General features: G+C 35.1%; 1 protein-coding gene and 2 pseudogenes across 1 annotated transcript; all 3 read right to left on the bottom strand.

Moving 5' to 3' along the window:
• Positions 1–21,348: 21,348 nt before the first annotated feature.
• On the bottom strand, positions 21,349–32,271 carry LOC120256316 (annotated as a pseudogene).
• A 2,528-nt stretch (positions 32,272–34,799) lies between these two features.
• Positions 34,800–37,016, bottom strand: LOC120256317 (annotated as a pseudogene).
• Positions 37,017–65,924: 28,908 nt separating this feature from the next.
• Positions 65,925–67,151, bottom strand: LOC120256333 (heterogeneous nuclear ribonucleoprotein A3-like). Its single transcript, XM_039264032.1, has 2 exons — positions 67,014–67,151; positions 65,925–66,527 (listed from the first exon to the last, which is right to left on the bottom strand). Exons 1-2 carry the CDS (start codon positions 67,111–67,113, stop codon positions 66,157–66,159), a joined length of 471 nt encoding a protein of 156 aa, XP_039119966.1. The 5' UTR covers positions 67,114–67,151; the 3' UTR covers positions 65,925–66,156.
• Positions 67,152–72,089: the final 4,938 nt, after the last annotated feature.

The raw sequence follows: 72,089 nt of genomic DNA on the forward strand, positions 1-72,089 counted from the left end.
TGGATTTTTCCAAATCCATTGGGTACGATCAGTCATTGTAGCCTATATTTGTTGTAGTGATATATTAACAGTAGCAAAATTTTCTTTGCGTCCAATGCTCGTTCCTAAAAGCATACAAAATTTTATGTCAAAAATTTCTTGATGAGAATAATGTGTAATTGTGACAAGAAATATTGTTGTCACTATAATTTTTTATTTCTTATGACGAAAGTGTTCTCCATCACTTAACATATATTTTTTGTACAACAGTTTTGTCATAAAAAATTTAACAATTTAGTGCCCACTAAATGTTGCCACAAATATAAACAATAAAAATCAATGGGAAAAAAAAAAAATCTCCAAATTCATTGTTTTGCATGTTGTTATTATTTACCCAATCCTCAAAATTTATATTTTAAGGAATAGAAAACAAGCATTGAATTTAGATTATACCCAGGATTTAAAGTATTAGGGGAAATTTTAAAAATTAAAATTAAATAGCGATTTACCAAATCTCACAAAACAAAATCCAGATAATATAATTTTTTTTAAAAAAAATTAAAATTTAAAAGATATAAATCCTTAATGATCTTAACATATAAAAAGAATAAACGCGATGGTGAAGCCTCAAGTAATTATGTGCCTATGAGTTCGATGGCTACGAAGGCTTCATTTGATTTAGAGAATTAAAGTGACTTAATTAACTCTTGATGTAAATGTACATGTTATTGATTGTCACAAGATTTGCCTTTTTTTTTAAAAAATTCTTTTGCTTAGTTTATGTGATGGATAAGAGATGATTATTTTTTTGTTTTATCTTTTTTAATCTTCAAAGTTAGGTTTATTGAATTTTTTCAATGATAGTTGTTTGTTAGTGTTTTCTTTTCCAATACTTTGAATCTTAAATTCAGGTTCATCATAGGAATATGTTGGTTATATTTTGATTATGTGATTTTATTTTTTTAATGATTTTTTATTAATTAAAATTCACAAAAGTCAAATGCAACATTGAACTTGTCTCAATTGAGAAGAAATAATGGTATGAAAGTTATAATTAAATTAGAATTTTTTAATTTTTAAAATTATTTCATTAGATTCTTATTTTTTTTCTAAATGTGCAGAATAAGCATCAAGGGAATAACATTAAAGTTCTAACAAAGGAGTCAAATTTTAGCAGAAGCTGAGGCTAAAAAAGCAAAAAAAGTAAATTCAAATGCATTACAGGAGTACTTCATCTTTAAATTTAGGGTAATTTTATAATTGTATTCTGGATATTAAAATTTTCAATTTTATAATTTCGAATATTTTGATGATATTTATTTATTTATTTTCATAAAATATTAAATACTTTATTTGCTTGTGTGATAATATTTTTGCTACTAAAACTTTGTCTTGCCACAATAAAATAGATTATTATGATGGTTTATTTGTCACTATTTAGGTTTTTCTTGTGTCAACAAAATTGATACAATAGAACAAATTATTGTGAGCACTTTATTCGTCACAATTAAAAAATTTTTGTGTCAATAAAATTGACATAAATAAATAAGGTTTTTGTAGCATATATATCGCTTTGTCACAAATACTAAATTTATTAGTGTTGTAAAATTGGTCACAATAATATGGAGTAGTTGTGAAAATTTGTCTAAAATAGTAACTCTTGTATTAGCATCGGAGGTATTTGTGACAGGAGGTGACGACTTATAAAATTTGATAGTATTATTAATTGTGACTAAAATTATTACTTTTAGTAATAACTTTTGTTATCACGGAAAATACAATTTGTTGTAGTGGTAATTAAGTAGCAATTTAACATACTTGGCGTGAATGTTCTTATATACAGCTTTGTATGAATGTAACTAAGTTGGTACATATTTGTTCATGCCTGGATATGGTAAGGTGTAATTAGTATGATTAACAGTATCATATGAGACGGATATATGTAAAAATTGGTGTATACGGTCATATGCCAATTTATTTATCTTTTATAAAAATCTTTTAGATGTTATATGTTTCTTAATGACTATACAAATTGTACAATAATCGGTTGTTTGGTAATCTAATAGGTTCCATGTTAAGTATACACTTATGCTTGCGTGTGGATATAAGTAAAATACATGCTTGTAGTACTATTAATTAGTTGTAGGGGTTTATCATTAAAATATTTTGATTGTAATTGCATTTTGATGTTTTTATAATTGGCCAGAATAAATTGCACTATAACGAATTATATGGTAATAAGATAAGTATATTGTATATGTAAGTTATTGTTTCTAATACGATAACCATAAATATTAATTTTATGTGATTATAGTTTTCAATGCATGTAACCAAGTCAACATGGACGGTTGTATTTTTGTATGAATGTAACAAACTTGGTCTATGTAATATCATTTTCTATGCGTGTGATGAGTATACAATTATACATTATTTAATATCATTTTGTATACTCATAAGGCTTGCAATAGAGTATTATTATTGAATTCGATGTTAAACATGGTGTATTTTGCATTCTCAGGTTTTAGACAGTGCTTAAGGATAAGTAAGAGCCAAAAGAAGCATTCTAGAGTCAAAACAATGAAGATGGAGCTCTCTCGGCATCAATTAGCGAAGAATAGGCCAGATGGACTCATTTATGGTCACCTTATGGCCATAAGACTCTTCTAGAGAACCTTGCGGGCATACTTATGCCTGTAAGGATGAGCATAAGGACAATTAGAGGGACTTATGGGCAAGACTTACGCGCGTAAATCTGACTATAAGGGCTGTCCAGAGGAGATTACGAGCATAACATACGCCCGTAAGAGTGGTCACTAGGGCTATCCAGAGAAGCTTACAGCCGTAAGATGGACAGTAACACCAAACCGAAGACTTTACGGATGAGGCTTACTGATAGGGAAGAAAGTGTTGGTCCACAGGGAAGAAAGTGAATACTAGTAATAACCCCAATTGTGAAAAATAGCCTAAGTGATTGAATGATGTGTGTGTGAACAAAAGAAACTAAAATGAGAAATACAGAATTAAAGCAGGAGGAAAATCAAAGGAAGAAATAATGTCCGAGCATAGCATTCTTTTAAGGTTATGAAGTACAGGATAAAGCTTATCTAGGTTTGCAATCTTATTTGAATTGAAAGGTTTTTAGAATTATACTAAACCCTGATTTCTTAGGTGAAGAGTAATTGAATAGGTGCAGAGCTGATACAGACATCCACACAATCGCATTAACACTCTATGAAACTTTGCTATGGTTATGACAATCTCTTAAATAGTTAATCTCCCCCGTAGAGAGAGATTACCCCTAATTCGAATACAGAGTAGAGATGTGATTTTTTCTAAAATCTACTCCACATGATTGCAAAGAGCATGGAGATTATAATTAACTCACTCGGAAGGATTGTGGAAGATGAAATCTTTAAAGTATTCTAACCAGAAGCGTACTCACTATCCTCTTGAATTGCGGCATGTTTGTATTAGGTGGGAATTTTTTTCTCGTCACAAAACATACCAGATATATGAAAACTAGGGGGCTCTCAACACAATAGCAATCATTCGATAAAAATACACAATTAGATTCAAATAGAAATTATTGCAATTAAGAAAACAATTAAAACATCAAATACCCAATAACCAATGTCAATGAAATAAACCCTAGAGTTCAGCTATGCCCAAACATCTACAAATAAGTCCTCCATTAAAGGAGGGCAAGCATTCAAGATACAAGTAATTGGAGGAGACATGAAAAACATGAAAACCCCCTTCTCAAATGTGCCGAGGGAGGCGGAGAAGCCCTAGGAAAGCTTCCACATACGCCACTAAGATGAGCTTGATGGCTATAACCTCTAATCCCCTTGAATGTGGATTTAAATCTTCCTTCAAATAGCCCCTTGAGTGCTGGAGATTCGTCTCCTTTCTTCCCTAGCTTCTCGTCTAAGAATCACCCAAAAGAAAAGTAAAAGTATGGCATAAAAATCCTCATCAGTTTTATTTATGCCTGACTGCTTACAGGCTACTTATGGGTATAGGGACGTGGTTGCTAGCCTTATGGGACCACTTATGGCTGTTAGTCACGTTCGTAAGGTCTTCTATTTGTGTTACAGTCTAGCTTACGACTATAAAAGCTGGACCGTAAATTTTACTGTGTTGTTTCTTGCGATTGGCATTATGGGTGTATGTTGTGGTCATAAAATCCTCTAGATGGTCCTTACGTGTATCCTTACAGGCATATGCCATGCCCATAAGATTCTCTGATTTGGTTCTGAATACTCCTTACAGCATAAGCATGGCTGCAAGGTTCTCTTAAATCTACTTACGCCCGTAAGGTTGGCCGTAAGCTACTCGTAAACTACCTAGTTTGCCTTGTCCTTATTCAAGTGATGCCGAGAGAGCTCTAACTCTTTTATTTAAGGTATAAAATGCTTATTTTGGCTCTCTCTAGTCTTGAAGTGCCATCCTAAGCCTGATAATGTAAAACATATTAGATTTAGCATCAAATTTCACAATATGGTTTTAATACATGCCGAATGAATGTACACAATGATATAAAATACATGAACATTGTACACTCATTACTTACGGTCGTAAGTGATCCTGTAAGGCTCACGACTCATCATTCCCAGTTCATTATGGCCATGTTCTTAGGCCCATAAGCAGCCTGCAAGTGACTAGATATAAATATATCTGAAGAGGGCTTTTAGGGTATCTTTTGTTTAATTCAACAACGAGGCTTGGGGAAAGAAAAAGGGGTAGATTTCCAAGGCTTTGAAGGTGAATCAAGAGGGAGAATCAACCCACCTATTGGAGATTAGAGGGATTGGGGCTCTCAAAGAATGTCTTGGCGGCGATCGTGGAAGGTTCTTAGTTGTTCTACGGCAATCACCTCTCAGTGAAATTGAGAAGGGCGTTTTGATATTTTCTTTCATTCATATTGCGTCTTATTGTTGGGATGTTTGCTTTCCTTTAATGGAGAGCTAATTTTATAGATGTTTGGGTGTAGATGAACTGTAGGGTTAATTCTATTTGACATTTGTTTTAGATCTTTATGCATTAATTGTTTCTTAATTGTAATACATTTATATTTGAATCCAATTGTGTGTTTTTAATTTTTTGATTGCTATTGAGGTGAAAGTCCTAGTTTTCTTGTATGATGTGCTAGTTTTCTTGTATGATGTGCTTTGTGATGAGTATAAATACCCACCTAGCATAGACAAATCACAATAGGAGGGGATTGTAAGTAGGTCTAGCGATGGGGTACTTTGGAGTCGAGAGTTCTCCTCTTTCAATCCTCCAGAATGATTTAACAAGTAGTTCCATGCTCTTTGCAAGTATAGGGAATACATTTTAGGAGAAATCATATTTCTATTATGTATAGGATTAGGGATAATTGCTTTGCAAGAAGAATTGTGTACTTATGAATTCTTGTTAAATTCACATTGAGATTTTAATGCGATTGTGGGGTGTTTGTATCAACACTGTAATGAACCAATTACTATTCATCCTTGTAAGAGAGGTTTAGTATATTTTAGAATTCCTCTCAGCTCATATAGGATTGCTTTACTTATACAACCTTTGTCATAAACTTATAAAACCCTAGAGGGACTCTACGGCTGAGCATCCCATTCTAATAAGGACAAAAGTGTATGTTCCAATCACATAACAGTAGTGTACGTAAAGCACAGTGTTGGTCCACAAGGAAGAAAGTGAGTACTAGTAGCAGCTCTAGTTCCAAAAATTAGCCTAATTAATCAAATGATGTATGTGTAAATAAAAGAGAAGAAAGCAAGAAATACAGAAATAAAACAAAAGAGAAGTCAGGGGAAGAAACGATGTCTAGGCATAGTATTCATCTAGGGTTATGAAGTATTGGACAAAGGTTGTCTAAGTATTCAATTCTATTCAAACTGAGAGATTTCCTAAATTATCCTAAACCCTTCCTGTGAAGGTGAATAGTAACTGAATCGGTACATTGTTGATACAACCACCCTATAATAGCATTAGCACTCTATTAAACCTCACTGCAAGCTAATGATGATCTTTTGAGTAGATAATCTCCCTTGTGAAGAGAGATTATCCCTTATCTGAATATAGAGTAGAGACGCGATTTCTTCTAAAATCTACTTCACATGATTGCAAAGAGCACGGAGATAATCACTACCTCATTGGGGAGAATTGAGGGAGACGGGGTCTCCAAAGTACCCTAACTAGAGGCTTAATCACAGTCCTCTCGAGTTTGGCATGTCTATGCTAGGTGGGAATTTCTTCTTGTCACCAAGCACATCAAATGTATGAAAAGTAGGGGCTCTTGCCACAATAGCAATTATTCAATAAAAACACTCAATTGATACGAAAACATGAATTACAATTAATGAAGTGAAAGAGAACAAGCATCCACAACCATTGTTAAAGTATAAACCTTAGATTTCAACTATATATATATATATATGCCTAAATATCTAACAAATTAGCTCTCCATAGAGGGAGAGCTATTAATCCAAATAAAAGATACAATGAGTAAGATAGAAAGCATTAAAACCCCTTTTCTCAATCATATTAGAGTGGGATCACCGGAGAATGCTCCAAGAATCTTCCGCGCACGCCGCCAACGTGAGCTTGATGGCTACGACCTCCAATCCCCTTGAATGTGGATCCAAATCTCCTTTAGAATAGGTTCTTAAGCCCTAGAGATTCATCTCGTTTCTTCCCTAACTTTGCCTATGAGAAAAAGAACCAAGAAATCCAAGAATTCTCTAAAAAATCTTTATTTGATCTATTTATAATCATCTACGTATGGGCTACTTATGGGCGTAAATATATAGCCATAAGAGAGCTGGAGAAGATGCTCGCGAGCCTTATGGGAACACTTATGGCTGTGAGTCATGTTCATAAAGTCTTCTGTTTGTGCTACAGTTTAGCTTACGTTTGTAAGAGCTGGACCACAAACTTCATTGTGCTGTTTCTTGCGACTGCTCTTATGGGCGTAAGCTGTGGTCGTAAACTCCTCTGGATAGTCCTTACAAGAATCTTTACGGGTGTAAGCATTGCTCATAAGATCCTTAGGTTTGGCTCTGAATCCTCTTTACGGGCATAAGCATGTCCATAAGATTCTCTAGAAAATACTTATAGCTGTAAGGTAGGCTGTAAGTTGCCCGTAAGCCACCAAACTTGCCTTGTCCTTAGTTAAATGATGCTGAGAGAGCTCCAACTTCTTCATTTAAAGTTTGGAATGCTTCTTTTGGTTCTCTCTCATTTGTAATTGCTGCCCGAAGCATGAGAATGTGAAACACACTAGATTTAGCATGAATTCCACAAAATGATTCTAATACAAGCCAAATGAGTGTACAAATTGATATAAAATACATGAACGTTGTACACTCATCACATCCACCTTTGAATCTTGTCCCATTTGATTTTTGTATTCTTGATTTTTATTCTCTTTCTTTGTATTTTGTTTGCACACATTACACTCTTTAGTTAGGTTAATATTCAGAATTAGGACTAATACTAGTGCTCTCAACCTTCCTTGTGGATCAATATCCTATCCTAATACACATTTTACTACTTGATTGATACGTATGCTTGCGTCACTACAGCATATTAGGTCTTCCCAGGCATTTTTATTGCCCTTTGGCGACGTTTATACACGCTACTAAATCACTCCATGGCGACTTTGGAAAATACCGAAGAAAACACCAGGCAAACTAACGTTGTTGAAGTAGCGACGTTTTTATCTAAAAATGTCACCAGGTAGTGGCATTTGATGTCTTAAAACGCCGCTAAAGTTAGCGGCATTTTATTATAAAATGTTGGAAAGTTCAAGACGATTCTCTGAGAATAGCCCGAATTTACCAGTGTTTATGAAATAAACACCACCAATGTCCCGACGCTTATAAATAAAAATGCCGACAAAAGGACATGGTCTAACATTGATTTTTGATTTATTGGTGCCGTTTTAAGTAATAAAATGCCGCCGAAGGGGAGGCATTTTCTGAATAAAACGCCACAAAAATACGGCGGTCTTTATAATCTTGGTTGATTATGCTGGCGTTTTTAAGTAAAAACGCCGGTAATTGGATAAATCCTATAACATTTTTTTTTTTCCAGATTTTTGCATTTAATACTTGTAATAAACTTAAATATTACCTAAAACCCAAATTAAACTTCAAGATTGTCCATATATTATTAAAAAGAAATATGAAGCAATAAATAATGTACATTCTTGTATGTGAATACCACAAAGATATATAAATTAAATCAACTTAGAGATCTTGAATCCCATTCACAATCACAAGTATTTAACAAAATATGATAGGTACAATTGTGAGAAAATCTCATAGACACCAAGACCATTCAAAGTTCACATAAAATCTCATAAAAAGTGGAAAAAAAATCAAACATTCATCTGTCTTAATCATCGAACCTCCTAAGAGTGCATCAATGTTCTGGAAAAGCCTGATTCTGCAAGAATAATTTAGGGTATTAGTATTAAAAAACACAACTTTATATGTTTAATGTACAATTACCTGAACATGCACACTAGACTCGGCTATGTTAGCCTTATGGGTCAGAGATCCGATGCATTGATTCTACAATAATTACAATTACATGTTAAAAGTAGAGAAATGAAAATAATAAGTACTAGAAACTTATAGAGAGTATCACCCAATCATACACACACAACTCATAAATGTAATAATAACTTATGATTATGGAAGTATCTAAAGTATCTGATTACTAGTTTACAAGTTTGAAATACTTGCGATTGAGAGGATGATCCAACTATGGTAGGCAAGGGGATAGTCACTTCTGGGAATTTCTGTTGCAAGAAAGTATAAAGAGCGTTGTAATTAGCACATTCTCACCCAAGCTCATCTTCCATCATTTGGAACTTTTCATCCATTTGTTGGTGAAATTCTATGCACTAAGATGAATGGCCACCACATGTTGCGAGAGGATGACTACCTGAATGACCGTAATATGAAGTAGGTGTAGGACCCAATCCAAGCCCTCTTACTCGGCCATGTTGCTCTTTTCCAATCACTTGAGTCAAAATTGCTTATTCAACCATTCTCTCATCCCCATCTATTGATTCATATTCAGATAGTTTTTCATTTGCCTTTTCCTACATTTATGTAAATGGCTTTTAACAAATGTCATTTCTGAAGAAATCAATAGAAGGAAGAATAATGGCCAAAGACTTAGTACCATAATCTCTTCTGTCTCTTTATTCAAATATGATCCATCTTTTTTAGTATGGGTTGCTTTGAAAAACTCAAAACGTCCTATTTTATTTCCACTTCTAAGCTCCTAAATCAAGAAAATATAGATTAGTAATGGTTACTAGCAAAGCGTACTATTTGGAAAAAAAAATCATACATAGCCAAATATTGAATTTTGAAAGACTTAACAATTTGTTACCATCTCCTTTCCTTTTCTTGTGAAACTTTTTGAACTAGAAGCGTGTGTGTACTTTTGTTGCTTTCTCGAGGAAACCCCAACTTTTTCTGATTCCTGCATAATAATATGAACATTAAATTACATATGTAAGATACCATGATTATTACATTTAAAATAAAATTCAAACCTCCCCTTTCCTCGAGTACCAAAAATCAACTAACTCTTCCCATTGCTAGCTAATAGTCCTTCCGGATGCTTCTCTTTATTTGCTTGCAACCCATTCTCTCTTTTGAAATATTTTCTCTTCAAATCATGTTTGTTGTCCCTCCATTTCTTTCCCAAAGACTTAAGCACATAGTCTTTTGGGATTTCAAGAACAAAGCGCGTCTATTTGACAATCAAAAATAATTTCAACCAAATATTATGACCTTAAAATTGTTTTGTAAATAAAGAGAACCTTATGCATAACATAAATTTAAGCATAAAAATATACCTCGATGAAGTTTAATAGTTCGTCCTTTAATGTTTTTGGCACTTTATGCCAACTCTCGTATTGAAGACCAATCTTCTGGCTAGAGTGAGCAATCATACCTAGGAATGAAGAGAACAATTGTACCTCAGGCCCAATTGGTTGTCCAAGCCGGTTTGCACTGACCAATACTTTCTCTTTTGGAGGCAGCGCCCATAACTCCTTCAAAGTTGTTCATCCTCTTCCTTTATGGCGGCCCGCATTGTCAACTGCAATAATTCATGTGCCCATTCATGAAGACAAAATGGTTTAATCCATTACTTAAAAAGTTGTATTTGGAAATCAATTGCACGAAATACCTATTTTTACATTAACCACTCCAGTGGTATTTTGAGTTCTCCTTAATCTCTCACGAGATTTGGTATGGAAGAGAAATCCATTGATTATATATCCTTTGTATCGCTTAACAATTCGGTTTGGTCCTTGTGCAAGGAACCTAACTTCTTCGGTCACATCTCTTCCACAAAAAACCTAGGAAATTGTGTCAATATATGTATAGAATTAAAAAGGAAAGAGTTTATAGAGAATTATTCTTCTAATTTTCAGCACTTACATCTTCCACCAACCATTCATGAAAAGTCTTAGTAAATTGCACATCAAGATCACGAGCGGTTGAACTGCGACCACGCATTTGTTGTCTCAAGATATTCTTGTACTCACTACAATTAATTGCCATACAAATTAAAAAACATGGAAATGCTTCACTTACAATTGCAGTGTGACAGTAATGTCATGGTGTAATAAGACATATCGATGTGCTTGTGCCAATGATTTAGCATCTAATTCTGCAATTTCAAATTTGCCTATCGGTTGTCCATGACTATGAAATAAATAAGGTCCCCTGAGTGCCTCATCATGAACTTCTCCCAAATTCCTTGATGGTTTATCAAATATTGTTTCAACATCCTCCAAATATAGGGAACAAAAAGTCACACATTTCTATGCCAAATAACCTTCCGTAATCAAACCTTCAGAATATCTCTTATTCCACACATAGTTCTTTAACTTCAACAAGAACCTAAGATAGGTATTTCATGTCAACTAAAAAATAATTTTAATTCTTACTAATTATAACTATGTCTATAGTAGAAAATGTTACCGTTCAATTGGATACATCCACTGGTAATGGACACGTCCACCAAGTTTGGCTTACAATGGAAGGTGAATAAGCAAATGGACCATTATAGCGAAGATAGATGGTGGAAAAATCTTTTCTAATTGACATAAAACCATTTCAGCTCGATATTGAAGTTTGTCAAGCTCTTCAACCTTGAGAACCTTACCACAAAGAATTTGGATATTACAAAGCTCGGAAATGGAACACATCACTTGTTTTGATGATGATAAGAGTAAAGCAATTGGAAGCAAATCATGGAGCAATATATGATGATCATGTGATTTTAGAGAATGCAGCTTCCGTTCTTTTTGGTTCACGCATCTTGATAAATTTGAGAAATAACCATCCCGAACTTTAATGTCCTTCAAGACTTGGCAAAACACATCCTTCTCCCCTTTTATCATTGAATAAATAGCAAGAGGCAACCTTGTTCTTCCACTAGGAAGATATTCAGGATGAAGAACATGACGAATTCCCATATCTACCAAATCAAGTCTGGCTTTCAAATTATCCTTCTATTTGCCATCAATATTAAGCATGGTTCCAATAATATTTTCACAAACATTCTTCTCAATGTGCATCACATCTAGATTATGCCGCAGAAGGAGATGCTCCCAATATAATAAATCAAAAAATATACTTCTCTTTTTCCACAAATCTACTTCTTGTGATTTGTCTTCTTCCTTGTCCATGATATTATCTTTTTGAAAATTGGATTCTTGCCTCTGTCTTTTCCTTGAGCCGCTATAAGTGTTTGATTTTCTTAGCCTTTGTTTCATTCGATTCCATAACTATATTGCACATCATTTAACATCAACAAGATGTCTGACCCACTTGTAGATAGAGGAGCCTCACGTACCTTAATGGTACCATCAAATAGATGTTTTGGAGCCTATATGGATGATCTTTTGCTAACCACCGCCGATGTCCCATATAAAAAAACTTTTGTCCATTGGATAACCATCTTGACGATGTTTGTGCAGCACAACAAGGGCAAGCGTGCTTCCCTTTCGTGCTCCAACTAGATAAAATTGCATAAGCAGGGAAATCATTTATTGTCCACATTAGAGTAGCTCGTAAATTGAAATTCTGTTTCTTTGATGCATCATATGTCTGAACACCAACCCATAGTTGCTTTAGCTCCTTGATTAGAGGTTACAAGTAGATGTCAATGGTATTTCCTGGACCATTAACTCCAGGAATAATCATATATAAGAGGAAAGAAGATTGTTTCATCCCTTTCGACGGTGGCAAATTGTAAGGGATCAACACCAACGACCAAGTACTATAATAAGAACTTAGTAATTTGAATGGGTTAAAACCATCAGAGGAAAGTTCGAGCGTAATATTTTGAGGATTAGAAGTAAAGTCTGGGTATCTCGTGCCAAACGTTTTCCATGCTTCAACGTCAGCAGGATGCCTCAAATACCCATCTTCTGTATGACCATCAGCATACCAAGTCATATCTGCAGAAGTCCTTGACAACATGAATATTCTCTATAATCTTGGGATGACAGGAAAATAACGCAAAACCTTTGATGCTCTTTTGTGAACAATTTCATCATCATCATTGGAAGAGTGGATGACAATCTTGTTGATTTTCTTTATCATCCCAATAGAGCATACAATAATTAGGGCAAGCATGAATTTTTTCATAACCAAGTCCCAAGTCTTTGATGACCTTCTTAGATTCACGATTATTTGTAGGAATGACAGCGGCTGGAAAAAATTCTTTCAAAAACTCAATTAGATAATTGAGCGCTTTTTCAGTCATCCCACACATGCATTTTAGGTGGAAGAGATGAATGCAAAAATATAACCTAGAATGCTTCGATCCATCATAAAGTTTTTCATTCATAGCTTCAAGTAACTTGTAGAACTTTGCCGCTTCCATAGAAGGTTCTTCCTCATCTGCCCCATATATCTTGGCCTTCGCCTACATCATTCACAACATTTCCAATATTAAATTCAATGCCCCCATGAACATCATGACGACTGTTAAAAGCATCACATAACAATTCTCCCATGGCACCATGGCTACTATGAAAGGTTGAAGTAGGACGAATAGGGCTCGGAGGAACTATAATTGTGTCATCCAAATTAGATGTTGAAGAAGGAACACGCTCCCCATGGAAGAACTAACAAGTGTAACCCTGTAGAATTCCAACACACTCCTTGTGCATACTCATCAGACAATCTTGACTTATGAATCCAACTCTTACCCATCACTGTTTACCATCAATGAAGTTAATACAATGCTTACAAACCGTAATGTGTTTTCCATTTCAATTAGTCACAAGTACATTATAAAATTAAAGTTTGAATTAATAATCAAATATTTTTGTCCCTAATCAAAATCAGCTCAAACTGTCATTGAGAACAAACTAGATAAAGAGAGAAAAAAACAAAGAAAAAAGAGAAAAATTCAACAAGAAACACCAAAATTGGTGAGTAACTATTGAATTTGGGAAAACAAAGGATCACATCTCCAAGTTTGAGATGGAGGATGTATGGATACAAGTTTTTGAAGGATTTGTTTTATTTAACATGTATTTCATTGTTTCTCAAAAATCATACTTTGAAGTTATTTAAACACATGATCAGCCAAAGATTGCCAATTGTTCAGGACCCAAAGTATAAATGCTAGGGAGACTTATCCCACAAAACAGAATGGTACAACTACTTAATTTTTTTTTTAAGAAAACAATAGCGATAAGACTGCTTATAAGAATGAATACCAAACAACAAACAACTATCTATCTTTTGTAGCCAAGGACCTACATGCAAACCTCCTATATTTATGCTATAATACCAACCATGGCATCCTTTCATAATTACAATATTCAACATACCTAATATTTTCTATTTGGCCTACTATAATATTTTTTTCCATTAACTTCTAATCCTTGTCAATCAGCCCTCAACAAAGCCAAGTAGATACTTCAATGGTATCAAACTATGCATAGTAGGTTTTGAAGGGGTTTGGTAAAACGGATTGAGACTATTGAATGTAAAGCACTAGTCCACCAATGCAAACAAAAAACCATGAATGTTTTTATTATATTAAAAACTGAAATGAACACGTGGATCAAACAAATTTATTATTATTATATATATATATATATATAAATTGATTGCATTAAACAACCTCTCAAATTTATATGATTTGAATGAAACTACAATATTATAAATGTCAAAATATCATGAAAATGTGTAAACTACAATGTTTTGATATTTTGACCAATTTATAAAAGATTAATGATTAATTTCTCTTCTAGATAAAAGAGTTCAAATTCTTTTCAAAAGGCAAAGTTGAAAATTTGTGGCTCATTTATTTATATTAAAGAAAAAATTTAAAAACACTTTGTATAAATATGAACTAATAGGATGAATAAATCCAAATTGTCTTAAATACCGAAAAGCTGAGCACCAAACAAAAGGAAGAGAGAGAGACTAGTGAAATTGTGAAACCAAAAGGAGTTGTAAGTTCTAGCAACATAGAATAAAAGGGTGACATCCCTGGTTTTCTATTTGATAAACATAGCATGTGCATGCATACATATGTAATGTATATACAAAGTATAGAAGATGAATTATTTAAACACAGATTAACTCTAAGTACACATACAATGTATTGACAAATGACATCAGAACCACAACATCCAACAGTTAAAGTACCAAAGCAACAAATGAATACCAATTCAAGATTGATCTCAGGCAGTTGGATTAGGATAGGGAAGTTCAGAAAAGCAGAAAGAGAAATACATGGCTGTGGTTTAATCCTTACTCTTTTACATCTACCAAAAATATAAGAATTGGTTGTAGAGACACATACATGCTTTGTTTAATTTCCATTTACAGTTTTTAAAATATAAGAATTGGTTGTAGAGACACATATAGGCAATGATCACGTACCTGCTGGCACGATCGAGAGAGTGAAAGAGTTAAAGAGTGAGAGAGATCTCCCGAGCCCTCCAAGAGCAAAACTGAAATTTGGAAGCTTGCCATGAAGAAAAGAATTAAACCTACAAGAAGAGATAGGAGAAACAATTCATCAACTTGCTTTCCTTGATTTCTCTTAAAGAATTAAAAATTTTGGATCTTGATTCGTTTGATAGCCCTAAATAGCATGCATCAAAGAAATCATAACAGATTATGAATCAAACACGAACTAGAAAAGTCAAAAAAGCACAAAGCAATAAAGGTAATAAAATTGGCAACCTGAAGGAGAAACCTCTGTCGAAAGAAGATAGGCAACCAGAAAACCCCCTTTACTATGGTTCGGAGATCGAGGAGCAAGGAATCGAAGATGTGCGACGATGTTGAATGGCAACGAGATTGAGGGAAAAGGAGGAGATTGGAGAAGGATTTGAGATGAAGAAGGGAGTGAAGAGGGTGGGCTACTCGGAGCTTTTATGCGATGGAGATGAAGACCTGTAGACAAGAGCCAAAGAAGGCCTACAGATAAGGGCCGAAGATGGGAGTAAAATAATAAAGCTTTCCGGCGTTTTATCAAACAATGCCACCAAATCAAGGGACTTTTCCCGGTGTTTAAAAGAAAACCCTGCTAAAAACGATAAATTCCCGGCTCTTGAAAACTAAAACGCCGCTCCAACAAAACATTTCTCGGCGTTTTTCATCAAAACGCCGAAAAGTTCCAAATCTTCCATACTAGAAAGGGCTCTAGTGGCGTTTTAAAATGAAAACGCCGTACATATATCATTAAAAACCCATAATGATGTAGTGTCGCTGGCGTTTTATATACAAACACCGGAAAATCAAGAGGAAACTCCCGACGTTTGATCATATAAACGGCGCTAAAACAAAACATTTCTTGGCATATCTCCTGGCGTTTTAGAGAAAACCTTGTTGATGTTCTCAAATTCTTCGTGCCATCCTTTTCTAGATAGCGTGCGCGTGCACATTGCTGGCGTTTCTATAAAAAAACGCCGCTAATGGAAAAACCAACGCCGGCGTTTTGCATTAAAATGCCGCAATATCCAATTCTTCAATCCTAGAAAGGGCATTTGTGGCATTTAATCGTGAAAACGCTGTAGATATGCCAGCGTGTATGAAAAACGGCGCCAATAAAATGCCACTAAAACCCTACAATGCTGTAGTGCGTTAACCCTTATCAATATGAGCTTATACTTGGTCAAGGTACAATTAGTATGACTCATGAGTAGCATACAGCACGTTTGAATGTATCTTAAATGGCAAAACTATTAAATTTTCTATAGCAAATATCTAATATTTTTAATAATAAATGTTTAGATGTTAAATGTTTCTCAATGACTACTCTGATTGAACTATATATTATCGGTTGTTTAGTAACCTAATAGGTGTCGTCGAAATATTGGCTTATGCTTACACGTGGATATAGTTAAATTGATGATATGTTTTTTGTTATTCTTGTGTAAATGGTTATAGTACTATGTTGGTAGCAGGATATAGCTAGCAAGGATGTAAAATGACAAAATCATTAAATATTTTCATTAATGTTGTGTTTGTGGCATGAGTTTACAATTGACCGTACTATTAATTGGCACGTCAACTTATTCTATGGTTAGCTGGTGTGAGTCCTTATCCGTATTTGATTAAGTAATTAGCTACGTGTTTCTTAAATATAAATGCAATGCAACTGTATATACAATTTGCTAATTCATACAAATATTAATATGTATATTATTGATGCAGAAAACTGTTTATATATATATATATGTATATATATAAATATATTTGAAAATAAATATGATTAATAAAAATTTGAATTTTTTTATTAACTTTGTGTTAATGAAATCATTTAAAGAACTAACCACACTTTAACCACAGATGAATAACTTTTAATATTTTCTTAACTTTAAGATGGATAAGTTAATTCTTATTGTGTATATGAAGTATATCAATTTGAGGAGGAAAAAATAAAATAAAAAAATTATCTGCAATAATATATTTAGAATAGCACATTTATATTGGTTATTTTAAATTCTAAATAACGATTTTATTATTATAAAAAAGGCTTCTTTTTAAGAATTTTTTTGCTACATTAATTATTTGTTCTGATTCATTAAGAAAATGGGTGATATTAAAAGAAAAAATTTGATTTTTATCACTACATTGAAAAAAATTATGGAATAAAACAAAATCCTTGAGTTTTATTAAGAATTCAAAGGTGGCAATTATTATTTATAAAGAACAAATAGAAGTATTAATTTGGTTTACAAAAATTTAGAAACATAGAGGATTAATTTCAAAGGTGGCAATTATGTACTGATTCAATAAATAGTAATTTTTTTAATTTATATATTTGTAATTAACCAATTCAATTCAAAATAACAACTCATATCATATACGAACTAAAATTTCAAATTTCAAATATTTATTTTTAAAATAATATTTCTTAAACCAATTTAAATAATTTTTTCAAATTTAATTTTTAAGAAAATTCGTTAAAAGAAAAAAACCTTTAATGATAAATATTTCTGCCGTTATAGTATTGAACCTATGTTTATCACTTTACTGTTAGGGGTTGTTTGATTTGCGGTAATGATAAATTACCGTGTAATGAGAATACCATGATAATGAGATCAGGAATACTATATGCCTAGTAATGTTGTGGTAATTTGTGATAACCATATTTGGTTGGGAACTCATATTACATAGCAATGAACATAAGAATATTTCAAAAGTCCCAAAATACCCTTATATCTATAATTTTGAGTAAATCTAAATCTAAAGTCAAATAAAATTTGGGATGAAAATAATTAAATTATAACATCAAAAATTAATTTTTGTACATTTTCCCCAAAATACCTTTATAGCAAAAATTTTGAGTAGATTGAAAGTTAAAATAAAATTTTAAAGTTGTCCAACACGAAAAAAAAATAATTATAATAAAAAAATTAATTTTTTGAAGTTGATAATATTTTGAAAATAACATAATCCAAAATTAATTTGTTTTTGTCCAACATGTAAAGTATGGGCTCTTTTGAATTATTTTTTTAAATAAAGGGCACATTTGTCCATAAAAATTTTCAGATTACCATCTACTTAGTAATCCAACATAATCACCTGTTTTAGTGGTAATGGAATTACAAAGTATTTTTGTAATATTTTAAGGTTGGTTATCACATATTACTATCAATAATACCATTGCCACCAATCCAAACGTGGTAATCTTATCAGATTATCACATAATAAATGGTAATGTGAAAACAAAAAATAATACATTAGCATACAATTATAGGAGTACAATTAAGTTGGTGTGTATGTGGCTATACTTGTTGATTTTTGGCTATGATATAGTTAGCATACAATTAGCATTAGAATAATATATTCTACTACAAAAAAGATTAGTGGATTTTATATATTAATTTGTATTCAAGTTTCCATAATAGTTTTTATGTGTTATATGTTGCTTAATTATTGTGGCAATTATATTATTATCAATAACTCCATAACCCGACAAATGCTATATATATACAAGGGCGAAGGGACAAGGGGACAGAGGGGCGGCAATCCCCTTAAGCCCCTCTTCGTCACACTTCCTTCCCTGCCGTCTTTCGTCCGTCCACTACTCCACCCTTGTTTGTCCTTTGCTTGGCTAGTTTGGAAGAGATGAGTGTGGTTGATTTGTTGGGGCTGCTGGTTCCAAGAAACACCTCCTTATTTTTTGAGATTTACAAACCTCTTTTGACTTTGAGATAAAAAACCCTGAAGTGGGATTTGAGGCATTTGAGGGGGCGTTTGGATCACAGAATGGGAATGGGAGAATGAGAATGGGGGGAATGGAAGTAGGGTGAATGAGAAGGAGGGAATAAGAAAACAATGTTTGGTTTGAAGGAATGTGTATTGGGAATGTGGAAAAGTATGAGAGAGAAACTGTGTAAATTACTTATATGCCCTTTAGTTAATTAATTTTTGTAAGTATTGTATAAGATAATGAATTAATAAGTAACTATAGATAATTATCGTATAAGCATAAGATAAATTAAATAATTATCGTAGAATAATTATTAATTCGTTATAATTTATATAATTGAATTAGAAATAATTTTAAATAATAATAATTATTAATTTAAATTATTATAACTATTAAGTTAAATTAAACAATTAACTTTATAAATTATTGTATAAGATAATGAATTAATAAGTAACCATAGATAATTATTGTATACATATAATTAAAAATAAGAATAATTATTAATTTGTTATAATTTATATAATTGAATTAGAAATAATTTAAAATAATAATAATTAATTTAAATTATAATAACTACTAAGTTAAATTAAACAATTAACTTTAATAATTATTGTATTAGATAATGAATTAATGAGTAACTATAGATAATCATTGAAACAAACACAATCTCTTTGAGACAAACACATAGGAATCCATCAATTGCAAAATTAGAATGAATTTCACTAGTTGGCTGTTAGCAAGCAATCTTCAATAAGATGGTAGTAGAACTTGGTTAACCTTTCAACTATCATATTAATTTACTTTTCACAAAGATAGAAGACATTTCATCATGAATTGAAGTGACAGTATCATACAATTTCTTCAACTCTAGCTCCATTACCTGCAGAAAATTCCAATGATGCTAAACATGATATGTACTCCAAATGAAAACTTTGTTATTAGCAAGTGCTATCCTAAATCAGGCATCCATATGTTGCCATGGAAAAAGTTTCCCTCACAATAAAACATTCTTTGGTTCTTGCTCAAAAATGGGTTGGAAACATTCCACATACATATTGAATGGGCAGAGAATCATACAGAGAACAGACAGTTAAATGCTAAGGAAACAACAACAACAACAACAAAGAACATGATAAGGAAACAACAAAAAATCTGTCTTACATAAGAACATGATATGGAAACAACAACAAAGTTTAATGGGTGCAACCCATACTATCCAACAAAAAATCTTTCTTACATAAGAACTTGATAAGGAAACAACAACAAAGTTTCATGAGTGCAATCCATAATATCCAACAAAAAACCTGTCTTAGATAAGAACATGGGACATAATACCCATAACATCAAGCACATCAGATAGCATCACATGGGTGGGTGATTTGGCAGTCTCCCTAGGAGTAGGCAATAAAAATGGAGCTTTCTCTCGTCAAGCAACTCCCAAAACATGTTTAGATGTTCCTCATCTTTTCTAAGAATTTGCATTACCATTAAAGCTTCATCCTCAGTAAGGCCATGGATATTGAAAATGACATCATTCAGTAATTTTCTTTCGTTCATCAACTTCTTTCCGAGCTGCCACCATATACGCTTTGGCCTCAGAATCACGAACATCACATTTAGTTAATGTCTTGAACCCCGGTCCCACAAGATCCACGAAATGGTGAAACTTTACAGAAATTACAGCGATATTCTGCTCCTTCACACAATTTTTCCTATTTCTTCCAATGGAACTTGAGGCACAATTATCATATAAATTAGGTAGTGAAGAATAAATGTGGTCATCCATGGACATAAAAGAATTGTCACTTGATAATGGAGCAAAATTCTCATAATAATCCATGTGTGCAAAGGAATCATGCATATACTGTTCTGCATCATCTCCAAGGTCACCCCTTGCATTTCCCTGAGCTTTGTCCTTTGCAAAGACCGGGGTGAGATCATTGAAGAACGGAAAAGATTTTCCATATAATCCAGTAGCTTCTTTGTGAGTCTTGATACATGGCAAAAAAAAAAATAAAAAAAATAAAACATTAATTAGAGTGGCACGAATTAAAAGGACTTCGTGTAAGAAACAAAACATAATTTAGCATACCTTAACGTATTCATCATATGCGCTTTTCTCGCACTCGATAGTGTTGTTGTTGTTGTCCCAAGTGAAACTACTAATGGCCAGAATATCAGCTATCTCGGTGGTTTTGCTTCTAAAAAGCTTTACATGGGACTCTATATTTGGGATAGCCTTCAGAGTTGTTTGCGGGAATTTCTCCTTCATCATTTTCTCTAGTTGATACAAGTACCCATTTTTGAAGCCGTTCTCCCCAGGCCACATGGTATTTGTCGACAACTCAACTAAAGTTTCGATTAACACCTTGTCTTCTTGTGTTGTCCAATAGTGTTTGTTCATACTCCTACCTCGATGTTGAGATTCATGATCCATTCTGGAGGGAAAAAAACCATAGTCATTGCAAGGAGAAAAAAAACCATAGTCTTAATTTGGAATGATGTGAACCAAATAACACTCTCATTTGGCATGCTATAATTATTACTTGCTGGTGTTATTCAATAAAGTGATGCAAGGACATAACCAGTGAAGAAAACTTGGTTGTTGTAAATTAGACATAATTTAAAAAGTTATGCTTTTGCTGTTTGAGAAACTTTAGTAAATGGTGTTTGTAAGCTGCAAATATTAATGACATTCGATAAAATTTAACAAAAAGACATATAATGCAATAGTGCCATGATAATGGAGCATCATACCAATTATATTAAATGCATAATAAAAGTAGAAAAGTGCTATTACAAAAAAAGAACATTAATTGGGAAACTTAACATAGGAGTAATCATATCAATTTGTTCTATTTGATCACCATTCATTAAACAGGTCTTCAGCCATGTCAATTCTAAATTTGGTCCATTCATCAGTACGTTCAACAGCCATGATGTTGTCAGGATCATCCTCCGTGGTCTCTTCTATTGGTAAATTATTAATTTCTCGTCTAATAAAATTGTGCAATAAGTAACATGCATTGATGATACGTTTTTGAGTATTTATATTGTAAAAACATGGACTTGATAAAATTTTCCAACGAATTTTAAGTAGTCAAAATGTCCTCTCTATCATGTTTCTAGCAGCGGAATGCTTCATGTTGAAAAACTCTTAGGTTGTCACTGGTTGACGACCATCTGCCTAGGAACTCAAATGATAGTGTTGTCCATGAAAAGGTGCAAGAAAACCAGGTGAGTTTGTATACCCGGCATCAATGAGGCAATAAAAACCTAACGAGTAAACAAATAGCTAAATTTAGTAAAGACTTTTGCGAATAATTTCATTATTGATATTTACTTAAAAACTAATATGAACACAAATTATTTATCATTTGGAACTTTTAAACCATTGGGTTTCGTAATTGCATCCCTAAGAACACGACCATCATATGATGATCCTTCCCACCCAGATAAAACATATATAAATTGCATGTCGTTGCTGCAAACGCTGAGTACATAAGTTTTAATTTTAGCTTTCCTTTTTCTATATCATGGTTGATCAACTTTACTCACATTCACCCGAATATGTGTTCCATCTAATGCTCCAAGACAATTCTACATTGTAAAGAAGTAATTAGTATTGATAGACTATTAGTCATGAAACGACAAATTAATTGATATAGTTGGAAAGTATCTTAAACCACTTCAATCGAAGTTCATTTGAATTCTCGGGAACAGGTTCAGGTTTCTTTCGTAAGACACTATGGCAAAGGATTATTGACTTCAAAACAGCATGTAAATGATGACTAATCGTCTCAGCTGATCGCACAAAATCAAACTTAATTATTCTATTTTTCACATGGTGTGTCACGATGTTTAAAAACATAGCGATCATTTCCTCTACCATGACGTTTCTTGTGCCACGTAGTCCAGCGTTGGACGTTAATAATCGGCATAATCTATGAAAGCAACGTCGATCTATGCATAGTTTGTCAATGCACTTAACATCACTTTCATACACCACCTGATATAAACACTCATGTTGTCTACGTCGTCTAACAGATGTTGACTCAATGTCTCTATAAATAGTGGGAGTGTTGTCATCGTCTTCACATATAACACATACAATGATGATCATGATGTTCACAACGAGAACAACAAACATGTTCATCATGTGAAGTATGTGATTGGCTTCAATATCTTACATGTTATCATTGGCCATATCTAAAATAAAGTAAACATTACATGAATCAGGGTACCAATCAAATAATACACCCTTAATAACAATAAAATTAAAAATCATAAGAAACTATATTGAATAACATGGCTGATAAGGAATTACAACCCTAATATTCATCACATCAATCATATCATATGAAACAAATGATATTTGATCTATTATTCATAAATTACACAAAATAAAAATGGTGTGAAATAGAAAACCAATACACATGTAACATTTTCCAAATACCAAGATTAATTTGGTAAAGCTCTTGAAGATAATCATAATATAACAAGGTCGAATTATGTAAAGAAAACCTCAGAATGGAGTATACATAAGAGCACGTATTTACAAGTCACAAGTTACAAAGTTAAAAAAAAAGATAAAAAAGAAGAATGGATTCACTGGAACCGAATGCATACTGAAGAAGTAAAGTCTAGACTGCATCAACAAACAATTAGTGATCATACCTTCCACTGATTTGAATTTTCCAGATGATGGGCTATTATTGGAATTTTTCACATGATTCAGATGGAATGAAAAAATTGTTAACTAATCAAATAAATTTATTGTATTAGGTGACCGGATTATTAGAATTCTTACCTAATTACAACCAAACGGATCTATCACAAACAAGCAAATACAACTGATTATCAACAAAAATCTAATCTATATCTCTAATTTAAACACTACATAAATAAACAAATATTGGAAAATTGTTCATTAGATCTTGAGAAATGAAAATCCTACTAGTGATTATCAGGCAAAGGATGATCACCGGCGGCCCTCGTACTTTCTGAGAAGATGAGATGAGAGACACGATGATAACCTTTCCTTGGAGAGATTGTGACAAAAGGGTTGGAAGAGACTGCCGGCGACTGTCATCCTGTCCTTGAAGCTCAGCGTCGGGGGAGAGGCAAGGGGATCACTGGCTGAGAAGAAGAGCTCTAGGGCATTTGGGTGAAAAGAAAAAAAAACCAAATTTAAAGATGGGCAAAAGGGTAAATTTACCCCACATGGATCAGACTACCACCAAATTTGGCATCAATGGGACTCCTCTACTATTGGACTTACCAATTCTTGGCCCATTCCATTGCACCCAAACAAACATGTGATAACAGTTGTATAAGAAGTCCCATTACCAATCCTTGGGAGTCAATGATCTATGCAAACGACCCCGTACCGTGATTTATATATATATATATACACGCACACATATTCTCGAATCCTTGATAAAATATAAAATTATAAAATAACCCTTTTAAATTTGTTATCTGATCTTTTCGAGGAGGTGAAGGTAGAGTCTTTTTTTTTTTTTGAGTTAGACTAGAGATGTTAACGGCAGGAGATTCACCAGGTGATATATTCCTCGAGCCTGACCCTGAATTTATAAGCCCATTCCTGACCTCGAGCATGAACCGTGAGTATATGGATTTTTTCCCCATCTCCGCCCAGCCTGGATTATTCGGGTTCGGGTATTCCCCAACTCCGATTAATTTTTTATAACTAAAAATATTATTATTTAAAATGAAATTAATAAAAATATTTGTTAAAAATCTCATAAAAATACTTGATAATTAAGAAACACATTTACAAATATGAGTAGTTGATATGTTAAAGGCCCAACACCAAATACCAATATACACAATCATCATATGATATGTATGTTGAAGGCCCATTGGCCCAAGACTAATGTTCATTATTAGTAATTTGCTAATTAAATAAATATATGGGGTTTGTTCAATTTTTATATAGATATTGATAACATAAAATATATAACACACACACACACACATGTGCGCGCGCTCACACACGCACATATAACATTTAAATTAAACATCTAATATTTCAGAGTCGGGTTGGTGGGGGAGGGTATTCCTTGCGTCAACCCTGTCCCAATAAGGAATTATATCTCAGCCCCGCCTTGGTCTCGCCCTCGAAAATTTTCTCCTTCCCTGGCCCCGACGGGGTAGGAATCGGGTTTCCTATCTGATGAGTGTACATTTATTCATTATTTAATATCATTTTAAACACTAATTATGCATGTATTACACTATTATTATGGAATTCGATGCTAAATATGATGAATATTGTATCTTTAGGCTTTTGAGTAGTGCTTAAGGATGAGAGAGCCAAAAGAAGCATTTTTGTACCAAAACGAGGAAGATTGAGCTCTCTCGGTATCAATCATTGAAGAACAAGCCAACCATACCCACTTACGGGTATCTTACAGCCATAAGTTTCATTTAGAGAACCTTGTGGGCATGCTTATGCCCATAAAGAGGAACATAAAGACAAGTGGAGGCACTTACGAGCAGAGCTTATGCACGTAAGTCAAACCGTAAGGGTTGTCCAGAGGAGTTTACGAGGAGCAACACACTCGTAAAGGTTTGATAAATGCCTAAATATATATATTTTATACATATATGTTCATACTATTGATTGAACATTGTAAGTGCACGAAGTTGTTAAGTAATACCTCTCGTGCTTGCATGAGAGGGTCATATTCGCAGGGCCTGAGAAGCAACCCTTACTTCTTCTTCATGTGTTGTTTAGCCTAAAAGTGCGAGTGATTGTCCTAAGCTATAAAGAACTCTAAGTTAAGTGTTTACAGTCGAGGTAAATAGGGTAGAAATCAAGGGATGAAGGTGGTCATGGATGTGGATCCCCCTGGGGCTACTAAAGTGAGAAGGATGCTATAAAAATCATGCAATTGGTGGTTTGGACCAAGATATTCCTAGGATAGGCCAACCCAATGGTCACGACAATTGACTCTTAATTTGGTACGAATATTGATATGGAATTTCTTTTGACCAAATCCTCCTATGATTGCAATATAAGCAGGAAATTCTCTAATTAGGGCCTAAACACAAACTAGGTCCAACCCTAATGTTGGAGGGGTATAAAATACCTGACATTCATGGGGTATTTGTATATGGATTCCTTCAAAGCTAGGTGTGTATAGTACAAGGGTGATGGTCACGCAACAGAGTAGAACTTAGAAATTGACATACAGAGTTCTCATGCATATCAATACATCAAAGTAAACCAAGCATGGATCACAACACACCAAAATGCAATAAAATAGATCAAAGCAACCAATCTACACAAGTTCACCCCAAGGTTCACCAACATTCGGTGACCTTGGGGTTGAGTTGTTCATACTAAGAAAATACATGATCAAGTCCATAAAAATAACTAAATAAGTAACAAAGAACTCCCTCAAGTGATGAAAGCAGAGAGACAAGCCGTGGGAAGCTTCCAACGACGCCACTAATGGGGTGGCTGATAAGTGCTTGTGTGATAAGAATGTGAAGTGTTCTTTCCTTATGATGAGCATTACTTTTATCAGGTTTTAGTGCTAATACTTGTGCATTTGTGTTACTTTCATGTATATAGGGTTGTGAAGCCGAATGTTAAAGAAAGAAGCCAATGTAGATCGTGAACGTACTATTTGGAGGAAATCTTGAGAAGGGTCAAACGCGAAGATATAAGTCGGGATCAAGATGTGTGAATGTGTGCCAACCTCCGTGTATTCAAGCTAGCACAATGGTTTGGAGAGGCACAAAGGTAGTCACATTCGAGTATCCCGGCTTGTGCATTGATAGCAAGATCTTCACCAATGAGACTGGTTATTGAAAAACGCAAAGTGATCTACGACGTGAATGTGTGCCGTTGACATTACCTCGATGAAAACATGGTTTCAGGAGTGTTTTGGGGCGGTACTGTAGAAGGGTATTGTAGCAAACAGTGTAGCAAATTATTATAGCAGGTACTGTTCACAGCCGGCTGAAAAAGAGAATTCCAGAGAATCCACACGGGCGTGTGGAAATTATCCACGCCCGTGCGAAAATTCCACAAGCCCGTGTGGAAAATCCACATGGGCGTGTGAATGCCCGATTCCAGCCCTATTTAAGCCGCGAGTAAGCCCCGATTTCAGCAATCCATTTTTCCATTCCTTCCTAAACTTGAGAGGGGGCTACGGCTAAGGGTTTTGAGAGGTATTGGCAGGATTTTTATAGAGGTTTTTCGGCTTCGACATCGCACTCCACTTGGAAGAAGGTATTGGGAGAGCTTTCGTCGGCACCGATCCGGCGAGGTGTGTCCTAGGCCGGACAAGGGTACCTTTGGAAGAGATGAGGCTTTTCCACAAGATTATCGTCACAATTATCGAGAGGGTTTTCAATGGATTACTTGTTTTTACATTCGATTTCATTGTTGATTGTAACTATCTCCGTGGAGAGCTAAACCCCCTAGTGGGTACTTGGATTTGTGAACCCTAGAATGTATTTGTTTCATTAAACCTTCTATTATACTTTCATTAATTGATGTTTTAGTTGAGTTCCAATCTTGAATGCTTGATTGATTGAATCCTCATTTAGAGTGACACTAGGGTTAAGAGTTTGTAGGATCGAAAATACGCGCCCTGGCGTCGTGTCGGTGAAGAGACACCATGCGATATATCAAATCACAAATGCTATTTTATTTTATTTATTTTTATCATTGTGGGCTCTTCCATTCCTAATAGAGGCAAGCCTCTATTATTAATTACCCCAGACTGAAATCTTAGTAACCTCCGATTAAGGGTTCAAGTACAAGTAAAGGCAAGAAAATGACAAATTATAAATATATTTATTTCATATATATATACATATATATTTTTGGTTACATCGTTTATATATGAACATATAACTTATATATATATATATATATATATTATATTACTGTCATTGCTTATGCCATGTCACCATATCGCATGCCTTGTTACCGTCTTGAGAATCAGATTTTTTATATATGAAGTTTTCCATTTGCCGTGTGTTTTAATCTTGAGTTTACCATCTTTGCCAAGAAGCCAAGTAACCGCCACATCAACAATTTGCTACGGATATGAACATATGTTACTTTGGAATACGAATGAACAATTGAGTCTTCATGAATTCTTTGAATATAATTTTATCATATTTCCACTATCACTTTGGTGACACATGTCATCAATCCACATATTCTTTCAACACATCCCATATATGTATACGTCCCTCCTTTAATCCCATACATGATCACCATCATTATCACCATTTTTTTTTGGCTGGTGGAGCCCGTCTTTGGATTCATTTCTTTTGTCCATGTACATATTCATGCACACAATAGTATGCTTCTCATTTTCATGCTTCTCATTTTTTTTCATTTATTATTATTATTATTATTATTATTATTATTATTTTTGCTTCACATGTTCCCATTCATGCATGAACCACGCTAACTCCCTCTTCAACTATAGGAGAAGATTCACCTTAATTAATTAATTAATATATATATATTAGGCAGCAATCCAACATCCCTTTGTTTTATATAATTTTTGGATAACAACATATCACACATAGTGCAACATAGATAAAGCAATAACACAAATAGCACATTTTAATTCCCCCATGTTTATTTAGCTACTCCCTTCACCGTCTCACCTTCGCAGGAAAATACTTATTAATAAGGGATATGAAGTAGGGCTTAACTTTCTCCACGTCAACCCTGACGTTGTTTATACTTGTTGAAAATTTGCAACCATTTGATTATCTCCTTGTCATTATCATCCATAAGATACGTGTAAGCTCCAGAGTGGTGCAATGAATAAAAGGAGCGGAACCTGACAATGAAAAGTGCAACTGGGGGAAAGTGTTGTCTGGTTCTCCTTCATCACCAGGTACATGTATTCGTCATGGCCCCAAGACATAGTGACCTTGTCCAAGCTACAGTTCTCAGAGTAAATGCCCAGCTTGGTTTTGTATACAGAATTCTAGTGATGAACTATAGATTCATAAAATGCACACCCAAGAGGAAATGTATTACCTACAACACAGCATTGGGGTTCTCCACCAAAAGAAGTGCGCAGGAGGACTTTCTCCAGATCATGAATGAGAGTAGTGAGATGCAACCAGTGATGGTTTGGATAATCCCTGCGAATGGCTTCAGCAATCTAGAGGAGGTGCTCAATCTGGGGCTCATCATGGTCAAGATTACTCTCATCCATTCCCATACGCTCATCTCAACCTTACTCAGCTTCCCATATTCATCTTTCTTCTTCTTAGCAAATTCGTAAGTCTGGTTCAAATGATTGATGCGACAGAACTCCCCCACTGCCGCCTTCCTCTGACTCTCTTTCTCGTAGTCCCTAAAAGATTGGCCAAAGGCGTTGCTATCAGGGACAACAAAATCCCCATCAAGATCCAAAGCTCCTCCATCAATAACCTCTTGATCATTCTCCTTCAGACATCTTGGCAGCAAGTTGTAAGTTCTCTCATGTATAATTTTGTCAAAGGTGACACCTTTGGGGACTGGTATCATCTTCTTCATCAGCCTTTCTTTCTCTCTGGCGGTGGTGACAGCAATTCGATCCTTCTGCAGCCCCCGAGGAACAATATCATCTTCTTCTTTAGCAGTAGTTGCTTCATTTATAAAGAATTCTAGCGTTTGCATACTCGTGAGGGGGAAACATCAGTGACCTCCTCTGTCCAATCATTTCCGCAAAGTCAAGCTTCACAACCTCCAGCACTACGACGTTGGGAGGAGAGCTCCAAAAGCAACAATAAGGAAAACAAGGCTCCTGCAAAGTAGAGCACATGGTTCCGGCGTTGGTGACAACAACAACAACTTCTTCTTGTTCTTCTTTTCTTTTTCTTCTTTCATTGGCTTCTTAGCGGCGGGCTTCTTCTTTTTTACCATCAGAACTATTGATTCTTTTGTTTTCGAGGTCTTTATTATCAATTGATCCTCCGTCTTCATCACCTCTTCAAGCTTCTCAGATTCTTCTGTCTTCACGAGCTCCTCAGCAGGATCGGTAGTAGGTGACGAGCATATATAAACAGCAGTGACATTGACAAGCAAAAAATGGCAGACAACAATGCCAGGATCAGCAACGACAACAACGTCTGCAACATTGGTAGGCAACAATGCTGGGATCAGTAATGACATCGACAAGCAGAAGTGACAGCAACGACGTCAACATTGGTAGGCAACAACAACAATATATATATATATATATTTATATACATCTATATGTAAGCATGGGAGAAGAGGAACACCTTCGTCTTCTCTTTTCCGTTCCTTAGTGTTTCTCCCCGTTCTTTTTCTTCTTCGTCTTCTCTCTTCTTTCGATCTCGCCTCTTCCTTTCATTCTCCCTTCCCAATCTTCGAACCGCTCCTCTTTTAAAACCCATCAAATGGACATGGGCAGTTATGAAGATCATGAGGTTGTGTAGTTGTTAGACGCGTGGGCGACCATTCCTCTCAAGTTCTCATGCACCCACGTCTCCCTCTCTCTTAAATATATATATATATATATATATATATATATATATATATATATATATATATATATATATATATATATATATATATATATATATATTACATTATATATATTTTTGTTATATTATATACATATATATAATATTTATTCTATTTTGTTTATTTTATTATTTTATTTTAGTATTTTAGTTATTTTATTTATATTTTATATTATTAATTTATTACCCTTATTACATATATTATCTTTTTTATCTGATTTCAGTTTTGTATATAATATATATATTTATAAGATATGTATTTTATTTATTTATTTTTTTAAGATATATATATATATTATTATTATTATTATTTTTTTTTTTTTACTTGATTTGATTAATTGATTTGTTGTTATATATATCTATATCTATATCTATATTATTTTTATTTATTATATATATAATTTAATTTAATTTAATTTATTATTTTTATTATCATTATGATTATCATTTGATTTGATTTGATTTGATTGATTGATTTTTTTTATTATCAAATTTTATTTTATTTTAATTATATATTTTTTTTGCTTATTTTGTTTTAATTTATCTTATTCTATATATATATATATATATATATTTACGACTTGATTTATCTTTAAACTAATTATTATTTTTTTTATTTTTTATTTTAATTTATTATATTTGTTATATATATATATATATATTTGCCTCATGATATATATTCGCGGTTGGTCTTGGTATTGTGGTTGCATCAAGATCGCTACTATAGGCTGATCCGAAGATTTGAGTATTTTTAGATCGCCTTGAGATCTATACTCTTAGATGATCTTGAGATTTAGATAATTTTAAATTGTCTCGAGATCTATGTTCTCAGCTGATCTTGAGATTTAAGTATTTAGATTGCTTTGAGATCTGTGCTCTCAGCCGATCTTGATGTTTGGATATTTTGTATATTTTGGATCGCCTCGAGATCTGTGCTCTTGGCTGATCTTCGGATTTGGATATTTAAGATCGCCCTGAAATATGTTTTGTCGGCTGATCTTAATATTTGTATATTTTGTATATTTTGGATCGCCTCAAGATCGGTGCTCTAGGTTGGTTTTGAGATTTGTGTATTTTGAATATTTTGGATTGCTTCGAGATCGGTGCTCTCGGCTGATCCTGAGATTTGAATATTTTAGATCGCCTTGATATCGGTGCTCTCAGCTAATTCTGAAAATTTGAATATTTAGACCGCCTTGAGATCTGTGCTCTCGGCTGGTCTTGAGATTTGAGTATTTTAGAATATTTTGGATATTTTGGATCGCCTCAAGATCGGTGCTCTCGGCTAATCCTGAAATTTGAATATTTTAGACCACCTCGAGATCCGTGCTCTCGGCTGGTCTTGAGATTCGAATATTTTAGAATTTTTTGTTTAAATTAGCAGATACATTTAATTTATTTATTATTATTATTTTTTGTATAATCAAATGCCCCCTTCATACTTCTCTCACGAAGAAATTTTAGTGAGATTGAGTGAGAGAAGTAGGAACTTCAAAACTTTTTATATGTCATGGTCGAACATGTTTTTGATTCATGAAAATGAAACTTTAAGATAACATGGCATGTATTTCATTATAAACAAAAGTACTTAAAAGTTAATGTTTGCCTCAGGAAGTACGTTCCGTCATAGACAAACATTCTATATTATACATAGTACTTCTTTAGAAAATGACCATTAATAGGTGGTATGGGTCTTTCTCCTTTGTCATCAATGAGTTGGTATGCGCCTCCTTCGTAAACGATCTCCATGACATATGGACCTTCCCAATTTGCTTTGAATTTGCCCCCAGCCCTCTTGTTGGTGATTATAGGTCTTCTGAGGACAATAACCATTTCTCCTTTTGTAAATGTACTAAACCTGGCCAGCTTATTATAAGCTTGAGACATTTTTTCTTTGTAAACCTCAAGATTCTGCTGTACCTCTACCCTTTTTTCATCAAGAGAGTCTAATTCATCTAGGCGAAGTCGAACATTATCTTTATTTGATATTTCATTTTGCAACGCCATCCTTAATGAAGGAATTTGAATTTCAAGTGGCAAGACTGCTTCAGTTCTAAATACTAAAGAGTATGGTGTGCACTGTGTTGGGGTCCTATATGTAGTACGATAGGCCCATAGCATCTCAAGAAGTCTTTCATGCCAATCCTTTTTATTTTTAGACACAACCTTCTTTAGCAATTTTGAGAGAGTTTTGTTAAATGCTTCCGCCAACCTATTTGCTCTCGCATTATAGATGGAGGTATATCTCCAGTCTATTTTGTGATTTTGTGCAAATCTCCCAATTTTAAAACTTCTAAAAGCAGGGCCATTATCTGAGATAATTCTTCTTGGAGTTCCAAATCTGTATAGGATATTTTCTCTGAAGAATTTTATGATGTTCTCAGTCTTTACTTCTCTTAAAGGAATAGCCTCTGCCTATCTGGAGAAATAGTCTGTTGTACCCAATATGAATCGATGCCCAGAAGATGATGGAGGCTCAATAGGACCAATCATATATGTTCCCCATATCTCGAAAGGCCATGAAGAAACTGTGGGATGTAAGGGATTCGGATGTTGATGAATAAAATCCCCATGAATTTGACATAGATGGCATTTTTTTGGCATATTCAATGCAATCTCTGACCATGGTTGGCCAATAATATCCCATGTGCTTAATCTTAAGTCGCATCATGGGTCCGGATTGATGTGCACCACATATCCCAGAGTGTACATCATGCATGACTTCTTTTGCTTCTTCATATGAAAGACATCGCAGGAGTAGCTGATCGTATGATCTGCGGTACAATATTTCATTAATGAGGGTAAATCATAGAGCTCTTCGCTTTATTTGAAGGCTTTCTGATTTATCCCCTGGCAATTTATCATATTTCAAATATTCCGTGAATGGTTGTCTCCAATCTTCCTCTGGTATCTCGAGGGTGAAAGCTTCCATCTTTTCTTCAATATTTTCTTCTTCAACATCACTGATAATTGTACTTATGGGTTTTCTATTTCTTATAGTGATTTGAACTTCATCATGATCTAGATTTGCAAGCTCTTTCGCTATTCTTGCCAAATAATCAGCTTCTCCATATTCTGATCTTGAAACCCTACTCAACCGCACTTGGGGGATTTTCTTCATTAACATTTTGACCTTCTTATAGTATTTAAGAAGTTCAGCTTTGTATACTTTGTATTCTCCTTTGACTTGTTTGATGATGAGTTGTGAATCTCCAAATATATGAATACATTGAATTTCCATTTTGATTGCCAATTCCAAACCAGCTATGAGAGCTTTATATTCTGCTTCATTGTTTGTGCATGACTCTGTAAGGGAAAGTGCATATCAGAGGATTCCTCCTTCTGGTGTGACAAACACAAGTCCTATCCTGGCTTTAACTTGTGGAAGCTCATACCTCAGTGCCGGCTTTATGGACGATGCTCCATCAAAGTACAGTCGCCATTCTGCTTCTTCTACGGTAAGCGTCTCTTCATCAGTGAGATCATAATTAAAGGGTGAATCATCAGGGAGAGGATGCGCCGCCAAAAAATCTGCTAGTGCTTGCCCCTTGATAGCTTTTTTGCTTAGTGTATGTTATATCAAATTCCATTAAGATCAGTGCCCATTTTGCCAGTCTTCCTGTGAGTAATGGCCTTGTCATAAGATATTTGAGAGGATCAATTTTGGATATGAGGATAATTTTGTGTGCCAACAAGTAGTGCCTCAATTTCTTCACGGCAAACACCAAGGCTAAACAATGCTTCTCAATGGGTGTATATTTACTCTCAGCTCCTATCAACATTCTGCTGAGGTAATATAATGCATTTTCCTTGCCTTCTTCATTGTTTTGAGCTAGCATGGCTCCCAATGATCCTTCTAAGGCAGCAGTATAAGCTCGAGGAGATCCAACAGCTGAACAGGAACAACCAAGACCAGCCACAAGATCACGTAGACAGGCACCAGATTCTCAAAGCATGGTTAGAGAAGAAGGTTTAAGTCATATTCCACATGATATACCAAAAGATTACAAGGGGCAGACCCTCCAAACAAAGATGATGAAGATGAACCAGTTTTTGGTTTAGACCAAAACAACATCATGAAGAAATTCCAAGAAATGGAAAATAGAGAAGCAGAATACAAGAAGATGAATAAAAATATGATTGTGTTAATGGATACAGTGTTCCAGATGCAAAAGCAGATGGCAGCCTTGATGGAAAATGGCCCTGAACAGGTACAGAGGCCAAATAATCCAATCCCTCAACCAAAAGAGACTGCTCAAGCAGTGGGGCCAGGGAGAACAACAAGTATCCCAATCCAAGAACATTCTATTGTAATGACTCGGGAGGAGATACAACAGATGGTGGCTACTGAACTCAAACATGCCAAAAATAGTGAAATAAGGGTTGATTGTGATAAACCTTCGGTAATCATTCAGACAGTGTGTATTTCGATATCACCATCAGACATATATTCATCTTCATTCCTCTTATTTCGGTCAAACTTTGAGTGAGAAACCGAAGCTTGACCCTGTGAAGCCTGGAGATTGTGCCGAACCTCATTTCAGCTCCAGCAGTGCTAGCGTTGAAAACACAGTTGGGTAGTTGGACTTCCAATCCTTCTCCGAGGAAAATAGTGAGCTTCGAGCTTCCGAGTGCCATTGAACTCTTAAGTGCCATTTCACCTGTAAAAAAAATATCAATAATATTAACTTTCTTATACATGAGTTATAAAAAGCAATGCCTTCACTTGTACTTGAGCCTCAAAGATGGGAGGAGGAATTAAAAGGTCCCCACCGGGCGTGCCATAATTTGTGGGATCAAAAAGACGCGCCCTGGCGTCGTGTTGGTGAAGAGACACCAGGCGATATATCGAATCACAAATGTTATTTTATTTTATTTATTTTTATCTTTGTGGGCTCTTTCACTCGTAATAGAGGCAAGCCTCTATTAATAATTACCCCAGACTGAAATCTTAGGAACCTCCGATTAAGAGTTCAAGTACAAGTAAAGGCAAGAAAATGACAAATTATAAATTTATTTATTTCATATATATATATATATATTTGGTTACATCATTTATATATGAACATATAACTTATATATATATATATTATATTGTTGTCATTGCTTATGACATGTCACAGTATCGCATGCCTTGTTGCCGTCTTGAGAATCAGATTTTTTATATATGAAGTTTTCCGTTTGCCGTGTGTTTTAATCTTGAGTTTACCATCTTTGCCAAGAAGCCAAGTAAACGGAACATCAACAATTTGCTACGGATATGAACATATGTTGCTTTGGAATACGAATGAACAATTGAGTCTTCATGAATTCCTTGAATATAATTTTATCATATTTCCACTATCACTTTGGTGACACATGTCATCAATCCACATATTCTTTCAACACATCCCATATATGTATACATCCCTCCTTTAATCCCATACATGATCACCATCATTATCACCATTTTTTTTTGACTGGTGGAGCCCGTCTTTGGATTCTTTTCTTTTGTCCATGTACATATGCATGCACACAATAGCATGCTTCTCATTTTTTTTCATTTATTATTGTTATTATTATTATTATTATTATTATTATTATTATTATTATTATTATTATTATTTTTGCTTCACATGCTCCCATTCATGCATGAACCACGCTAACTCCCTCCTCAACTATAGGAGAAGATTCACCTTAATTAATTAATTAATATATATATATATATATATATATATATATATTAGGCAGCAATCCAACATCCCTTTGTTTTATATAATTTATGGATAACAACATATCACACATAGTGCAGCATAGATAAAGCAATAACACAAATAGCACATTTTAATTCCCCATGTTTATTTAGCTACTCCCTTCACCGTCTCACCTTCGCAGGAAAATACTTATTAATAAGGGATATGAAGTAAGGCTTAACTTTCTCCACATCAACCTTGACCTTGTTCATACTTGTTGAAAATTTGCAACCATTTGAGTATCTCCTTGTCATTATCATCCATAAGATACGTGTAAGCTCCAGAGTGGTGCAATGAATAAAAGGAGCGGAACCTGACAATGAAAAGTGCAACTGGGGGAAAGTGTTGTCTGGTTCTCCTTCATCACCAGGTACATGTATTCGTCATGGCCCCAAGACATAGTGACCTTGTCCAAGCTACAGTTCTCAGAGTAAATGCCCAGCTTGGTTTTGTATACAGGATTCAGGTGATGAACTATAGATTCATAAAATGCACACCCAAGAGGAAATGTATTACCTACAACACAGCATTGGGGTTCTCCACCAAAAGAAGTGCGCAGGAGGACTTTCTCCAGATCATGAATGAGAGTAGTGAGATGCAACCAATCATGGTTTGGATAATCCCTGTGAATGGCTTCAGCAATCTAGAGGAGGTGCTCAATCTGGGGCTCATCATGGTCAAGATTACTCTCATCCATTCCCATACGCTCATCTCAACCTTACTCAGCTTCCCATATTCATCTTTCTTCTTCTTAGCAAATTCGTAAGTCTGGTTCAAATGATTGATGCGACAGAACTCCCCCACTGCCGCCTTCCTCTGACTCTCTTTCTCGTAGTCCCTAAAAGATTGGCCAAAGGCGTTGCTATCAGGGACAACAAAATCCCCATCAAGATCCAAAGCTCCTCCATCAATAACCTCTTGATCATTCTCCTTCAGACATCTTGGCAGCAAGTTGTAAGTTCTCTCATGTATAATTTTGTCAAAGGTGACACCTTTGGGGACTGGTATCATCTTCTTCATCAGCCTTTCTTTCTCTCTCGGCGGTGGTGACGACGAATTCGATCCTTCCGCGACCCCCGAGGAACAATATCATCTTCTTCTTTAGCAGTAGTTGCTTCATTTATAAAGAATTCTAGCGTTTGCATACTCGTGAGGGGGAAACATCAGTGACCTCCTCTGTCCAATCATTTCCGCAAAGTCAAGCTTCACAACCTCCAGCACTACGACGTTGGGAGGAGAGCTCCAAAAGCAACAATAAGGAAAACAAGGCTCCTGCAAAGTAGAGCACATGGTTCCGGCGTTGGTGACAACAACAACAACTTCTTCTTGTTCTTCTTTTCTTTTTCTTCTTTCATTGGCTTCTCAGCGGCGGGCTTCTTCTTTTTTACCATCAGAACTATTGATTCTTTTGTTTTCGAGGGCTTTATTGTCGATTGATCCTCCGTCTTCAGCACCTCTTTAAGCTTCTCAGGTTCTTCTGTCTTCACGAGCTCCTTAGCAGGATCGGCAGTAGGTGACGAGCATATATAAACAGCAGTGACAGCAGCAATGACAGGCAGCAATGTTGGAATCAGCAGCGACATCGACAAGCAAAAAATGACAGCAACGTCGGCAACATTGGCAGGCGATAAAGCCGTTATCAGCAACGACGACAACATTGGCAGGAAACGACTACAAAATATTTTTTTTTAATATACATGTATATGTAAGCATGGGAGAAGAGGAACACCTTCGTCTTCAACTTTTAGTTATTTTATTTATATTTTATATTATTAATTTATTACCCTTATTACATATATTATCTTTTTTATCAGATTTCAGTTTTGTATATAATATATATATTTATAAGATATGTATTTTATTTATTTATTTATTTAAGATATATATATATATATTTATTATTATTATTATTATTATTATTATTATTATTATTATTATTTTTTACTTGATTTGATTAATTGATTTGTTGTTATATATATCTATATCTATATCTATATTATTTTATTTATTATATATATAATTTAATTTAATTTAATTTATTATTTTTATTATCATTATGATTATCATTTGATTTGATTTGATTTGATTTGATTGATTGATTTTTTTTATTATCGAATTTTATTTTATTTTAATTATATATATTTTGCTTATTTTGTTTTAATTTATCTTATTATATATATATATTTATATATATTACGATTTGATTTATTTTTAAACTAATTATTATTTTTTTAATTTTTTTATTTTAATTTATTATATTTGTTATATATATATATATATTTAACTCGTGATATATATTCGCGGTTGGTCTTGGTATTGTGGTCGCATCAAGATCGCTGCTATAGGCTGATCCGAAGATTTGAGTATTTTTAGATCGCCTTGAGATCTATACTCTTGGATGATCTTGAGATTTAGATAATTTTAAATTGTCTCGAGATCTATGCTATCAGCTGATCTTGAGATTTGAGTATTTAGATTGCTTTGAGATATGTGCTCTCGGCCGATCTTGATATTTGGATATTTTGTATATTTTGGATCGCCTCGAGATCTGTGCTCTTGGCTGATCTTCGGGTTTGGATATTTAAGATAGCCCTGAAATATGTTTTGTCGGCTGATCTTGATATTTGTATATTTTGTATATTTTGGATCGCCTCGAGATCGGTGCTCTCGGCTGGTTTTGGGATTTGTGTATTTTGAATATTTTGGATTGCTTCGAGATCGGTGCTCTCGGCTGATCCTGGAATTTGAATATTTTAGACCGCTTTGAGATCTGTGCTCTCGGCTGGTCTTGAGATTTGTGTATTTTGAATATTTTGGATTGCTTCGAGATCGGTGCTCTCGGCTGATCCTGAGATTTGAATATTTTAGACCACCTCGAGATCTGTGCTCTCACCTAATTCTGAAATTTGAATATTAGACCACCTTGAGATCAGTGCTCTCAACTAATTCTGAAATTTGAATATTTTAGACCGCCTTGAGATCTGTGCTCTCGGGTGGTCTTGAGATTTGAGTATTTTAGAATATTTTGGATATTTTGGATCGCCTCAAGATCGATGCTCTCGGCTAATCCTGAAATTTGAATATTTTAGACCCCTCGAGATCTGTGCTCTCGGCTGGTCTTGAGATTCGAGTATTTTAGAATATTTTATTTAAATTAGGAGATAAATTTAATTAATTTATTATTATTATTATTATTATTATTATTATTATTTTATATAAACAGAGTTCATATTGGTAAACCCTTGTGAGTGAGTGACACACCACGAGGGTTAGACAAAGCTAGTTTGGAGAGGGTCGAGAGGGTGAGTCGAGAGGTTGCGGAACATCCCCTTTCCCCTCTGATGTGATTTATCCTACCTCTATTTCCCTTATCTCTTTACGGTCATGGTAGAGTGAATGGGTTAAAGGATGACGTTCAGCTGGGGCTTAGTTGCAGAGGCAAAGGAGTGAAGCATTGAAGTGATTTTTGTACCTAAGGCTTAATTGTGACTAAGGACCTCTCACCTGGACCAAAGGGTTAGGTCTACTTCTAGGAAGAGGTTTTATCACTTGAAATCCCTAGAACTCCATACGATTCTATCCGAGTGCGAGGTGTTGAGATTGTTCGATTTCTCCTCCGAGATATGGTGTAGAGTTAGTCATGATTAACCTTAGATTTGGGACCGTGTATTGAAGGATTTTCACGACTCATTAATGCATTTGTTGGGAGGCATAATAGTCTGTTTTGCACTTAAAACGATTGTTCTATTCAGAACAATATCCGAGTACCCCATTTATATCAATTGCCTTGTCTCCCACTTACTTGTGCTTTTCACTCTCTTGTTTCTTTTATTCTTGTTTACATTATATCTTGTCAACACAATCATTATTCATCTTCACTTGGTTAAGAAAAAATTTAAGTATTTTTACTCCCTACTCCCTGTGGATACGATACCCACTTACCTAGGATTTTATTACTTGACAAACCCGTACACTTGCGAGACATACGCAAGGGACGTTGTCAGTGGCTTCCTTGCCTTCTACAAACTTGAACAATGGGAGATAATGTTGGATCTTGCCTCTTCCTTTGATTTCCTTGTCTAAAATGTCTTCTTGAGAATTTGGAAGATGAAAAGAAATGATGGAGGTAGAAGAAGAAGGTGTGGAAGGAGATGCTTCAAAAAGGCCTAAATCCTTCTATTTTAAGTCTCTCAGGTTACCTTCACGGCCATCTTCATGAGCATAAAGGGGGTCGTCAGAGTCTCGGGAATCCATCAAAAATTCGTGAAGTGCTACAATAAAATACTACAGTAAAACTACGCATTCTTCATTCAGTTTACGGGCGTATTCACGGCCGTCAGCAAAACCGTCAATGAAACTTGAGACTTTGCCGTTACTCGAGTTCTTCGTGCTATAGTAATTGCTACAGTACTGCTACAGTACCTGGGCTCTAAAACACCATTTTTGGTGTCATTTTCCTTCTCTTTTGCGTTGTCGAGCTCATCTAAGCATTCTCAAGACCTGTAACATGAATAAGACCAATTAAACCATATAAATGGCAACAAATCCTCAATTTATACATAAATAATATGACAAGAATATGTATAGAACACACGCATCTAGGTGTTTATCAACTATTTATGTGTATTTTGATGATTCGATGCCCTTTGTGTGGTTTAATCATTTCTATTTGTGTTACAGGTTAAGACGAAGCCTAGGTGTTCCCAAGAACGCATTTGGGAGGAAATCTACACCAAAAATGGTGTTTTAGGGCCTTGGGCACTGTATTGGTACTGTAGTAAGCACTGTAGCATAATGGATAATGAATTTGTGAAGTCTCGGGTTTTGTTGATGGCCAATTTGAAGACCGTGTAGGCACCCACAAACTGGCTGAAGAATGTGTACTTCCTGTAGCAATTTTATTGTAGTATTTCACTGTAGTACTTTACAAAAATTTTGGCAGAAATCCCGAGGCTCTCACTGGCATCCTCATGGCCATGAACTGGGCCATGAAGCTTTCCCCAAAAGTCCTTTAAAAAGGGGTTTTAGGGCAAAGAGAGGGATCATCTTCTTCTTGAGCCCCTTGGGCCATCTCCAGACCTTTCTTGGAGGCAATTTCCAGTGACCTACTGCATAAAGCTTCACCAAGAGGGATGCAAACATTGGAGGAGGAGATAGGGAGAAGATCCAATGCATCAAAGCATCGTTTGAGGGGAGACCTCTTCAAACCGTCAAGATTTTCTTCCATCCAAGGGGATCTAAAGCTAGAGGGAGTAGTTCTTGTTCCCTTTCTTGTTTATTTATTCCTTGGAGTTGTATGAGTGTTCCTCTTTTATGAGGAACTAACTTATTTATGGTTTGGATATGATAAACTCTAGGATTGCTTGTTTGTAATTTGGATGACCATCCTTGTTGATGTATTGTTGCATGTTGTATTTATTCTATGGAATCTTGTAGTTTGTGGTTCTTGCTATGTATTATTTGATGTTTTGGATTGCATGAGAACTCTGTGGTTCAAATTCTAGGTTGTACTTGGATGCGTCCTTGTATTAGACTCACATTTTTGAAAGGGATACATGTACCAATATATCGAGGGATTTGGGTATGTGGTACCTCTCCAACCAATAGGGATGAACCTAGATGTGTGTTTGACCCTAATTAGAGATTTTCCAACACTCAATATAATCATAGGAGGGATTCAGGATTACCTACTTGTACGGGATTAGGGGTAATCACCGAGGGATTCAGGATTACCTACTTTAGGTATCTCTTGGCCCAGCAACCATCATAACATTTCATCCTAAGTTTAGGACCTAATGACAACCCTATGGGGATTCACTGTCCAAATCACCCCTTCTTGCATTTGATTCTCCCTTGAATGCTAATTGTGCATAGTAGTAGTCTGGATTTCATTCTAGTTAGTTCGGTCTCCTTTTGTAATTATTGTTCATCATTCAAAATGTTAGGTTAGGTAATAAATGAAAGAAAAGTAATAGTAGCTTTGTGGCCCGTGGAATATGACTCTTGTGTCACACATTGGGTATTACTTGACGATCCCGTGTACTTGTGGGTGTTCACATCAAAGGTGGTCACTAGGGCTATCCAAAGAAGTTTACGGTTCAAAGCTTACGGCTGTAAGCTGGACTGTAACTCCTGACAGAAGACCTTATGGACGGGACTTACGACCGTAAGTGATCCCGTAAGGCATGCAACCCATTTTCTCTAACTTCTTATGACCACGTTCTTATGCCTGTATATAGCCTGCAAGTTGCTAGGTATGAATATTTCTGAATATGATTTTGAAGGGAATATTTGTTCTTTGGATGATGAGGCTGGGGAAAAAAAGGGGATGATTCTCCAGGGCTTTGGAGGTGAATCAAGGGAGAAACAACAAACCTACATTGAGGATAGAGATTGGAGCCTTCAAGGAGTATCTTGGTGGCGTCTTTGGAAGTTTTTTTTTTTTTGAAGAATCGACTGTAATCTCAACGGCGCAATTGAGAAGGGGGTTTCTATGTTTTTATTCATTCTCATTGTGCCTTATGAATTGTATTATTGCTCTCCATTATTGGAGAACTAATTTTGTAGATGCTTGGGTGTAGATGAACTCTTGGGTTTGACCTATTTGACATTGGTTGTGGATCTTTATATTTTAATTATTTTCTAATTGCAATCCATATTATTTGAATTCAATCATGTGTTATCAATGTCTTGAATGCTATCATGGCGGAAACCCAAGTTTCATGTATAATTTGCTTGTGTAAAGAGTCAAAAAACCCACCTAGCATAGGTATACAATGATTGGAGAGGATTGTGAGAAAGCTTAGAAATAGGATACTTTGGAGTCAAGAGTTCTCCTCCCACAGTCCTCCCTAGTGAATTAGCAAGTAATTCCATGCTCTTTGTAATCATAGGGAATAGATTTTAGGAGAAATCACATTTATATTCTATATGGGATTAGGGTTAATCGCAAGAAGGGTTATCTACTTTTTGAATTCTTGTTAATTCACATTTAGATTTTATAGAGTGCAATGCAATCGTGGGGTGTTAGTATCAACACTGTACTTGATTAGTTGATGAGTGCACAATCTTCTATTATTTCATATTACTTTGTACACTCATTTGATTTGTATTAGGATCATATTGTGAAATTCGATGCTAAATCTAGTGTATTTTATATTCTTAGGCTTTGGGCAGCATTTAAAGATGAGAGAGAACCAAAAGAAGCTCTAGCTCTCTCGGCATCAATTGAACAAGGACAAAGCAAAGTAGATGGTTTATGGCATACTTATGCCCGTAAATATCAGCCTAGTTTACGGTAGTAAGTACTTTCCTGAGAACCTTCCAGCCATACTTATGCCCTTAAGGAGGAGTTAGAGCCAAATTTGAGGACCTTACGGGCATGACTTACCCCAAAGGACCACTAGAGGAGCCTACACCTGTAATTATGGTCGTAAAGGACAGTATAGCGAAGCTTGTGGTCTAATGGTCATGGTCGTAAGCTGGACCGTAACACAAACAAACGACCTTACGGATGGGACTTACAGTAGTAAGTGATCCTGTATGGCCCGCGACTTATCTTCTTTAGCTCCTTATGACCACGACCTTACGCTCATAAGCAGCTGAGTATAAACATATTTTATGAGGATTTTTAGGGTATTCTTTGGACTTTTTGATTCTTTTTCTTGGAAGTAAAGCTAGGGGAGGAAGGAGGCAAATCTTCAGGGCTAAAAGGGTGATTCTAGGAGGAGATTTGGATTCACATTCAAGGGGAGAGTAGATTATTGTTATTAAGTTCATCTTGGTGGCGTCGTGGAAGCTTTCCTAAGGTTTCTTCGGTGATTCATCTCTGGTAGGATTTATTAGTGGGTTTTTATGTTTTTAATATCTCTCATCATGTCTTGTTGTTTGAATGGTTGGTCTCCATTGATGGAGGGCTAATTTGTTAGATGTTTGGGCATAGTTGAACTCTAGGGTTTATCTTTTGACATTGGTTGTTGGATTTATGTGATTTGCTTGCTTTCCTTATTGTAAACCATTATATTTGTTTGAATGCTTGATTGTTATTATGGCAAAAGCCCTAGTAATCATACTCAATATGCTTTGTAACGAGAAAAAAATTCCCATCTAGCATAGACATGCCATGATTAGAGGAAATTGTGAGTAAGCCTAGATATAGGATACTTTGGAGACCCTGTCTCCCTCAATTCTCCCGAGTGAGTTAATAAGTATCTCCGTGCTCATTGCAATCATGTGGAGTAGATTTTAGGAGAAATCACATCTCTACTATGTATTCGGATTAGGGGTAATATCTCCTCATAAGAGAGATTACCTACTTAAGAGATTCTCATTAGCCTACGGTGAGATTTTATTATAGTGTTAATGCGATTGTGTAGATGACTCTATCAGCTTTGCACTGATTCAGTTACCCTTCACCCTTGATTGAGGGGTTTAGCATGATTTAGGAAATCTCTTGGTTCAAATAGGATTGCATACTTAGATAACCTTTGTCCCGCACTTTATCAAACTTTAGAGGGATGCTATGCCAGGACATAGTTTCCGTCCCTTATTTCCTCTTGTTTTATTTCGTAATTCTTGCTTTTACTTTCTTTTATTAACACAAACACTTGATTAGTTAGGCTAATTTTTGGGACTAGGGTTATTACTAGTATTCTCAATCTTCTCTGTGGACTAACATCTTGCTTTCACACATACTTTATTACCCGATTGACATGTACACTTATATCCCTATCATTAGTTACTACTCACCCTTGCAAGAGAAGAGAGAGAGAGAGATAGAGAGAGAGAGAGAGAGAGAGAGAGAGAGGGGGAAGGGGTAGTAGGGCCTAGTATATTTTAGGATTTCTCTCAAATCAAATAGGATTGCTATCTAACAACCTTTGTCCTGGACTTACAAAACCTAGAGGGATTCTATGTTTGAGCATCCTATTTACCTTTGCTTACTTGACCGATTTTACTTTCATATTCTTGTTTTCTATTTTTGTTCTTTTGTTCACACACATATCACAACTTTTAGTAGGCTATTTTTTAAAATTAGGATTAGTATTAGTAGTCTCTATTTTCCTCATAGATCAATACCCTATTCTTGAGCACAATTAACTCCTTGATGGGCTCATATGCTTGCATCTCCTATCAAGTTTTTGGCTTTGTTACCGAGGAATTATTAGATATATTAGGAACACTTCTTGTATTCCGTCCCATTAGCCATTTATTTTTTTTTGCTTTATTGTTTATTTTCTTTACTTTGATCTTTCTGATTTGTATTCTTTTGTGTTGATTACAGTGCATACCACCAAAGGGCAAGTCATCACAACCGGTGGAGGGTGATAGTAGTGTTGAAAGAGTGACTGGTACACATTTGAGGACAACATTATTGACTGAGACATGTTCATAGTAGGGATTAATGCAAGCATACGAGCTGACACGTATCCAAATTGCATGTGAACCGCAAGTGTATGGGTGTCGAAGTAATAATTACCCCGGTGAGTGGGTAGTTGAATCCACAGGGAACGGAAGTATTAGTAATAACTAATTCTTAGTATCTAGTCGAAATCAATGGATGTGATGAAATGAACTAATTACAAGAATATTAATAAGCAAGCAAATAGACAAGGTAGAAAATAAAGGGGATCTCAATCAATAAAGGTGAGGTACCCGGGCAATGCTCACCCTAGGATCTAACATGAAGTTCAAGACTTGCTAAATGCTTCCAAACCGAGTCTAATGAGTTGAGGTAATCCAAGAACAACCGGTCATTGTCTCCAAGCAACCGGCACTAGTCCCCTACAAGGTCCTGGTGGAGAAATTGCTCAATCTCAACACCTCACACCTCATATGACCGCAATAAGCTCTAGGGATACCTAATAGTGAAACCTATTCCTAAAGATAGATGCAACCCTATTTCTAGGCGAAGGATTCCTAATCCCCTACAAGGTCCCGGCGGAGAAATCTCTCAATCTCATGCTTCACACAAAATATGGGTGTATAGAGTCTAGGGAATACGGAGATATGAAACACTCATCGGAGGGGAAAGGGGACGCTCCACTATCTCATGACTCACCCTCTCAACCCTCGTTAACCTTGGAGTTCTAACTCTAATGGAGGCCTCTCTCATCAAAGTAACAAATAATGCATTGAGAATCAACCACAAGGATCAATAGAACATGCAAGTAATGGGAACACAAGATTAAAACTCAAATCAATTCATATTTAATAGAAAATATAAAGTGAATTAATATAAAAGACAAGATCCAAGGGTTCACATGCCCAAATACGTACTAGGGTTTAGCCCTCCATGGGGAAAGTTACAAAACAATGATTAATATAATGAATAGCAATGAAAACCATAGAGACAACCCCCTTGAATTCGTGATGATGGCCTTGATGGGTCGCTCAATGACTTAAAAAATCCTCCTTCGAAGCTAGGTTGCCGAAGGTCCCCTCGATGCTATGACGGAGAGAAGATTGATCAAAGTTGGTGAAGAATGACCCCCAATATCGGCAAAGAGTAGGGCGACCGGCCTATTTATAGTCACAAAACAGGCTGTCACGTGCCCTCACGCGCCCGCGTGGCCTGTAGAAATTTCCACGTGGTCACGTGGACAGTAATTCTGCTACAATACTTCTATTGTAAAATGCTACAATGTTTTACTACATTGCTTAGCTACAGTACTCTTCACAATCGTGGTCCAAACACTCTTTTCTTGAGGCCACATGTCCGAGCACACGTCCATGTGGTAGGCTATAAGACTTTTCTTCGTCGATGAATTCTTGAAAGGTCTTGCAATCTTCACAAAGAAAAGGAACATGAAGATGTGGCTGCCTTTGTGCCCTTCCAACTAGTAAATTGGCTTGAATCTCCTTGGAAGTTGGCACACATCTCCACGTTCATGAACTCCTCTCATGTCTTGGTCTTTGAATTGAACAAGAACTCCCAACATTGTGTCTTTATAGCCTATCTTTGCTTCTTTTTGAATCTTCAAGGCATTCACAATCTAATTGCACAAAAGAACACCAAATATACAATACGAGATATAAACCATGGTAAAAATGATGGTCAATGCATGTAAAACATATAGAAAAATATGTCTACTCAAGCACTTATCATGAGCCGATCAAGAGAACACAAAATTCTAAAAATAGAGAGTGATGTGTGGAAGAAAAATACTAAGAAAGAGAATAAAAAGCAAGAATATGAAGATCAAATATCTTACGCCAATCATTTAATGATTGCCCTAGGTGTGCCAAAATTGGAAAATAGCTTCTTCAAGAACTTACAAACAACTTTGGCATCATTAGTCAGGAGAGCTTGAGCTTCAACCCATAGAGAAACATAGTCAACTGCAACTAAGATATATTTATTCCCATATGAACTAGGAAAAGGGCCCATAAAGTCAATGTCTTGAACATTTTTAGGCATTTCAAAGCATCGGGAGATGTTACCTGTCCATTGGTAATTGTGACAACATTGGATGTACCTTTGCACGTCTTGAAAAATGGACGACCAAAAGAAGCCCGCCTAGAGTACTTTCACTGTAGTCTTGTTGGCAATATAGTGTCCTCCTATGGGTCCAATGTGACATTGCTTCATAATCTCCAATTCTTCCTTATGTGAGACACCTCCTTATGACCTGATCTACACAAACCTAAAATAGATGCGGGCCTTCCCATAGATAATTCTTCACATCCACAAAAAATTTCTTTTTGAGATGTGAAGTTATATCTTTGGGAAGAACCAAGGCAATAAGATTGTTACCAAAGTCTGCAAGTTAACGTGTGTCGACCTTACCTCCTTCATTGATGAAATAAAGATGTTCTTGGGGGAAAAGAATCATTTATTTTTGTTTCAACTTACAATGTCAACCCAGGAGGCTTCAATCTTGACAAATGATTAGCTGCCATATTCTTTGCACCATGCTTATCCTTGATCTCTACATCAAATTCCTGAAAAGCAATCCCCAACGGATTAGTCTTAGCTTTGTGTCAGTTTTACCAAATAAATATTAGCATACGGAATGATCTGTGAATACTATAACTCTTGACAAAATAAGGTAGGGATGAGATTTCTCTAATGTAAAAACAACAGCTAGCAACTCCTTCTTGGTGGCGGTATAGTTCTCTTATGTGTCATTCAAGGTTTTACTAGCATAATGTATAGGTTGAAAGTGCTTGTCCCTTCTTCGCTCTAACACGGTCCCAATAGCATGGCCACCCACATCTCACATAATCTCAAATGGAAGATTCCAGTCAGGTGCTACAACAATCGGTGCACTTACCAATTTCTCCTTGACTGTTTCAAACGCCAACAAACATTTTGTGGAAAATTTGAACGGTACATATTTCTTAAGGAGCATTGTAAGTGGCCTACTAATCATTGAGAAATATTTAATGAAATTCCGGTAATTAAAATCCCAAGTGCCCTAAGAAACTCCATATGGCATTGACTGAGGAAGGACGTGGAATCTTCTCAATAGTGTCTATTTTTGCTCTATCAACCTCTATCCAATGTTAGGATATCTTGTGTCCCAACACTATTACTTCACAAACCATAAAGTGGCACTTATCCCAATTTAAAACCAAGTTTATTTTCTCACACCTCTTTATAACCTTCATCAAGTTTCTTAGGCAATGATATCTTCAAGAAGAGTGTCAAATATAGCTGTTATGCAGCACTAGAAAGTAGCCCGCCATTACATAACCCGAATGGCATTCGTCAATATGCAAATGTACCAAAGGGGCAAGTGAAGGTCGTCTTCTCTTGATCTTTAGGAGCAATGGGAATTTAAAAATATCCTGATACTCCATCCAAAAAGTAGTAAAACATGTGCCCAAAAAGCCTTTCCAACATCTGATCAATAAATGGAAGGGGAAAATGATCCTTTCGAGTGACATCGTTCAATCACCTATAGTCGAGGCATACCCTCTGATAAGTGTCTAAATGCACCATGTTTTACTTATAAACTCTTTTCACTTTCATGCACTCTTAATTAATGTCGATGTCGTTTTATGCACTTTATGTATTTATTTCATATTAGGACATCAAGAGGCCATGTATGAGAGGACAAGCCATATTTGAATCATTTCAGAGAAAACTGATGAAGAAACAGAGTTTGCATAAGCTTTGGATGCAAACTAGACGAACCTTGCCAAGTTGCAAGTTAAAGCAGGCCCTGTGCGGGCTCTACATAGGAAATGTGCGGGCCCTATGCGGGCCTCACAGAGGCTGCACAACCTAGCCAGTAGGCTATGCGGCCTAGTGTGTGGCCCACATACCAGCCTGCACAAGCTCGGGATGAACCATTTTTGAGACAAAAGAAGATTGTGTGGCCTCGATTTCACTCGCACACTTACCCGCACACATGAAAGTGTATATATACCCATCCTTAGGATTTTGAGAAGGGGCTTCATCACCGTCCACCTTCAAGCAACCCTAGATGATTTTCTCATCAAAGAAGGCCATTTTGGAGAGCATTTGAAGGAGAGAAGAAGTGGATGATTAAAGAAAGAATCAAGTAACTTGAGGGCGCGGATCCGATAAGTTCTTAACACCACCTTCTAGCTGATATTTTGAGCTATTTTAAATATGTGGCTTCTGTTATTGGTTTCAATCTATCATTTAATTGTTCATTCTAATATGGATGGACTCTGTAGAATTGATTTTGAATAATACTTGTTTGGCGGGATGCTATCTTGTATTAGGTCATATGATGATTGAAACACTAGAGGTTCCGGGTATTGGTAGCTCCCCGGGAGGTTTAGGGTAATTTTAGCAGAAAGCGAGCATTAGAATTATCCTAACGAAGACTTCCTATTCCCAAATGCATCATAGGGGCATTTTCCGGATAGAGGAACCCATACTGGATTAGGGCTACACCATGGAGGTTCTGGGGTAGTCAATGATCGAGTCTAGCAGACCAAAACCAAGCCAACCTTGTGCTTAATTTCTCATTGTCATCCGTACATAATCTTCTATTAGGGAATCCTTGCCCGAGGCTTTCCTTCACACTTGGGTTCTTCACCCTTGCATTTGTTTGGGATTGTGTTGTTTAGTTTGTTTTATTTACTCGCAAGTTTCATTTTCTTTAGTTTTTATTTTTGCAAACTCCAACTCTATTTTGATCGACTAGACAGTGACCCTCAAAAGGAAGTAATAGTAGATCTCCGGGCCCTTGGGAATATGATCCTCTTGTGCTTGCGCGAGAGGTTATTTCTTGACGACCCATGCACTTGCGGCCGAGGAGTCGTGTGCCCGCTTTTTAGTGTGTCGCGCGCTCACTCATCACCCTTCAGCCTATAACAATATTAGTTGGGATCAATTTATTTTTTTTGTTAGTAACCATTGTCATCCCTCCCTTCTTTGGTATAACTTGGATTGGGGTAACCCATGTACTGACAGAAATTGTGTAAATAACCCCAGCATCAAGTAGCTTGATTACTTCCACTTTCACAACCTCTTTCATATTTGGATTCAACCTCCTCTGGGGTTGAACGACTGGTTTGAAGTTCTCCTGCATCAAAATCACGTGGGTACAAAAGGAGGGATTAATCCTTCTAATGTTGGCAATTTCCATGAGATCGCTCCTTTGTGTTGCTTGAGAACTTCCACCAATCTCCCTTTCTGGTTGCGTGATAAATGAGAAGAGATAATAACTCGGAGCTTGGAACTATCGGCTAGAAAGGCTCCTCGATTGATGTTTTTAATTTCTTGTTCTCAACATTAATGTCCACCCTAATATCTTATTGTTCCAAGTCTAGTAATTGTGGAGTGTCACCATCTCCTTGTTATTCTTCTTCATTATTTACTGACACTGGCATTACACTCTATATTACTGGAGAAAGCAAAGTACTGGTCTCTCTTGCTTGTTGCTCTTCTTGTACTATATGCTCACCTAAAAAGCTTACGAATTTATCCAGGGCCTACTTTAGACTACTTCGAGTTTCATTCTTGAATTGCCTTGATGCAAATTGGAATAACTGATCAAACAATGATGTCATCACTTCTTCATTCTACCGAGCATAATAATCAACTTAAGTCCAACACTTCTACCATGTAAAGCTATCCATTCTTGCATTCATGACTGCCAACTGATCTATCAATGCACAAATCATGCTCATAAGGAGAGTTTGGGAACAACTGGGTAAAACCAAAATCGAATTAGTATAAATAAAATAATTAAAGAGTAACAATAATATTGACAGAAAAATTACTGGCTAAAGTGATAATAATATGAAGTGTTCCTAATATCTCAAAACTTCCCCAGTAACGGCACCAAAAACTCGATAGGGACACAAGTGTATGCACCAATCGTGTAATAAAGTGCTTAAAAGTGGGATGCCAGTTCATTGGGAAGAATGAGAATACTACTAATAACCGTAGTTCCAAAAATTAACCCAAATGAAATTGATATGTGTGTGAACAAAAAAACAACAGAGAACAAAGGTAAAGAATACAAAAATAAGAAGGACAAGTCAAGAGAAAAAATGATGTTTGGGCATAGCATCCTCCTAGGGTTTTGTAAAGTGTAGGATAATAATTGTTTAAACATGCAATCCTATTCGAATCGAGAGATTTCCTAAATCATAGTAAACCCCTCTTTCAAGAGTAAAAAAGTAACTAAATCGGTGCAATGGTGATATAGTCACCACACAATCGTAAAACTGTGACAAACACATCACCCCTTTCTTTGTTATGGTTTTTTTCATGGAAAAACCAAAATTCATGCCAAAAACCGTGACAATAGAGTACATTGCATTTGACACGGTTTTTGGCACGGTTTAGGCTTAGTTGTGCCAAAAATCATGACAAACACATCATATATTTCTTTATCACGGTTTTTAGCACGGCAAAGCAAAAACCGTGCCAAAAATTGAGACAATGGAGTACATGGCATTTGACACTGTTTTTTGCACAGTGTAGGCTTGTCTATGCCAAAAATAGTGACAAACACATCAACTCTTTTTTGTCACGGTTTTTAGCAAGGGAAAGCTAAAATCTTGCAAAAAACATGACAATAAAGTATATGACATTTGGCATGGTTTTTGGCACGGTTTAGGCTTGGCAGTGCAAAACATTGTGACAAACACCCCATATCTTTCTTTGTCACTTTTTTTTTCACGTCAAAGCCAAAACCGTGTCAAAAACTATGACAATAGAGTACATGGCATTTGACACGGTATAGGCTTGGCAGTGCCAAAAACCATGACAAACACATTAAACTTTTCTTTATCTCAATTTTTGGCATGGCAAAGCCAAAACCTTGCTAAAAACTGTGACAATAGAGTACATGGCATTTGACACTTTTTTTGGCACGGTGTAGGCTTGGTTGTGCCAAAAATCGTGACAAACACATCAACCTTTTCTTTGTCACGGTTTTTGTTTTTCACGGGTTTAGGTACGACCAAGTTTATACAGTGTCAAAAACCATGACAATAGAGTATATGGCATTTGGCACGGTTTAGCCTTAGCTGTGCCAAAAACTGTGAGAAACGCACCATCTTTCTTTGTCACGGTTTTTAGTATGGCCAACCCAAAACTATACCAAGAACTTAATTTTACTCTATATTTATAATAATTACATAATAATTGTACTCTATTTATAATAATTACTCACCCACAATAAAAAAAAACTTAATTTTTTTATATTATAATTTAAAATTAGATAAGTATAAATTTTGGTGCATAATTTTAATCACGCATACGCATGATATTCTATATTTATAATAATTACACTCTATTTATTATAATTACATAATAATTATACTCTTTTTATGATAATTACGTACCTACAATAAAAAAACTTAATTTTTTTCTTACATAATATTTTCTTAGAAACTCTCTACTATGCTTCAAAAGATATATGAGAATTTTGTTACATAATTTAATTATACATACACATGATATTCTATATTTATAATAATTATACTCTGTTTATAATACATACATACCCACAATAAAAAAACTTAAATTTATATTCTTGCATAATATTTTCTTAGAAACTCTCTACATGCTTCACAAAAATATATGAGAATTTTTCTTGCATAATTTAATTATGCACACACATGATATTCTATATTTATAATAATTATGCATTATTTATAATAATTACATAATAATTATATTCTTTTTAAAATAATTACCTACCCACAATAAAAAAAACTTAATATTTTCTTAGAAACTTGCTATTATACTTCACAAAGATATATGAGAATTTTGTTACATAATTTAATTATGCATACACATGATATTCTGTATTTATAATAATTACGCTCTAATTATAATAATTATGTACCCATAATAAAAAAACTTAAATTTATGCTTGCATAATATTTTCTTACAAACTGTCTAATATGCTTCACAACAATATATGAGAATTTTTCTTGCATAATTTAATTGCGCATACAAATGATATTCTATACTTATAATAATTATACTCTATTTATAATAATTTTTTATATTATAATTATAATTAGATAAATATAAATTAACTAATATAATTAAAATTTATTATTTACGGAACCGTGCGAGGCGATATGTCACACAATTCCTTAATCCCCGCACTGATGGATCAACCCAGTCTGGAACTTGTTGGACAAGAGAATTCAACAGGTTCTTCAACATGCTTACTCAATGGTGAGCATGAACACTATAGAATTCAACACAATCATAGCATCAGACTTGCAAGACATCTACATGGAAAGGTACCATATTGAACCACAACACATGCTGTAACTGTGCAGGCAGTATGGAGTACATGGAGACATGGCGACGACTTATGATGATAGTCAAGCAGTTCTTCAACATTGTAAAAGCGTTAGCAAAGGAATCGTACGAGGTGATCCAATAGGCATTTGATGGAGTAAAGTTGTGTGGCGTGTGAGCAACTATTATGCTGTCATTATCAGTTTTGTTGTAATAGAGTGGTGCGTTTTCCTTGTGAGGTGTGTGAGCAACTATCCTATTATCTTATATTAATTTATCTTAATTTATCTTAATTTTAAAGTTGATATTGGAATAGAGTGTTGTTTTTCTGAATTAATAATTGTAGTTATTAACAATTTTGTAGAGATGAAGGATTACATTGGTTAGAAGATTTGAAATTATAAATGTTACGGATGGGGCATTAATTATATATTCGTATCATATGTTTGTAAGTAGGATTATTTTCGTTTTAATAATTATAAACATATAATAATATCATATATTCCCAAGTATGATTATTTTTGTTTTTATAATAATAATAATAATAGTAAAATAATAATAATAATTTCAGACATTGTGCTATTTAGTTTGTTGATGTCAACTTTGAGTTTTTATTAAGAGATTGATTGCATTATTAGTGAGATGTTGGCGAGAGAAAATTTAACGATTGTTTTTTTTTAATTTTCTATAAACTAACTTTTATATTTATTTCTCAAAAAACTAAAATGTTTAGCTTAGTATAATCAAAGAACCAGTTTAAATTTTGATATTATTTTTATTATATAATTGTGATAATATTTATATGTTAGAATTATAATAAATAAATTAATTGAAGAATTATAATACTTTCGAATTTCTTTTAAAAATAAAAAATTAAGGAATAAATATATATATATATATTTATTAAAGAATAAATAAATTATTATATATATATTTATAATAATAATAATAGTAATAATAGTGAATATATAATAATAATAGTAATATTAACATAAGGCTTTTCAATGTGGGGGAAAACCCTAGGTCTAGTTTTCCCAACCCACTCAAAATTTCACACCATCTTCACTGGCCACCAAATCTCAACCAACATTTCTCATCTTTTTCAGCAACCTTGTCCTCACACCGGAGTCTTCCAACGTCCCACGTGAGTCTAACCTCCCGAGCTCAACATCCGTTGCCGTCTCACTAACGAGAATGGAAGCTAGCGTCAAAGCCGACGAGCATTCAACCTCGACGGCACCAGCTTGCCGCCCCAAGGCCGTCTAGCGGGGTCTAAGAATAAGCTGAAGCCCCCATTATCCTCACCCGTGACATTACTTAATCATGTTTTAATCTGAGGGCAATTTTTTCCCCTATAGTTTTATAACTACTTTTAATTATGGGAATGTATTTCATGTTCTATGTAAAAAAAAGTCTTTGATTATATTTATGTTATTAATGAGGGTTGTTTTTGAGAAAAAGTCTGTTCAATGAATATTAATGGTATGTCACCTAGGAAAGTCTGCTCATGTAATTGATATATTTTTATCTCCATTCCAATATTCTTTTCTATGATAAGTCTCTTACCAACCTCATGTTGTTTCCAGTTCTTCAAAATGTGAATCATAAACTAACAATTAAATGGGTTAAAGAAATAATCTGTTAATAAATTGAGCTTGTTAAACCTTTAATATTTATTTAGTTTCATTTAATATTTGAGAATTGGTTTATAAACTCAAACTGATTAGCCAATTTAACTCACTATGACTTAACTCACTATCATTTAATAATTTGTTTATTTTTTAATGGATGCAGGAGGAATTTGACAAAGCAATAGTAGATAAATGTAGTCAAGGGTAGATGAGAATTCTATTAACCAAGATGAATTATGGGATGAGATAGCCATCGATAGTCATAACAGAGTGGTAAGAAAGGGTAATATGGTTAGGCAGATGTCTTCATCCACTTACAAGTCTCGTTTGGGATCTTTTGAATCAACTGAACAACTTCACAACAGAGTTAAGGAAATGGAGGAAAGGCTTGCTAGGTCTCGTGCTAAGGCTGATGATCAGTTACAAGCTGAGTCGGCTCATTGCGAGTTATTTAAATCATCATTGCTTGCCACACTTCGTGGCCAAGGCATTGACCTTCTAGCATACCTAGTGTTAGTTCTGCTGCCGGTGTGGCTTGTGGGTTTTAGAGAACACTCAAGCACTCATAGAAATCTCATACAAACTAAACAAGTAAGAGACACACGACGTTGGTAACTCAGTTCGGCGTCCACTCTCCTACGTTTGGGGGGCCAAGCCCAGAGATAAACAATCCACTACAAGAGGTGAAAATAGATGAGTACAAACACTTGTCATTCACTCTCCCAGCAATAAAAATTGCTACCATCTCTAGATTGTCTAGTACTCACACTCTCTCCTCCACAAGAGCTACGCCCAATCTTAGAGCAAGATAGCTTATATAAACACCTCAACATCCCAAATATAGCACATACCTCTTTTAGAATCTCCGTGGCTACTAATTTAAAAACCTTCCGAAATTAGCTTTTACAACCCTGTTGTAACATAAGTTGCAACATGGCCCTCACAGTTGACTTGACTGAGTTCTGGTTACATTGTGGATGACCTCAATACCCATCAACCTCCTGGTCATGTTTAGCCCGAGTCGGTGTAGCCAAATCTCCTGATCCCGACCGCAGACAACTAGCCTACCTCAGTTTCTCATCACGTCCTTATGCGTCTTCATGAAACTTGATCTTCAATTCACCAAAGTTTGGCTTTCAAATCTTGTCAAGAAAGATCTTCAATCAATCATCTCAATCATACCAGCAATAGGCATGTCTTCAAATCTTTCCCTTAATAGTCTTCAATTATCCTCATTAAAGTTTCTTCAGATCATACCATCAATAGCCTTCAATTATACCATTGATAGGTATTTCCTCAATTAAGCTCCATCTATATTTAGTCTTCAATCAAATCACCTTAAATATGGTCTTGATATGATCTTGTCTTCAAGTTATAATACATTTCCAAAAATAACTCCACCAAGATCTTCAAGATATTTTCCCTCCAATTCAAGACTCCTTGCCATGTCATCAATTATGCCACGTCACACAGGTTGCCATGTCATCTTGACTATGTGTCAAATCATGCCAATTATAGTGCAGTTGCACTACCAATCTCCCCCTTTGGCATAATTTGAAACAACTGCTTCTGCACCTAGACTGATTCTTGTTCCAACATCCAGTTAAAACACTCACTGGGACATAGACTATACTGACACTATTACAACTTCCAGTTACAACATCAACTGGAGAACAGAAATCAGGACTGACACAAAATTTTATCTAGTTGTTTACACAGTATTGACAGAATATTACAAACTGCAACTAGTGAGACAAAATACGATTAAACATAAAAAACTGACAAACATAAAAATGTTCAAAAACAATAATAAGACCAAATGCCCAAATGTCCAAGAAATGATAAAAAAATAGTCAGTCTGGTGCTAGTAAATTTCTCCCCCTTTGTGACACAATTGATGCCGAAGTTTTCATGAGTTGTTGCAAGTCTTCTTACACCTTCTCCGACAGCTCCCCCTAACTTTAGGTCTCCTGATCATGATCTCCCCCTGAGTCGTGGCCATCAGCTTCTCTCTTTTTCTTCTTCTCAAGAATTTCCAGGCGAGATAAGATCTTCTTCTTCTGTGGGGCAATTATGAACAATTCTGCAGATAATGATCGTTGCCTCATCTCTGCATCTTCTAGTTTCTCTTTCAACATCTTCTCATATTCTTCTTCAACCAATAGATTTTCTTCTTCTGCATCTTCAGGCATTGGTGGTGGAGACACCCGTCCTATAAGTATATCAATCTTCTTACCATGGCTGAACAACTTCTAGGAAATCTTCAGCTTCTTCATTGTTGTGATTGCTTCTCCTTTCCTGAGTTGTACTCCATGTTGTAACAAATACTGCGACAGCAGTGCAGGGTACCCAAGTGATGTTGAGGAGCTTGTACAGTCAGTTTCTTTCACAATATTCAGAAAGATCAGCTTCCCAGATTGAATTTCTTTCAAGTTCCAACAACATACAGCAAGAGTGTCAATTCCTTCACTACTCTAGAATTGTGTGGGACAGGTAGCCAATTCCGAATGCCAAGTCTTAAACAGAACATTGTACTTATCTGTGAGAGCGAAGGCTGGAAGTCTTGTTTCTTCTCCCCATGACTTTGTCCTTTCTCCAGTAATCTCTTTAAGTACTTCCTCATTCAGCTCTAGCCTTTCTTTATAGTTTTCTTTCACATCTGGTTTAAACTCCAGAAATCTGTTCAAGGTAGTTGAAGTGAAAGGAATCCATTTTCCTCGAATGTAAACTTTGGAGATACCCTTGTCAGATAGTAACAAATTGCTGTAAAACTCTTGAACCAATAACAAGCTGTAGGTTTTAGCAAATGTTGCAGACTTGTAAAGACACCTTTCTTTGAGTAGTTTGGCCAACCCATACTTCTCAAAAGCCACTTCATCTATTATTCTTTCAACCACAAGTCCTCTTTCAACCACAGTCTTGAATTTCTTCTTCGAAGCTTTGTCCAAAAACTTGTCTTCATCACTATCCTTAGCTTCTTAGGTTATCTTCTTCTTCTTTTCTTTCTTAGAATTTGTTGACCGTTTCTCCCCCTGTTTCGCAGCTTCAGTGCACTCTCTCTTAGGCCTAGGGGAGACTACTTTTACTGGATCTGAGAAGGATTTTCTCTTGGATTTTTTCTTCTCCTTCTTCTATGACTTCTTTTTGGACACTACTTCCTTTCCTTTAGCAACCTGGGCAACACGATCTTTGAGTGGGATCTCATCAGAACTGTGTGAACTGTCAGATGTTGCAGAAGATGTTGTAATCGGTTCTACGACATGTTCTGTTTCTATAGGTGTTTTAGCATGTCGGTGTAGATCACCCAGAACTTCACTTAGAATAGCAGCAGTCTCTTCTTCAGCACTAGTGGGAGCATCTATACTTTTTCCTCCGCTAGCCTCTCCTGCTTATGTTGGGGTCACTTCTTCTCTTACAGCATCTTCAACTCTAGCCTGTTGATTCTCTGAACTTTCTTCATCTGGAACTGTAGTTGAATTATCCTATTCATCTTCTTCATTTCTTTGAACATATGCTCCTGAAAAAGGCTCACACACCCATCTCAGGAGATCATCTTTGTCCTTGACGCCTGTGGTCACTTCTTGTGGTGAGATTCCTGCGTCTACCACTATGTCAGATGAACCAGCATCCTGAGGAGAGACAAAGGAGACGATTGCTTTTGACAAATCTTTTGATTCTTCTCCTCTTGATGGGCTTCCTCCTAAATTGGTCTGTCTCATCCTTACTTCCGCTATTCGAGCAGCAATTTCTTGTGGGGTCGCTAGAGCACGGCGGGCTATCCTCTTCATCCTCATCTTTTCTCAAACACTGTCTTCGTTTTCTTCTTCTTTTTCTCCTGATTTCAAAAAACAACTTTGGAAACAAATTGGGATTTAGGGTTTTTTATGCCCCATTAATTAGTTATAACTTCCAAGGGACCCTTTCATATTTAAAAAAAAAATCTCTTTTAAAAAAAAATAATAAATAATCCCTCCCTTTTTTTGAATATATATATATTTTTATTTTTCACCTTTTTTTTATTTCCCTTTTTTTGTTTTTGATTTTTTTTTAATATTTGAGAGACACCAAGAGACATTCACTCTTTGGAGTGTTTTGCTTGTTGGCTTCATAAGTCCTCGGTCAACATATTGCTTGTTGTACCATGATGTTGTACCTGTTTGATTTATCATTATCTTCAGATCTGAACTGGAGGACTCTATTTCCTCTCTTGGCACTTCATCTTTCTGAATCCATAATTTCTTGATTACAATAGTCTTCCCTCTGACTTTTCTTTTGATGATGGCCTGCTCATGTCCAACTATTCTTCCACTTTTCAAATCTTCTTTCAATTTAATGCACTTTGGTCTTATGTGGCCAGTCTCTCCACAATGAAAGCATGTAGGCACTTCTCTTTTTAGTTCTTCCCTTACTTTGACTTGCTTTTTTTTAATATTTTGTTGAGCAGTTGACTTGACAAACACAACTTTTGAACCTTCTGTCTTGACACTTGAGCTTTCTCCAATATACATAATACCATGTCGGGCTTTACTAGTTCTTCTAACTTATAGAATTTCATCAAGTTTTACAGTACCCTTGTTCATGGAGTCCAAGGTCTTCTCAGCATGGCACAACTTTTGTTTGCATACACTTAACTCTTCCTCTAAGCTTTGGTTTTGCAATATCAATTCATTGAATTTGTTCATCATGAGTTTGTAACCTGTGAGAAGATCATTTTCCGTTATCTCATTGTATTCACTGTCAGTTTCAGTGGATGTTGTAGCTGATGTTGCAACATATTCTGCAACAAGCTTGGATCCATCCATTACAGTAGGAAAGGATGTATGGTGGTTGTTCATATTTTCTTCATCTTCTTCCTCCATGCTGTTGTCTGAATCATCACTCCACCTAGCATTCAGTGACTTTCCTTTCTTCCTGAGAGTGTTATCACATTCGGCTTGATAGTGCCCAAAGCTACCACATTCTCTACACTTGATCTTCATGCGATGATCTTTGACTTCTTCCTTTTCTTTATTCTGGCCATCTTTTCTTTGGAATTTCTTGCCTTGTGTCTTGTATTTTTAGATCATCACATGCAGCTTTCTTGACAGAAGAACAACTTCATTGTCATCTGCATCTTTATTGTTTGTTTCAATAGCCTGTTGTAGCTCCTTCGGCTTTGTTGCTTCAACCTTCAAAGCTATATCTTCTACTCTTCTTTTAGGATTGAGATTCATCTCGTATGCTTGCAGGGACCCCATTAGCTCGTCTAGTTTCATAGTTGAAATGTCTCTTGCTTCTTCTATTGTTGAGATTTTTGCATCAAATCTTCTTGGAAGCGATCGAAGAGTCTTCTGGACTAGCTTCTTATCCGAGTACTCCTTACCGAGCTGGTAGGCTTGATTTGCTATGTCCATCAATTTGGCATTGAACATGGCTATTGTCTCATCTTCTCCCATCCTGAGATTCTCAAACATGGTTGTCAACATTTGAAGTTTAGATTCTCTTAACAAGTTGGTACCTTCATGAATGGTTTGAAGAATCCCCTAAGCTTTCTTGGCACACTCGTATGTTGCAATATACTTAAACTGGTTCTCATCAACTCCTCCAAAGATTGCATTGAGAGCTTTCCCATTGGCATTAGCTTTACGCATATCTTTAATACTCCAGTTATTTTTCTTCTTTAAGATCTTGTTCTTGTCTTCATCAACTATGGTAGGAAGAGGCCATCCTTCTTCTACGGCAATCCATGCACTCTCATCAATGGGTTTGATAAAAGCCTTCATGCGTACCTTCCAATATAGATAGTTTGAACCATTAAGCAATGGTGGTCGTGTAATGGAAGCTCCTTCTTTACGGCCATCAATGGAACTTGTTAGGACCTCACCGACTTTGAAACCAAAGAAAACACGACGATGAAGGCTTTGATACCACTTGTTAGTTTTGCCGGTGTGGTTTGTGGGTTTTAGGGAACACTCAAGCACTTATAGAAATCTCACACAAACCAAACAAGTAGGAGACACACGACGTTGGTAACCTAGTTCGGTGTCCACTCGCCTATGTCTGGGGGCCAAGCCCGGAGATAAACAATCCACTAAAAGAGGTGAAAATAGATGAGTACAAACACTTGTCACTCATTCTCTGAACAATAAAGATTGCTACCCTCTTTAGATTGTCTAGTGCTCACTCTCTCCTTTTACAAGAGCTAAGCCCAATCTCAGAGCAAGATAGCTTATATAGACGTCTCAACGTCCCAAGTATAGCACATACCTCTTTTAGAATCTCCGCCGCTACTAATTTAAAAACTTTCCGAAATTAGCTGCTGCAACTCCTGTTGTAACATAAGTTGCAACATGGCTGACTGCTGACTTGACTGAGTTTTGATTACGTTACGGACGACCTCAAGACCCGGTCATGCTTAGTCCGAGTCGGTGCAGCTAAATCTCCCTATCCTGAATGCCGGCAACTAGCCTACTCCTAGTTTCTCATCACGCAGTCCCCTCACAAGGGGCACATGTCCTTGTGCTTCTTTATGAAACTTACCAAACTTGATCTTCAATTCACCAAAGTTTGGCCTTCAAATCTTCTCAAGAAAGATTTTTAATCAATCATCTCAATCATGCCAACAATAGGCATGTCTTCATATCTTGCCCTTAATAGTCTTCAATTATCCTCATTAAGGTTTCTTCAAATCATACCATCAATAGGCTTCAATTATATTATTGATAGGTATTTCCTCAATTAAGCTCCATCCATATTTAGTCTTCAATTAAATCACCTTAAATATGGTCTCGATATGATCTTGTCTTAAAGTTGTAATACATTGCCAAAAATAACTCCACCAAGATCTTCAAGATATTTTTCCTCCAATTCAAGACTCCTTGCCATGTCATCAATTATGCCACGTCACACAGGTTGCCACGTCATCTTGACTATGTGCCAAATCATGCCAATTATGGTGCAGTTGCACTAACACCTAGTTTTACCCGTATGCCACATGCCCTCAAGCACCGATAGGAGAGTCGTAAACACATATCGATGAGCACTCTCCAATGAAGAAGAGAGTTTGTATTTCTCCATCTAACGATAATTCTCTTGAAGACTTGGAGGATGATGTATAGGGGTTTTGATAATATACATGGTTTATGTTAAGAGTTTTGTGGAGTTATGTATATTGGACTTTATTATTGTTATGCTATGATTGTAATAACAATTTTGCTTATTTTACAAATATTGCAATATATATTTTGATAAAATTAAATACAGGTTCTATATTAAATAAATCAATTTGTAATTTTTTTCAAGAAACTGTGCCAAATTTTGTGACAAAAACCATGGCAATATGTTTACTAAATATAAAATCGTGCTAAAAAACGTGACAAAAAATATGCTAACAACAACATTAAATTTAAAACTATGCCAAAAATCATGACAAAAAATGTGCCAAAAATCGTCTTAGTGCTAAAAACCGTGACACTATAAATTGTGCCAAAAACCATGAGAAAACAAAACCGTGCCAAACAAACAGTGCCAAAAACGGTGTCAAATAAACTATAACAACACAAAACCGTGCCGAAAATAGTGGCAAACAAACCATACCAAAAACCGTGACAACATAAAATCGTGCCAAAAATTCATATGGTGCGATACAAATAGTGCCAAAACCGTGATAAACCAAAACTGTGCCAACAACGGTTCCAAGCAAACCGTGCCAAAAATCATGATAAAAGAAAACTTTGCCAAAAACCGTGCCAAAAAACGTGCTAAAAAAAATCATGACAAAAACAATGACAAAAAGCCGTACCTAAAACCATGTTAAAATAAAATTGTACGAAAAACGGTGCTAAAAAACTGACGTAGCGGGGGTAAGGTTGAGGACTTGTTTAGTCTAAGATACCTAAGTCAACAACGTAGTGGGAATCTAAATCCTGTTTAGTCTAAGAATGGCCAGGAATTTAGAGGAAAGACAAAGAACAAAACAATTTTATTTCAATTCCAAGCTGCCTTCATAATCTGAAAGCTTACAAATAAATATACCGACGAGAAAACACTAAAAGAGAAATAAATCGAAAATTTTCCAAAATAGAAAATTTTCGATTGACACCATAGAATAAAAAATCAAAACCAAACATAGCGAATACGAAAAAGGGCGTCTCAATCAGAAATTTACAAGCCAAAATATGGATGGAGAAAATCTTTCCATAAATGGCAAAATTGCTGTTTTCGAGGTCCAGATGATGGAATTTGGCCGAAAAAGGGTATGACCCACGAGCTTGCGTTGCAAGCTGGTGACTTGTGTTTGTTGACTTGTTTTCCATCTAATGGGGTCCTCTGATCACCAAAATTAGCCCTTTAAAAAAATTACGAAAATGACCCCGTTTAGGTCATCACATCACACTTGTCCATGTAGGCGCAAGCTAGCTCATCAATCTGGTCTGCATCAAAAACCGTACCTAAAACCGTGACAAACATTGTCACGATCTATAAAACTATGACAAAATTTGTCACGGTATAGCAATACCCTAACAAATTATATTTGTCACATCTACTATAAGCAAGGTTAAGATTCCGTGCCAAAATTAATTTGTCAAGATTTTTAAATCCAAACCCGTCCCAAATTTATTGTATTAAATTCCTGTTTTTCTTTCACTGGTGATCCATATCTATAACAAAACTATGGTCCGTGACCGTCCGTCACGCATTCAGTTAGCCAGTTGGGCGGGAGTAATAATTTAAAAAAAGCTAGAATGTGTCATTTTTGACTTAATCGTCTCTTGTACTTGTTCTAACTTTGTGTACGTGAAATAAAATGGTTACAGTTAACACCGCCTTGTTCATGTAATTGACTGAGAAATTTCAAGCTCTTTAATATGCATGCTTGTTACTTGATACAATACATAAATCTATTTATGTAATGTATTGGTTAGTTGGTGCCGTCAATGATGAAGATGTATAAATGTAACCAAATGCATACTACTTAAGTAATTATATATATAAGATATATCAGAAATTTATTTAGTGCTTATACCAATTAATGGGATAATAACCGAGTATCTTAAAGCCAAAAAATCATATGTATATATTTGTTCTTATAGTTTGTTGGATTAATGCAACTAAGTATGCTTGCAGTTATACCTTTTATTGGAATGCATGCAACAAAGACTACTGGGTACGAATTACGAAATGTGGGTATAGTTTTATAGAAGTGCAACTAAGTTTATATGTATGTTGCTCTGTATAGATGTAATTAAGTCTATCTAATTTTTATTATTATAACCTTGTATTAATGTAACTAAAATGGTATCTTATGTGTTTCTACTCTTGAAGGGCTATCACACAATTAGTATGATAGCATTAGGATAAGGCACGCAACGTATAATAATGAAATGATTGCTTAGTTATATATATATTATGCATCTAGTTTTCCATACGAATTCAATTGCATTATTATCAAATGTTTAATAAGCTGACCGGTGTCATATGTATATAGGCTTAAGCTCTGATGGAGATATAAATTAACTTAATATGTTTGTGTTATTGTACCATTAACAATAGGAAAGGACACGCATATAAAATAATAAAATATAATTTAATATTTTATATCTTAAGTGGTGTGTGTGAGTGTGTGTTTTGTATATATGCCCCATTTATAATTAGGTGATTGTCCTAATTGTACCATGACTGACTATACAGTAATTAAATAGGTACTAGATATGTATGTGCTTATCCTTCTATGCAGATATAATTAAATTTTTAAGTCTATTTAAGTTATCTGTTTTTTTATTATAACTTAAATAGTTTACCAAACAAAAGAAACTACTTTTGCGACTAAGGGTTGTCTGATGTTAGTTAATTTTAATATATATATATATATATATATATATATATATATTTAAAATTTCATTATTTTACTTTCATAATTATATATATTTGAAATAGATAATTTTAATAGTTTAATTTAATTTATTAATCTAAATTTCAAAAATGTAGTTGAGCTTACTTAATGTTGAAAAAGTATGCCTTCCAAAAAGTTAAGATCTTAAACAATTATAATAGATGATAATTATTAGGTCTAAAGCGATTGCACTAGTAGCCTTAGTTTTATGCTGCCCTCGATCATCTCCAACAAGTGAATACCATATTTTGGATAATAAATAAATAAATAAATAGATAACAGTAAAAAGTAAAAAGATTATGACTCCTAAATTGAGAAAATTATGTAAAAGGGGGAAAAAAAAGAGAGGATAAAAAAAAATTGAAGACCTGACAAGCCAAAGAAAAAGCAAAGAATTATTTGGGTTAACGAGAAAGATAATTAATTTGTACATCTTGTATACCATGCTGGTGTGCAAGATTCATTATATATATATATATATATATATATATATGAATATGTATATGTATATTACTTGTGATGTTTAAGAACTTTATCCAAATTAAATTTATTGGTCTAAATTTAATATTTAAAAATATGAAATATAAAACAAGATACTTTTGGAAGTAAAAATCATGAGATCTTATCTATGAATTGTAATAAAAATAATAAAGAAATAATAATATTATACAATACCTCACATGAGTTTGACGTACACCATAGTTTCATCAAACAACTAGCCCAAATAATTTTATTCGATGGTAACAACAACAACAACAATAACATGTAGTAGATTATTAATTAGATTCATAATCCTCTTTCTTACACACAAGTACACAACACAACAAATTGGCTAAACCAAAACAACAAACATACATACATCAAACTTATAACTTATTAATTAGATTCACGCAAACACAAGCCCACACACACGGACACACCAATGCCACAAATAATTAAAATTTTAATAATTTAGTAACTTTAAGGATAGCCATCATATCTCGGGTAACCACCATAATTACCCAGGCCGCTGCCACCACCAATATTACCATTGTAACCACCACGTGGGAAGCTGCCAAAGTTTCTAGGGTCATTGTCGAAGAATGGTAGACCAGGATGGCCTCCATTATAACCTCCGAAATAAGGATATCCGGGCAAATAACCTGCCATACCGGGATATACATTGCCAGGTAGATAACCTTCTGAACCTGGTAATTCGTTACCAGGCAGATAGCCTCCTGTACTGGGGTATGGAATAGTATCACCACCGTTATTATTATCGCCTATGGGAAATTTTAATCCAGCTGACATTTTGTCTTCATTTTCGGGTCCATTGCTAACCTTATTGTTATCTGCGGTGAATAAGGTTTTGTAAGCATTAGCTAGAGTAATTTTATCTTACGTAAAGCATCCGTTCATGGTTTGATTAAATACTTGCAAATAAGTTTTCATGGAAAATGAAAAACTGCATTAATTTGTATACGGTTAAGACTAATTAAGCTTTGTTTATATATAGTATATAACTAATGTTGGTTTGGATGTGTTTATTAATTTCTTAAAATATTTATTTTTAAAATATTGATATGAACAAATATTTTTAAAAAATATTTATTTTATGAAACAAATAATTTTTAACTGTTTTTTTCTAAATATATATAAAATATTCAGCAGAAACAGCTCCACGTAAAAAGCATCTCACACTGATCAGCAACACTGAGATACCTTTTTAAAACAATATTTATAAGAAATATATATATATCTTAAAAACACTTTGAAAATAAATCAGTGATCATGAAAAGTCTTAATTGACTGAGAGAGAGAGAGAGTTTAGGGTTTACGAGTTTGCTCATTTAGCTCTCTGGACGCATTCACCTTTAGAGAAAAAAAGAAAATGGCTGCTAAGAGAACAGTTGAAACAAGAGACTTAGAAGAAGCCATGAAGATCACTAAAGATATTGAAGGAGGAAGAGGATACAACCTAGATCAAGATGAGATGATCGATCTACTCATCCTTTACCTTCTATTTATAACAGTCAATAGTGATCATAGATAGACAATTATGGGCAACCTCATTGTTTGTTGTTAGTTAGCAACATTTAATCAAGTTTAATGGTTTAATAGAACTTTTTATAATTTATACACATTCTATGACTTTATCTCTATGTTGCACTTAAGGTTTACAAACTTAACTTTTTCAGTACAGGGGTATAGCTAGAAAATTCTCGATCTTTTTATTATGTTTAGGTGATAAAGTTGTTCAAGTTCAACCAATAATTGACTTCAAATTAATTATATTAAATTTTTATGTCTAATTACTATTAGGTCGTTTGTGTACAATGGATACAATTTTCAATAGGTACCATATAAAACCCAAGTAATTAAAATGACATACTACATCATTTTGTTTTTAAATGTTAACTAAGTTAGTATGTATTTATAATTTTTATAAATTAATTAGCATGGACATAGCTTAGCAAGTGCTTATGTATTGGTATGGATACACCAAACATGCACGTTCTGGTATTTTTGTATGGCGGTAAATAAGTCAATATGTTTAAGTTTATACTTGGATATGGTTAAGGTACAATCAGTATGATCGCTCTTAATTGTGTGCATACTATTATATTCAAGTGTATGTGTTGATCAAATAGTAAAGTACATATAATAAAATACATGTTTGTCGACCCTGCAAAGAGTACATAGAGGTACTAGCTAGTATTAACTATTTGTCTATCATCTAGTCACTCGCTAACGAAGGTGGCCGGTAAGCTAGTGAAAGATTAAACATAATGTGAGAGGATAAATTAAGAACTAAGGGAGCAATGTACAATAATGGGAGGCAATCAATCATAAGTGGGGCATATAGGTATGAATTCCCTGATGACTACATTTGCAAGTAAACTCTAAATTTCGGATAACTATGAGATCATTAGACTTTGGAGATTCCCAAACTATCTGATGGGGATTAATGTCAAAGCTAAACACATGTACATGTGTTGATCAAGTAATATCGTATATATGCGTGAAAGCATGGTTATTGATCCATAAAAATTTTAATTTTACTGATACTAATTGTTTTAGGGGTGTAAGCGAGCAGAGCTACTCGTGAGCTATTTGATATCGGCTTGGATAATATTCGAATTCCATTCAAAATTCTACGAGCCGGACTTGAGCTCGAGCTACTCGAATAGTTTTACGAGTCGAGCTCGAGCCTCAAAATACCCAACTCGATAGACTCGCGAGCCTAATCGAGATTTCAATATAAATTAATATATATATATATAATATTATAATTTTTATATCATAATTATATATATAAATACATTATATATATCTTATATAAATATATTATAATAGATTATAATTTCTTATATACATTAAACTTATCTGTTTCTTAAGTCTTAATTTACATAGATTAATTTTTTTTTAAAATAATACACAAACTAAACCTAATTAACTAAAACTAAAAGCCCTAATCCTTCCTAATTCTCCCATCTTCTCATCTCAAGCCACTGCCAGCTACCCATCTTCTCCCACTGTCCTTCGTAGAATCACCAATTCATCAATTTGCTAAGTCCTCCATCACTCACTGATCAACGGACCACCATCCTCCACCACGGATCACCACCTTAGTACTACGCAACTCATCTCGTCCCAATCCTAAGAAATCTTGAGTCATTCTCCCATCTCTTCTCTCTCCCATCTCTTCATGACTACTAGTAGTAGTATTACTAGTGTTCCTCATTATTTGTGGTTCTAAACCAAGCATGAATGAGTATCTTAGTTTATTTAGTTCTTTGTACTCATTATCAAGGATGGTAGGCAATGGATAGAACCATTTTATTCTTTTGATTTTGAGGAAGTAATTTATGATTCTCTTGACTGGTTATCTGAAGGCCCACTTATGCAAGCTTGGCATTTACTTGTTATCTTTGTGTTAATATTAATATGTTACTGGGATACATTCTGTATATTGTTCTGGTGTAACTTCAGTAAAATGCAATGTTCTAAGATGGGAAGTAGGCATATAAGTATAATGGAGGATTGAGGAATGAACAGAAACCCTTTTTCCATGTTTTTTTCTACTCATTTCATCTTGGTTTGGCATTTAAAGTTTAACATACATTATGAATGTAGAGAAGTGCAGCAAGTCCTTAGCATTTAATTTCTTTGATTTGGGATGTTGATATGTTTGCAAAAGTTTTAGTGATATTTTTGTTTATTTTGCTATGCTATTTTGCCAAATTAATGGATATCATGTAAATTTGTTTTTCTTGATTGTTTGCTAAATGAATGGATATTAATTACATTTTATTTAATGGATGTCTAGATATTTTCTCCAATGGATACTTCATCTCCAATTTCCATGACTAATCGACAAGAAGATTGCTCTCCCAATACCACTACCAATGCCACCACCAATACAACAACAACAACGACGACGATGCCTTGACGACAACAATAACAAAAAATATGATAGAACAAAGGGAGGATGATTGTGCAATTCAAAGGAAGAAGAGCGCAAAGACATCAACAGTGTGGGCTGAATTTAAAAATGTTGTTAGTGATGGATCTAAGAAGGCAGAGTGTGTTCATTGCAAGACTAAGCTTTAAATACTTGCAAGTTGTTGTATGACACACCCCTTGCGTGTGTGTACCGCAAGTGCATGGATCGTCGAATTAATAAAATACCCGGGTGAGTGGGTAGTCAAATCCACAAGGAATAGATGCTCAGAAACAAGATGTATTGCTATTTAGCTAGAGTGAAAACCAATTTGTGATGTTGATTCAAAATATCAATGCAAATAAAAGTAAAAGAGAGAAAAAAAGAAAGCAAGAGGAATAAAGAGAGAGGTAATCGATGGTAAAATGGGGCACTTGGACAATGCTCACCCTAGGACTATTGTTTCAAGTGCAAGACTAATATTATGCCTCCTAATTGAAGTTTAATGAGTCATGGAGATCCAAAGACACACGGTCCCAAACCTAAGGTCAACCATGACTAGCCCTCTACACTATGCCCCGACGGAAAAGGGATACTCTCAACACCTCACACTGTGTGGGACTCCTTGAAGCTCTAGAGATTCCAAGTGATAAACCCTATCCCCTTACCTAGATCTAACCCTTTTGTCCAGGCGAAAGATCCTTAACCACAATTGAGCCCCAGCATTAAGGATAACTCAACACTTCACTTTGTCACTCACGCAGCTAAGCTCCAGTAGAGAAGTTCTCTTAGCACTTCACTCTATTATGATAGCAAAGAACTCATTGAACATGGAGGTAGGATAAATCACATCAGAGGGGAAAGGGGACATTCCACTACCTCTCGACTCACCTTCTCAACCCTCTTTAATCTTGCTAAGTCTAACCCAAGTGAAGTTGTCATCCCTTCAATAGGTTACCTAGATAGATTCTTAACCCTAGTGTGACTCTAAGGGAAAATCGAATCAATAAATACACAAGATTGAAACTCAATTAAAACATCAATTAAAGATGCATAATAGAAGTCAATGAAACAAAATTATCCTAGGGTTTACAAGTCCAAGCACCCACTAGGGATTTAGCTCTATATGGACCAATACAAAGTTAAAGATGAAATAAAAAATAAGTGCAAGCAATCCATAGAGATAACCTCCTTGTCGTCCATGTCGATGGTCGTCAAGAGTCGCCTCGTCTTCTCCAAAAACTCCTTTGTCAAGCCTAAGGCACACCTTGCCGAATCAATGCTGACGAAAGCTCCCCCAATAGCTCTCCTCAAAAAAAAAAAAATCGATGTCGACTGCCATAGAACCGCTCCTAAATCCCAGCAAAAACCTCTCCAAACCCTAGAGATATTTAAAGGGATGAAATCGGAAGAAGATCCCGAAAATAAACTCTCGAAGCGGTATTTAAAGGGCTGAAATAGGGCATCCACACGCCTCTGTGGAAATTCCACACGGGCATGTGGATTTCTAGGCTTCAATTTTCTTGCGCGTTGTAAACAGTAACTACTAGAGTAATTTTGCTACAGTGATTGGGCACATGTTCCTGACTTCAATTTCTTCATCGAGGCCGCATGATTGAGCACACATCCATGGGGTAAATCATGTCGCATCTTGCTTTCAAACACATTGACGAAGCTCTTGACAATGTTACACAAGTTGGAACAAATGAGTGTGACTGCCTTTGTGCCCCACCACTTTATGTATTCACTTGACCATTTTGGAGGTTGGCACACACCCACATGTCTATGAGCACAACTTGTGCCTTGATCCTTGTTCAGTCCAAGAGTTTCCTCAATAATTGCGTCTATGATCTATTTTTGCTTCCTTTCTTCCAAAAGTGTCTCCACAACCCTAAATGAACAAAAGAACGTAAATACACACAAATGAGACATAAAATCTGATAAAAGTGATGCTCAATATAAGAAAAGTATACTTAGTAATGCTTATACACAAGCACATATTATTGTACAACTCATCTTTCAAGGCATTTAAAGAGTTGTTTGATGAAAAAGAGGCATATGAATAATCAGCAAACAATTAGCTTCCAAGCAGTAGACAAGGATTGTGATAACACAATCATGTCACCGGCAATTATGGATGGAAAATTGGACATGATGAAAATGAGAGAATCTGCTACACATTGGATTCTTATGCATGAGCATTCATTTTCTGTCGTTGAGGATGAAGGTTTTAACATGATGCAACAAAGGGGAATCCCACAATGGGAGAAGTTTTCTTGTGTCACAAGCAAGAAAGATTGCATGTTGGTGTATGAGAATGAGAGAAAGAAATTATTTTCATTGTTGAAGAATGTTAATAAGATCAGTTTAACAACAGATATGTGGTTGTCATCACCTCAAAAAATAGAGTACATGGTTCTGACTGGACACTTTATTGACAATAATTGGAAGTTACAAAAGCGTGTTATGA

Source organism: Dioscorea cayenensis, unplaced genomic scaffold (assembly GCF_009730915.1).
Source record: "Dioscorea cayenensis subsp. rotundata cultivar TDr96_F1 unplaced genomic scaffold, TDr96_F1_v2_PseudoChromosome.rev07_lg8_w22 25.fasta BLBR01001396.1, whole genome shotgun sequence".
In the NCBI taxonomy this organism is placed as follows: Eukaryota; Viridiplantae; Streptophyta; class Magnoliopsida; order Dioscoreales; family Dioscoreaceae; genus Dioscorea; species Dioscorea cayenensis.

Bases quoted from the DNA above. Each gene is read 5' to 3' on its own strand.
- LOC120256333 (XM_039264032.1), bottom strand. From the start codon at position 67,113: ATGGCTTCTTCTAAGTCTCTTGTTTCAACTGTTCTCTTAGCAGCCATT. The intron at 66,528-67,013 runs GTAAACCCTAAA...TATTCACCGCAG, and splicing joins AGAGCTAAATGAGCAAACTC to ATAACAATAAGGTTAGCAAT.